Source organism: Eucalyptus grandis, chromosome 5, assembly GCF_016545825.1.
Source record: "Eucalyptus grandis isolate ANBG69807.140 chromosome 5, ASM1654582v1, whole genome shotgun sequence".
Taxonomy (NCBI): Eukaryota; Viridiplantae; Streptophyta; class Magnoliopsida; order Myrtales; family Myrtaceae; genus Eucalyptus; species Eucalyptus grandis.
The window spans coordinates 30,223,766-30,275,126 of record NC_052616.1 but is presented as its reverse complement, the minus strand read 5'-3'; the positions used below and the strand labels follow the sequence as shown (position 1 = coordinate 30,275,126).

The 51,361-nt window shown below is 39.5% G+C and overlaps 1 protein-coding gene and 1 long non-coding RNA gene across 3 annotated transcripts; both read left to right on the top strand.

Annotated features, from left to right (window-relative positions):
• Positions 1–18,411: 18,411 nt before the first annotated feature.
• On the top strand, positions 18,412–24,188 carry LOC104444906. The gene is made up of 3 exons (XR_725698.3): positions 18,412–18,822; positions 18,897–19,094; positions 23,959–24,188. It is a non-coding gene; the product is annotated as an uncharacterized LOC104444906 (long non-coding RNA).
• Positions 24,189–26,269: 2,081 nt separating this feature from the next.
• Positions 26,270–32,023, top strand: LOC104446787 (disease resistance protein RPV1-like). 2 transcript variants are annotated; one of them, XM_039312640.1, is made up of 4 exons: positions 26,277–27,183; positions 27,538–28,663; positions 29,763–30,044; positions 30,152–32,023. In XM_039312640.1, the coding sequence occupies exons 1-4, from the start codon at positions 26,660–26,662 to the stop codon at positions 31,949–31,951; spliced, it is 3,732 nt and encodes a 1,243-aa protein (XP_039168574.1). In that variant the 5' UTR covers positions 26,277–26,659; the 3' UTR covers positions 31,952–32,023. The 2 variants fall into 2 exon arrangements, with proteins under 2 accessions (XP_039168575.1, XP_039168574.1); XM_039312641.1 differs by lacking the exon at positions 29,763–30,044 and having other exon boundaries at positions 26,270–27,183.
• The last annotated feature ends 19,338 nt before the right edge of the window (positions 32,024–51,361 follow it).

Below are 51,361 nucleotides of genomic sequence, written 5' to 3'. Positions count from 1 at the left end.
ATTGGGTTTGGGCCCCACCAGGAAAACTTCGGCCGAAAGCTGTTGAAGACTATGGGAAGCCCCTTGAAAAGAGATCTTTTTGGACTTTTCTTCATGTTGTGAGGGAAAAAGAAAAAAAAAGGCGGTTCTGTCCATCATAAGTTGATTTTCTATTTTCCTTTTCTTGTGTCCACAGCAATTTTAAGAAAAAGAAAAGGTTTCGTTTGCTGTTTGTTCAGCTGAAAATGATTGTTTTGTGAAATATTTTCCTAAAAATGATTACTTGTAATAATTAGTTAATGAAACATGTTTTCATTATCGACAACAATTTATGTCCAAATATTTTCATGGACAATGAAATATTATTCGTTCAGTCATTTTTTGAGCGATATAAGCAATTATTTTTAATAAAATATTTTTTAAATTATTTATATTTCGTACAACAAAATGGCTCTAAACAATAACGAATTGTCACCAATTTTTTTGTTTCCACCCCAAATCAGAAGCCACTAACTGTCATTGTTCTTCGCGTGAAAAGAAGCACTTCACTTGGGTAATATGGGAACCTGAAATGCGCGAGTCATGATGCGGAGGCAACAGTTTCAGATTCTTCTCTCGTGATCAAAGCTCTGTAGATTGAGGTAGGTATTTATTAGCTCTTGAAGAAAACTCCCGCCTACGCCGAAGCTATCCTCAGTTCCTTTTCCTGAATTTTAGAAGAGCTTCCCTCTCTGTATTAATAGAGCTTACATTAGTTGGAGCACGGAATTCCAATGCTTGAATTACAAAAAGTGTACACGAGAGCTTAGACTTAAAAACTAAAAGTTAGGGATAATTACCAAAAAGGTTTTAAACTTATTATATGGATAATTCAGTCCTAAGCATTTTAATTTGACTAATTTTTTTCTAAATAGTTAGACAATTTGTCAATATAATTTTTATGATCAATTTTAGTAGGAAATTACTAACGTGGTCACTAGTTGCGGACGTGACACACCCAATTCTAACATGGACAATTTTTACAATTATTTTAAAATAACATTTTTGAATTTTATATTTTATTTTCTTTAGTTTTTTTTTTTTTTAACTATGGCTTCTCTGGCCACAAGCAAGGCCCGACGACCCTCGCTAGTCATTGGGCAAGGGCTGCAACACCCTTGCTTAGATCTAGCGACCTGCGCCACAATTGAGGCAACAAACTATGGAGGGCAATAAGAAAAAAATAAAAAAATAAAGAAAATATTTTAAAGAAATTGTTCACGTTAACGTGGATTGTGTTATGTAGGACTGCAAATGTCTACGTTAGCAATTTCTAGGAAAAATTGGCTGAAGGACTATATTGGCAAATCTCTAAAAGGTTTAAAATTGAATTGATATTTGTATAATAAATTTAAAGTTTTTTAAAAAAAAATTCTTTAGGGTAGGACGCCATAGTTCTTCGCACTTTTCCAACTTAGGATTCGCAAATACATTAATGCTAGGTTGGATCAAACGGATCTCTTTATTTGATTCACAAGGAAAAACGCTTAATCTTTTCCATATCCTAAATTATGATTTGATATTTCCAAGTCAATGCCCTCCAAGACCCGTCCAGTCCTTTATGTCGTTTATTATTTCGTACTCTAAACCTTTCAACAATCTCACGACATCTTATTTTATTTGCCAATGTAGAAAGTTTCCATTTGCAACCAAATTGTAAGTTGTGATAGAAAGTCCAATCAAGAGAATATAGGACTCGTAGTCAGGTGATGTGAAATTACATTTCAACACCTCCTCTCACATTCAAGCCAGATTAAGAGTGACATGAGGAATTTGACTGATGAGGCGTGGACATGCATATGCAAAGGTTTAGGATTATATTGGCAAATCTTTAAAAGGTTTACAATTGCATTGACATCTATATAATAAATTTAAAGTTTTCAAAATAATTGTCCTTTTAGGGAAGGATGCCGTAGTTCTTTGCACTTTTCCAACTTAGGATTCGATGAATACATTAGTGCCAGGTTGGGTCAAACGGATCTTTTTATTTGATTCACAAGGAAAAGGCACTTAATCTTTTCCATATCCTAAATGATAATTTGATATTTCCAAGTCAATGCCCTCCAAGACCCGTCTAGTCCTTTATATCGTATTATTTTGTACTCTAAACCTTTCAACAATCTCATCTGCCAATGTAGAAAGTTTCTATTTGCAACCGAATTGTAAGTTGTGATAGAAAGTCCAATCAAGAGAATATAAGACCTTTCGTCAGGCAATGTGGAATTGCATTTCAACACCTCCTCTCATGTTCAAGCCAGATTAAGAGTGACGTGAGGAATTGACTGATGAGGGGTGGACATGCATATGCAAACGAGATAACACTAACTCTAATATTATGATAATTATTAAGCTAAATGAGACCACATGAATATAAATAGCATCAAAGATCTATTGTCAAGAAACATGAGATAATATTTTAACAAATTGTTCTTACTATTACGTATATTATGTTTTTGTAGATGCTGGTTGGTAAAGCAATCCCACAATCATGCCAAGATTGATGCCATCTGCGATGGCAAAAGAACACCCAAAGTACCAAAACTTTGCATAAGGGGATACTTAAATGCCAAAAGTTACAAAAGTGATACTTAAGTTCCACATTTTTTTAAAAGTGAGACACTTGAGTGCCACATTTGATGAACCTGGCTGGAAATCCTATGCGGCAATTAAAAATTAATATTGCTTGCTTACGTGGCTCGCTGGAGAGCTGACTCAGCTCTGATTCACCCAAAACTATGTCGTTTCTATAGTTGCCAAAAATAAAGCTCTTAAATTGGCCAAAACGATGCCATCTCCCCAAATGCCCTAAATCTAAAACCCTAAATCGGGCAAAATCCCCATTGAAGTGCTTGAGCCCTAGTCCCGAACCCTTATTCAATTTGCCCCAAATTCTACAGCCGAATATTGGAAATGGAGAGCAAGAATTTCAGCAGCGACTCAAATTCCTTTTGCCGAAGCGAAGGAGAAGGCGAGCGTTTCTATTTTTATTGGTTACCAAGTCCAAGAAGAACATTATGGACTCAAATGAGTCCCGTGAGAAGATTCTATGGATGCGCTCGATATAGAGAAGGGTCGAAGTGCAGATACTTCAAATGGGTCGATGCGAAGTTCTCTCACCAAGCCACATAAGTGATATTGGACCTACTTAATGGATGACATCAATCTCCATCTATGCTTGTGGACGACTTGGACGATGTTGACTCAATGCAAGCTCAAGCATCTTCGGCTAACCATTTGAAGAATGGAGTTTCAGGGATGAAAATTGAACAAACGTATTATCAAGCATTTATTCTGGTGCTGTTTTTTTTTTTTTTTTTTTTTTTTTTTGTCTATCATACTTTATGATGAAATGTAAAATGCTAAAATATGAGAAGGAAGTTTCTCCAACTGTCATAGTTGTAAATGAGTAGACAAATGTACTTGTTCTTTTTTTTTTTTTTTTTTTTTTTATCAAATGTAACTTTTTTTTTTTTAGAAGATGAGAAGAAGTCTTGTGTTGTCCACAAAATTGTTGTGGCTTTTTTTTTTTTTTTTGGTACTGTCATATGTATTATGTGTTATTTCTTGTGCTTGTGGGGAGGTCAAGGAAAAGGAATGAATGAATGAATGAGATACTATTTGCACTATATTTTTGCTTATTCTTGAATATAAACCGATAATGATGGATGTGTATTGGGTCAATGTGTTGTGGTGATTTCTTTACTTAAACTGAATGTAAACCATCAATAAACATTGAATTGAATGGAATTGCGAAAAGTTAAATTGAATATATAAACCAGTAGCTTCTCTGGTTTGCTGCAAACTAGCATATACAGAGGACAAACACGAGTGATTACTCGAGTGTTATAAGTCGTATTTAGTGATCACTTAAGTGCCAGTCGTGATAAAAAAAAAAAAGAATCATTTAAGCGTCAAGTTATTTTTAAAAGTGATCACTTAAGTGCCACTTGTGGTTAAAAGTGAACACTTAAGTGCTAAGTTTTTTAGAATGTGATTAGTTTTTTTTTTTGGTTAGAGAATGTGATCAATTAAGTGTCAGATTTTTTTGGAAGTTTCTTCTATAAATTGCACTAACCACCAGTTACCACCACCGCCTACTACTGGCTACAATCGGCCTCCGGTCATCACCAGCAACCCCACTAGGCATCCCAGGCAATACCTTGAGCCACCACTAGCCACCACTATGCTGGTGGTGTGCTGCTGCAAAAGTTGCTAGTGCAAGATGCCTTGCACTAGCTTGCACCAGCACTACCTGGTGCAAGATGTTCATATTGCACACTTGCATCTTGCACTAGGTGTAACACAAGCCCCCAACCCAACCCCCATGTGAATTTTTGAGAATTTTTGTAATTATTGCAATTTTTAGTAATTTCTGGAAGAATATAGCATACTTGGAATCTTGTTCCTCTCAATAGATGGAAAATTAATTCCATCTACATGTTTATGTTATTTTTCATAGAAAAATATTAGGTTTTAAATTTGGTATATGAAACATTTTAAATGAAAGTACATGTGTACAGAGAAATTTCTAATATCAAAAGCCCTTTGGTAGAAAACATTTGAAAAGCCCATTTGGATAATTATTTTAAACTTTTTTTTTTTAATTTTTATTCATTTAAAAGCAAAAAAAAAATAATGTCTACAACTTCTTTATAACAATGTTAAAGATATTGTGTAAACAATTTTATTAAAAAATAAAATTCCTTTTTTTTGGCTAACAAAGTTTCAAATGGAAAAAATTCACATCAAAGTGGCCTATCTCTGAAATAAAAAAAGAATACTTACATTACAATAATCATAATAACATATGCCCCGAGAAAAGAAATTCATTATCCTTAAATATTACAAATATCATTAAATATTTCCTAAACTCAAAGCTATTTGATAAGAAAAATGTGCCATATCAAAAGTTGTAGCATTATTTGAAGCACTTTGACCAATTTTTTATTTATTTAAAGCACTATCCTCCTCATTTACATCATCAACAGTCATGTATCTTACTTTGATAAGCCATTTCATATGAAGTTTTGAGGGAATAAAAGAAATTACGGGGATTTGTGATAGCTTTGCCAATTTTCATTGAGTAGGCACAGAACCAAACTTCCCTAGTTTTCTGTTTGTATACAAGTTCATGGAACTGCTTTGCCACAAGAAACGATCTCTGTAGCTAAACCAAAATTAAAATGAATTTGTAGATGTTTCTCAAGTCATCATCTCAAACAATAACCCAACCGAAATGATATACATGAACCAAAATAAGCTTTCAATCTGTGTTATCACAAGAAAAGCAAAATGTACACGTGTTTTCAATGACTTCTCAACAGATTACAATCGTTAAATATGGACAAGAAAAAATGGTAAATTTATGTTTGTAGCTGCCGTAAAAGAAATGCAAGAATTCTTTGCTTACTGCTTCTTATTAGCCTCTTATCATGGACAAACAAAAAGCCACTCATGATGATGGAAGCGGAATAGCTCGAGCACCAAATTCAAGAGCGTCTTCGTATCTCCTTGTAAGGAAAAATAAAGCAGCCGCACCATGCGTTGCAACTTTTGAAGAGATCCACTTGAATCTCAAGTCCATGAACACATTGTGTGGAACATGTTCAGATGATGATAGTTTATCATTGTCGGCAATCAACTAGACACTTCACCGGAGTTCCTCTCGCTCGAGCCTTCTTGAGAGTGCTAGTATGAACAAAATAAAGGAGTTAGGGAAGAGAATAAAAACACAAGATTTATAGTGGTTCGGCTTAATCCAAGCCTACGTCCACTCTCCCACGATAACAGCCTTCTTGGCTGGATTCCACTATGCAATCAACAAGAGATTACAACTTCGAGTGCAAACACTTAGTAGATCACACTATCTCACTAAGTCACTCTCTTGGTATTTCTCTCACGATTACAAACGTTTAAGCTCTCAAGAGACAAGTATATGATCAAAAGTCGCTCAGACTTTGGAATTATAAATTCTACGCTTCGTCTTTTACTTGCTCATCGGTCCCTCATCTCCTTAAATACTCCTCCACTTCCAAACTACCCGTTGGACAGCATCCCGGAGAATTGTCTTCCAATATACCCATTGGACAACTCTGTATCTAGAAGATTTGGTAGCCGTTGAGTGACAAAGGTAAAATCCCAAATTGATTCCGATCGCCCATACAAACGAAATCTTGGTTTCCATAAGTAAAGCTTCTTCGTATAGAAAGTTCTTGTCTTCAACATCCAATTGCCAATCAAATAGATTGAGTCAATCAAATCAATCTTGATGTGGAATCCAAACCGGATCACTAGCCGTTGTACGATTGGGCTTGAGTTACGATTCATCGAATCTGGATGTAAAGTCTGAGTCTGTAGACTTTACAAAATGAGTCTGTAGACTTTACAATCTGGGTCCGAACATATCTGCTTCGAACAGATTTAGCTTTAAGGTCTGCCCAGTTCGGCTTGACATAGAGTCTGTCTTCTGGTTCAGCTTCAGCATAGAGTTTGTCTTCTGGTTCATCATTCACGTTCAGTCTGGAATTAGTCAGAGTTGACAGACTTCTGATGTAGAACAGACTTTGACACTAAAGTCTGGCAGTCTTCAGACTTTGAGTCTTGAGTCCTGGCGGTCTTCGGACTTGGCGAAATACGGCGCAAGTGCCATAACTTGGCACGCCGGGACACTTAAGTGCCATAACTTTCAAACGGTACACTTAAGTGCCACTTTTTTTTTTCGAGTGGGACACTTAAGTGCCACCTCCGGCGACCCTTGCCGGAAATCCTACGTGGCAATTTTTTATTATTATTTTTTGCCTACGTGGCTCGCCGGAGCTCCAAATCAGCATAAAAAATAATAAAAAAAATAATAAAAATTTAAAAATTTAAAAATTTTAATTTTAAAAATTTAAAATATTTTAATTTTAAGAAATTTAAAAATTTAAAAAATAAGAAAATTTTAAAATTTTTAATTTTAAAAAAATAAGAAAATTTAAAAAAATTAAAAAAGGGGGTCGAAGGGGCGGTGAGGGCGAGCCCTTGCCGCCGCCGCCGCCCCGCCGTCGCCGGGAAGGCCGGCGACGGAGGGGGAGGGTCGGCCGGGGTCACCGCCCCGGCCAACCGACGGCGAGGCTCGCGGCCCTCACCGGATCGCGGCGAGGGCCGCGACCCTCGCCTCGAGATCTCGGCGAGGGCTCGCGGGCCCTCGCCGCCGGTCGGCCTCCTCCCGCCGCCGCCGGGAAGGGCCGGCGACGGAGGGGAGGGTCGGCCGGGGTCGCCGGCCCCGACCGACCGACGGCGAGGGCTCGCAGCCCTCGCCGGATCGCGGCGAGGGCGCGACCCTCGCCCGAGATCAGGCGGGCTCGCGGGCCCTCGCCGCCCGATCGGCCGGCCTCGCCGGCCCTAGCGTGGCCCGGCGACCCCGGCCGACCCTCCCCACTCCGTCGCCGGCCCTTCCCGGCGGCGGCGGGGAGGAGGCCGACCGGCGGCGGGCCCGCGAGCCCTCGCCGAGATCAGGGCGAGGGTCGCGGCCCTTGCCGCGATCCGGGAGGGCTGCGAGCCCTTGCCGTCGGTCGGCCGGGGGCGGCGACCCCGGCCGACCCTCCCCCTCCATCGCCGGCCCTTCCCGGCGACGGCGCGGCGGCGGCGGCGAGGGCTCAGCCCTCAGCCGCCCTTCGACCCCCTTTTTTTCTTAATTTTTCTTAATTTTTTAAAATTTTTAAATTTTTTTTTTTAAATTTTTGAATACTTTATAATTTAATTAATTTTTATATTATTAATTACACGTAGACACGAAACGGCGTCGTTTTGCGTTTTCTCCGCCACGTCGGCGTGCAAAATGACACCGTTTTGGACTAAACTCGTCGGAAAATTGCCACGTCAGCCATTTGGCCGGATTTTCGCCGGAGTGGCACTTAAGTGTCCCATTTTGCTCTGATGATGGCACTTAAGTGTACCATTTTAAAGTTATGGCACTTAAGTGTCCCGGCGTGCCAAGTTATGGCACTCCAGGTGTCCTCACCTCCTTCAGACTTTGACACAGAAGTCTGGAAATCTTCAAAATATACTTTGGACATGTGTTTCGTTCAGTCTTCTGGTCGTCTTCTGACTTTGATAATATCCTTTACATGTTCTATTAACTGCATGGTCTATTACTCAACCATTAAACATGTTAGTAGCCTTTGATTTATTTTGTCATCTTCAAAACATCATAAGGATTTCCCTAACAATCTCCCCCTTTTTGATGATGACAAAACAATCTCTGAATATGCAGATTTGTAAAGATATTAATTTAAATCAAAGGATATTAGAAGATAGCAAATAGATTGAGCATAAGAATATATAGAAAAATAATCGCAGCTCAATATTATGCAGTAATATCAAACCAATCAGCACATATGCATATTCATATCTTCTCCCCCTTTTTGTCATAATCAAAAAGCGATAGTAATGGATTCACGTAGAGAATGATAACAAGTATCTTGCATGAATCACAATTTCCACAAATCAGCTTTTATCGAATATTAAAGATATGCAATATAGCTTACTTCGATCATATCAGCAAATATCCAATAAAAATCACGGATGCATCATGAAATTCACGTACACTTTTGTCATGATAATATCAGTAAGAGATTTATTAATGACAAAAGGTAATAAAAGATGCACTAACCAGATTTTTTTGAACAAATTCTGACACATTTACCTTTCATTCCATCCATAATAAGATCACGATCAATTCAAAAAGATTTTTCCAAAATTGATCAAAGCTCCCCCTCAATTTGTTGCCTTTTTGAGATGATCACGATTCTTTTCCTTTTCTTTTGGATTTGCTTTCTCCCCCTGTGATCATGGCAATATTTGCGAATAGAAATAATTGTTGCTTGTGCACGTTGAATAGAATATTTCCAGTATTTCCTTTGTAGCAACAACATCCGCAACGATCACTTGCATTTTGAAATTCGAGGCAAAAATTTATTTTCTTCAATCAAGCTCATCTCGAATTCAACCTGCATCAACTTAACAAACTTTTTCCTCCAATAGGCTGTAATAATATCCACGTGATATATAATACCCTTTTCTTCAAATAGATAAATTGAATAGCATATATAAAATTATCAGATATTAAAATTCAGAACTATTCAACCTTCCGTATGACACATAAGGGATTTCCTCCACAATTTGCAAAATTTTGCATAAGGAATGGAATCTTTGAACCTCCAGAAGATAGAATAAAATCTTCATGGTTTTCTGATCAGTTTTCCAAAATCCATATGGAAGATTCTTTTGTGACCTGCAAATTCTTATATAACAGATAATAATCTTTGCAAAAATGTCACGTAATATCTTCCTTTGATTTGCGGATCTAACTTGCTAGATATAATATATCTTCTAAGAATATAGCAAGAATATCCATGAATATGCAGTAATATCTTTCGAGATCAAAGAGATTTCCTTGAGCATAAATTTCAGATATGCATTTTGGATAAAGAAAATAGATATTTCTGTCACGTGCCAAAAATTGCAATATCTTATATTTATGACAAAATATATTCGCAATATAATAAACAATCATCCAAAATCATGATAAATGCACGTAGAAAGTTGTAAGGCATGATGAAAAAAAATTTCTCTTACCCAGGTATATGTTTCAAATATACCATTTGATTAAAAAAATCATTACCAATTGTCGCAGGAGATATTTTCTGATTGCACCAAAATTTGCGTAGATTCGCAATCATCCTTCCCTTAAAGAATTTCCTGCAATCAACTCATTTCCTTTTTGGTATCCATCAATTTGGATCCTTCCTTGACGTTAGAGTAAAATATGAAATCTCCATAATCAAATATTCTTTCTTAAATCATCATAACAAGGTATTCAAAGAAAGAATATTATGCACAATAATATCTTGCATCATAAATTAATGTCACGTAAAACAGATTTTTATTTGGCAAAATATGATAAAATCTGAGAGTATAAAATTAAACCAAATAAATTCTTTTGTCTTTAAGCATGATATCAAAAATGATCACACGTATCAAATTAAATTTCGAATCACAAATCACACAATTCTTTCTTCAATAAAGCAAATCAAAAAATATGATCATTATAAAATCTGAATCAATCAATGATATATCGAATTTCAAGCATAATGAGAATTATGTGCCCAAAAACATTCCTTACCAACTTCTTCTTTTCCTTTATTTCCTTGATTTCCTCATCGGATTCTGAGTATGGTTCTGAATCAGACTCGATTCGAGTACGTATGCGAGTCAGACTCAGATTCTGAATGTGCCATCAAACATAGATTTCCTTGCTCATCATCTTCTTTTATTGTTATTTTCTGGCCATTCTGCTTGTATTTTCTTCCATCGAATTTCCTTCCTTTTCTACTCAGCTTTTTGAATTTCTCGACCATAAAGGCAAATTCTTCATCGTCCATGTCATTTTCTGAGTCTGTTTCATCAAAAACAGCATTAGATATTAAAGCAATGGACTTCTTACCTTCGGGATCTTCATCGTTGAGTTGCTCCACTTCATAGGATTGAAGAGTGCCGATCAATTCATCAACGGTGAGTGGCATAATCCTTTGAGTCTCCCGGATTGAGGTCTTGACATGGTTCCAATCTTTTGAGAGACCTCGCAAGAGTTTGTTGACCTTCATTGGAGAAGAAAATTGCTGACCTTGATATGCTAAACCATTTACAATTTCTGTAAAACGGCTGAACATATCTCAATTGACTCTCCTTGCTTCATCTTGAAGGATTCATATTTGCCGAGCAAGAAGTTTACTTTTGTCTCTTTTACACGATCGGTCCCTTCATATGTAACATGAAGTTTATCCCAAACTTCTTTTGCTGTTTCACATGAAGAGATTCTGTTATATTCAACAGGAGACAATGCGCAATATAAAGAATAAATAGCTTTTGCATCAAGCGCTTCTCTTTTGGACATCTCCATCCGAGACATAGGAGCGGGGAGTTTCGTTTCTTTGTCTTTGCTATTTTTATTTGATGTAGACGCAATAGTGGGATTGATTCCTCTTTCCACAACATCCCATTGCAAGAGATCTCTGGATCTTATGAATGCTTTCATTCTGTTCTTCCACACGTCGTATTCCTTTCCATCAAAATATGGTGGCCTTGTGTTGCTTTGCCCTTCCATAAGTCCTGGTGCCAACATACTAGCCATAAAGAATCTTTAGCTCAAAAGTAAAAACACTTTTATAAACCGAGCACTTGGCTCGATACCAATTGAGAGTGCTAGTATGAACAAAATAAAGGAGTTAGGGAAGAGAATAAAAACACAAGATTTATAGTGGACGTAGGCTTGGATTAAGCCGAACCACTATAAATCTTGTGTTTTATTCTCTTCCTAACTCCTTTATTTTGTTCATACTAGCACTCTCACTTCTAAATCATCACAGTTAGGCTGCTCACAAAGGCACACCAGAGGATTTGCATGAAAGTAATCCTCCTCCTTGGGCTTATGACAATAACTCTACGATGACTTGGCTTTGCCATGTTCTTCTCATGTGCCAAATGTACAACAACTTCAAAATTATTTTGTGAAAGTGTCTCATTCTGATGCAAATCCAATAAAATCACAAGCCTTTTATGATCTCAGAGAACGGTTATCTTAAATCCAAGATACCTGCAGAAAAATGTCACAGTTTGCACACAACTTTTTGAACAAAAATGGGATAGGCCTAATTAAATCAACTTGTTCTTCCAAGAGAAATAATGGAAGAACGTCAATCAAGTTAACGCACAAACAAGCAATCTCGAAGGTCCTAAGGCAATCAACAAATAACCAATCAGTTAACTCCCCCTTCTCACATTCAATTGGGATAGATCCGCCACAATCGACAATGACCATTTGTGATATCTCATAGTGTCTACTCAAAACATGACAAACAAAAATCAATTCTTTGTCGCAACCTGCAAAAAGACGTACATGAATCATGTTGGTGACACAGAACTAAAATGATCATTAGCAACGTGTACTAACGAACTCGTAGGCTATCAACATGAAGCCATAACTGAAATTCACCCACAATTTCAAATTCGATCACCACACCAACATAATAATCAAACATGCAGACGACATAAGCTGCAGACTGCGCAAATAGAGCCCCAATTAGAAAGCAATCGAACATCAAATACCCAGAGCACGAGACACGAGCCAACAATGAACGGCCAAGCGTTTGGAACTAACGAAACAAATGACAACTGCGAATTACCTGTGGCGGCAACAGGCGTTGGGAGGAGCAGCAGTGGCGAGTCCGCCTTGGCCAATGCATTGAAGTAATCGAATTCTCTCTAGCAACTTCCGTCATCAGCCTCTTCGGCAATAATCACCTCTGCGATCCCCGCAACGAGAACCGCTAGGCGAAGGGGAGACGAAGAAGAAGCCATCAATGGAGAGAGTGACTGAGATAGAGAATCGAGCGGAGGTAGATCTAGGGTGTAGGAAGTGCAGAGTTGAGCGGAGAGCAAGTTGAGCGAAGAAGCGGTGTAGATCTAGGATTTTAATTTTCAAAAGGGGCAAAATTGGATTTTTAGTAAGGTCTTGGGGCAAAATGGGCAACTAATTAATTTTCATTAATTCATCCCATCAAATGCTGAAAGCTCAAAATAAGTCACTACTTGCCTTGAGTTTTCAGCCTTCACAATGTTAATTTTCACTTGAAAACTAATTGAGTTCATCTAGAACTAACCTTTTTATCTCGATTGTTGATGAAGATAGGGTTGTTATGACATTCAAAAAAAAATTATGCATGTAAGATGGATCAATTCGTATTATTTAAATATGAGGAAAAAATAAATTCAATTGCTCAACAACATTATGTACTTGCTCCCCCCAAAAAATATAGCGAGGTGGACCTTGACTCATGCCAAAACTTGATTGAATCCATGACGACCACAAAAAAAAGAAATGTTATCCACCTTCTCCTTTGTCTTTTTAATGGTTATTTAAGTCGGCTATTATAAATTTCTAGCATTGGCAAGATTCTAGTATCATGTGCTAAATGATACGGATTTCTTTCCTGTGCCAGCAAATTTGTGATAACGTTTGGAGGGGTTGTTAGTGTTGATCACTTATCCCTATCAATTTAATTAGCGAAAAAAAATGCATTATGATTGCTTGAGCTTTGCTTGCAAAAGTGATTTTGCTTGCGATAGATTGAAGTGATAAGACCTCTGTTTAGACTTTAGGTTCCGTACAATCGCCTTACATGCCTTTTTTTTTTTTTTTTTTTTTTTTTTAACTTTTCTACATTTCTAGATTGATCCTTAGCCTCCAGTCAACACACAATAATATACAAAGCAAATCGCTTCAAGTCGCGTAAAAAATAAAATTTAGAAGTCTCTAAACACAATACATACACAAGAAAATCCCATAAGCCTCTTGACAAAAAGAAACATAAATTTACCCTTATGAGATTGTAATCGACTGGGATATCAATATCAATCGATGGGCTGAAATAGCCAACGGAAGCCCGCCACTACTATTGGGCTATCAGTGCACATCAAAGTACATAAAATTCGTAGTTCAAAAAAAAAAAAAAAGTACATAAAATTCTATCTTTTCAAGTTTCCTTGTAGCGACCGGATATATAAATGTGCCGATGAGTATGCTTCTGGAACCATATGGCCATTCGAGATTGAAATCGAATTGGAGCTGCCGTGAGGGCATGGCATGAGGAATTTGGTGCGGATGGATCGATTCCAATTTTTAATTTGCGCACGAGCCCGATGTGGAGTTCCAGCAGCTCGTGCTTGCCTAAACTAAAACTGGACTTCCAATTGGCAACGGAACAAACAAAAGTTATAGCTTGATCATGGACGGCTTACCTCCTATGTTAAATCACGTGAGTTCTATCTGGGATTTGTGGGACACACCTCATTTAAATGGTATATGTAAGTCTAAGTGCAGCCAAGATTTTTTCTTAAAATAAAAAAAGAAAAGAAAAGAAAACTCATATGGAGTCGAGTTTGATGAACTAGATTTATCTTGATCGTTGATCATTTGTGCTGCAAATAACGGTTTAGATGAACCCATTTGGACTTGGGTAGACAAATTCTTCCCCTTGAGTAATAGTTTTAGATGCGTGAATATCGATTCAAAATTTATTGTGATAAGTATCTAAATATTCCCACTGTAGATGACTTAATTATAAGAAACTCGCTGGGTCTAATTAAGGTAAAATCTGGATGAGAAGAGCTCCAGGCATTCTTCCAGTGTTATTGCTTGAGGCTACCTGCACCATTGATGATCTAAACGTTTGAGTAATACAACCATCATCCTTATTTCGAGAATAATGTGGTGAATGCATTGATTTTTGAGATGTGAATATCTTAAGGCAGTAGAATAAGAATTCATCTAGGATGTTTGAAATCATATAGTAACAATGCCATGTATTACTTCCGTTAAAACGTGCCCCAACATGTGTATTTGCCAACACCATATAAAGTTCCAACATTATGAAATCTCAAAACTACCATAACTCTAAAAATGATATATGGTTGTACAATATTAATCAAGCATGTTGAGATCCCTGATTTCATATTTATAAGTGAGACTTGTTATGTTCAAACTAGTGAATGTGGGTATAAGGAACAATCAATGCATGGTGGACTATACTTTTTTTCTTACTTGGTTGCTTAACAAGTGTCTAAAAAGCATTTTTTTTAACAAAATCAATCTTGGAAACGTTATTCATTCTTTTGTATCAAAGCAAAAGGAAAGAAGCAGAAGACCAAGTATTATATCTCCCACTTCGGAAAGAGCTCGAGCCACTTCGCGCAGCACACCAAACTAGGTCGTACCACCCACAAGAAAGGCCTCTCTCATGGCTGATCCAGCAGTTTCGAGCAGTTGTTCCTCGTTCATGCTAGCCACATTGCCGAAGCTCACGTACAAAACACGATATGCTAGCTTGTTCGTTGAGCCCTGAAATGCACCCGGTATCTTTCTTCTGGAATGAGCTGGAGGAAAAAGGGGCTAACTTGTGAAAAGGGCCAATGGCAAATATCGGTCGAACGGAAACATCTCGAATCTTGTTGATACTAAAAATTTGACGACCCGTTTAATTATTCATTAATTACATATTGATTAATTTTTAATCCCTAAGAAAATTAATTTTTATTAAATTGCATCATGTAGGAGCATTAGGAACATTTGCATTACCAGTATTAATTATTAAAATTTTAAAAAAAAAAAATTTAAAAAATTTAAAAAAATTTAAAAAATTTAAAAAATTTAAAAAAATTTAAAAAAATTTAAAAATGGAAGACCAGCCGGTCCTACCGGCTTTCTTCCATTTTCCTTTGCCCTATCTTCTCTTTCCTCGCGCGGCCCGCCCCTTCTCTTCCTTCATCAACCCAGCCCGCTCTCCCTTTTCTTCCATCTCTTCTCGCATGTTTTGGGTGCTGGCATTTCGACAAACAGATGGCGGACGAAGGACGGTATGAAGGAAGGAGGACGAGGAATGTCGTGCGACGCAGCCGGTACGCCTTAGGCACAGCGGTGGCGTCGTCTTGGAGGAGAGAGCAAGGACAAAGAGAGGGATAAGGGAGAGAAAGAGGGAGAGCTTGGAGGGTTCTTCGGGACAAGAGGGGGAGAGAGACGGCGAACGGAGAGTGAGAGGTCCAAACAACTAAGAGAGTAAGAGAGGGCGCCTCGGCCCTCGCAAACCCGTCCGAGGACCTTCCCGGCGACGTATGGAAGCTGAACAGGTATGCTTGGCTCCGCTTGCGTTCTGTTTTGGGCACATCGGGCCGGAGATTGCGGCCGTCCAGCTCGAGTGAGCTCTGGCCCTTGTTCTTATATTTTGTTTCCACAGTCCCCGTACATTGTGTGTCGATGTCGCTAGCATAGGTTCGAGTCCCGGCGGAGTCGGAAACCTTATGATTTGGTAGCGCACGGCAATTGCTTGTGAAAATGTCTCAGTTAGATCTGTGAACACTTACATCGATTTTTGCTTTGCTTTCGGAATGCTAGTTGTGATTCAATGTTTCCTTCGTTCATGGTTCTTTGAGTCGGCATTTTCTTGTCGCCTGTTTCTACCAATGGTGGGGTCGGGTCTGTCAAGTCTCCGAATTTGGATTGGGTCAGGGAGGTCACCGGAGTTTGGGACCACTGGAGGCGACTGCACCGCTCGTTCGTGGCCACGTTGGTCGGCCTTGGCGGTTGGTGTTGAGGCGAAAGGACTTACCAGTGAGAGTTTGGCTGGAGGATGGCTTGCTTCAAGGACAAGTGGGGGAACGAACTCTGTAAATAAAGAATAAAAACAAAAACAAAAAAAAAAACAACAAAATGGAGAAGGAGAAGACAATTGGGGGCGTAAGTTGTGTTTTGTTGAATCTGGACTTATTTAGGGCGCGTTTGGTAACATTTCTGTTTAAAAATTGTTCCAGGGAATAGAAATAAAAAAGTGTTTCTGTTAGGGAACAATTTTTAACAAAAAAACACGCGTTTGGTAAACTTGTTCCGAGAATAAAAATAAACAGAAACACGTTTGGTAAATTTGTATAATTTTTTTATTTCTTTTATTTTTTAATATTTTTTCTATTTTCTTATTTCTTTTTCCTTTTTCATTTTTCATTTTTTTCTTTTGGCCGGTCGCCGGCCCGGCCATGGGCGCGACCGGCCGACGAGGGCCGGCGGCCTCACCCAGCCACGGCGAGGCCGAGCCTCGCCATAGCTAGGCGAGGCTTGGCCTCGCCTTGGCCGGGCTAGCTCGAGCTCGCCCAGATTCGGCGAGGCCGAGCTCACCCGGCCGGCCCAGCGAGGCTCGGCGTCGCCGGGCCACCGCCGGGCGACACCGACCTGGCAGTGGCCGGCAAGGCCGAGCCTCGCCGCGGCCGGGAGAGCTCGGCCTCGGCTGGATCCGGGCGAGATCGAGCTCGCCCAGCCCCGGCGCGACGTCCCGGGCTCGCCTTGGTGGGCGAGTCGAGCTCGCCAGATTCGGCGAGCTCGACCTCGCCCGGCGGCCGGCAAGGCTCGGCCACCGGGCCACCGCCGGAGCCGACTTGGCGGTGGCCCCGCGACGCCGAGCCTCGCCGGCCGCCGGGCGAGGTCGGGCTCGGCTGGATCGGGCGAGCTCGCCCGGCCAAGGTGAGCCCGAAGCCGCCAAAGGCCGGCGACGCTCGGCCTCGCCGGGAGCCGGCGATGCTCCGGTGAGTACGTTGGCCCCCGACGGCCGGTCGCAGCCCTGGCCGAGCCGGCCACCGGCCAAAGAAAAAAGAAAGAAAAAAGAAGAAGAAAAGAAGAAGAAAAAAGAAGAAGAAGAAGAAATGTGTTTCTTAAATCTGTTTCGAAATAAGAAACAATTTTTTTGTTTGTTGTTTGCATTCCGAGATGTGTTTCTAGGAACAAAAAATTTTGGAACAAAACGCACCCAAACGCGTTTGTTCCTTTTTGTTCCCAGAAACGAGAAAAACATAAAAGTTGTTTAAAAACAAAAAAGAAGTGAAAACAAACGCCCCCCTTAATGATTGAGTAATTTTGGGCTTGAGTGGTTTTAATAGATTTGGGTTGGCTTCATTTTTAGAAGTACTTGGGCTGAGTTCTTTTTACTGAGATGGGCTTTGATGCATTCAGTTGCAAAGACATGGGCTTGGTGTAGCTTTAGTGGAAGAGTGGGCTTATTTGGGAGTTTTCCTGAATTGGGCTTAGAAAGGAAGAAATGGAGTCCAAGTTCATCCATGTTCTGCCAGGTCCTTATTTTCGGACTACCAATTAATTGAATAAAATATATATTTTAAAAATAATATTTAAAAATTAATTATAAATGCCGAAATTTATTTTATTTTTCCTAAAGTCAGAAAAAGCTTTAAAAAGTTTTTTTGGATAGTTTCTCTTAAATTATGAGGAAATCATTGAGAAAAAAATTATGTTAAAAAATTGAACAAGCCCGTACGGCTTTACCAAAGAGTTCCAATTGTCCTTAAAAATGAATGCCCTTGATTGTGCACTTCCATGATGATGATTGCTGTTTACCTTTAGCTTGGTTAAAATTGGCGTTTATTTCACATTAGATCCTTGCTCTCCCTTGCAATTTATTTAACGCTTTTCTTGATTGTTGATTGTTATTTTAATGATTGCTTACCCGTATGATCATTTTGTATGTTAGTAGATACTGGTAAAATCAATCCAGACTACATGAGACATATCTTTTTGATATGAACGGGATTAGATACCGATAGGGCACTAATTGATTAATTAGTGTAACCAAGTCCCGAACCCTAAATTCTTTGGTTGTGTAGGAAGTGAAGTATGCTCTCATCATTCACTTGATTTCTAGCTGACTCTAATAATTAGTGGCGACTCCTTATTAGAAAATTCTCAGAGCCTTAAATTAAGTTAACGTTGAAAATCCCAACGTCGATGAGATATGCGTTTGGGAGAGCCAATGTCTAAAACTAGGGCCATAGGCTCATTTTTTAGGCAACATCCCCAAATCAATTTCCTCCTTACCGAGGGATAGGTCGTGACAAATCTTCAGTAGCATTTCTTCTTTGAGGAAATGCATTGTGTTCGGGATGATTGGGCAAAAATTTGTCATCGTGTTTGTCGTGGCAGCTCAAAGCTCTAGGGTGGTGTTTGAGGGATTCTCTCCCATGGTAATGAGAAGGTGATATTAAAAACGTCTTCCTAGTTGCCTTGCGAATCATTTAGATGAACTTCTCAATTCAAGGACTGTGAGGGCTCTTTACTGCTGCCACCCACGAGAGGTCAGCGGAGCAAACCCCACCATGAAGAAGTGAAGACGAGGAAAGCACACGAGGTTCACGGCATGTTTCGTTAGGTCAGAGGTTAGTTGCCCCCGAAACCTCCAACAGAACATAACTCCAGATATTGTAGCTAATAACAAGGGTTTCCAATGCAGGATTTCAAATGCAGGACAAAAATACGCCTGCCCCAAATATTTCTCTACCAAATACTGCCAGTATATCTGCCCCAATGACCGCGATGGTCAGTGCCGGGAAGATGTGTATGACTAGAGCTTCCGGTTACATCACCTCGTGGTTCGTCAAGCTCCTCTTGCATCGTGGCTACACCGTCAATGCCTCCGTTCACGATCCAAGTACCTTCTCAGTCTTCTCCTTTCTGTTTTCCTTTGAGGTTGGTTCTCTTTAGTTCAGTTGATTTGGTGATAATTTGCCCTTGATCGACTGGGCTTGTGTCTTGATCATGATGATTTGTAGTAATCTCGTGTAAAGGTTGCTTGGCACGGTGTATTTCGTCATCATTTCCTGTGATTCTGACACGGTAGATGAAAGTTTGTGTTTGTGGAGTTCCAGACAGTGTACTAGTCAAGTAGCTTTTGTTTTAGCTGGAACGTTTTGAAGTGGTCGAGGTTTCAGGGACTGAATGGGATTTAATCGACACTATGGACTAAGCGCTTTCAGCTTGCCTTTTTCGACGATGTGTGTTGTAGAAAGATTTTTCTCTGATCGTACTTTTGGTTATAGCATTCCCACTTTCTAGTGTATAATCAATCTGATGCCCAATACAAGGCTTGAACTTTCTATAGCAGCACTAACACGCTCAAATTGTTTAGTTTCTGGAGGCCTATCCCACAGGAAACCACCAGTCCCCACAAGACATTGAAACTATTGACGTGCTTCCACGGCACATAAGGATGGGAACTACAACTGCAACTTATTATGGATCGAGTAGACGAAAGTTTGGTATAGTCAGGTAGGTTAGGAGATCAGTACGGTCAGCCTTGGCGAGGGCGAGCCTCGTCCACCCCTAGCAAAGCTTGACCCTTTTATCGACCAAAGAAGCTTAATAATTTGTTATAGTCACCATGGGATCAACATGATTAAAGGAAGATTACTTAACAAGGAAGTCCTCATCATTTTTTATGAGCTGGATAAGAGGGACCAGCTTGCGAAGCTAGCAGGCGATTCCAATTAATTTAGTCCGGAAGGTATAACTATTATTACGACCAGGAATATTGATTGCTTAGCAATCGATGGTATCCTAAAGATTACTATTTCTATGAAATCAACCCATTGAGTCCTACCCCTACTCTTCAACTTTCAGCAAGCGTGCCTTTGAAAGTGAATCGCCTCCACATCATTACCATTAGAGTGGTCACTCCTCTCAAACTTGTTGGATCATGTAGTGCTCATGGTCGACTAATGTATTAAGATATATGTTCACAGATCGGTTTTGTGCTGGTGCTTTATCACAGGCGATGTGCTTTTGGGTCTTAATTACAGGCAATGTGATTTCTGGGTCTTAACTATAGGTGATTAAGTTTCTGGGCCTTGTCACCTGGTGAAGCGTGACCATAGTATTTTGATATGAGCAATGAGTTTGATATCTATATCCATTTATGATATTGAAATGGCTCGTGAGAAGCCGTATTGCATGCAAGCTTAAGTGTGATTTTCATGTACGGCATAATTATTGTAAAGTTGCATAATTCATTACTCGATCCCATAGAAGTGGTGATTGTCACTTACTGAGCCAGGATTTTACTCATCCCCTTATATTTCCATTTAGGCTTCGAGAAAGGAGGAGGGTGACGAATTTATGAAGAACGCATGATGGGGCTGGTTTCTTCATTTTGCTCTTTGAATCAATCTTATTAGACTGAATTACAAAATAATATGGTAAATTCATGGTATTTTGGACCTTATGTTTTTCCATCTAATGCAAGGTTTTGTCCGGTTAGGACCTTTCTTGTGAAATGATTCATTTTGATTAAGCCCTTCGTGCTTTTTATTCATGAAAAATGGCCGGTCATTCCTTAAATTTTAAATACAGATTTGGCGTGTGACACAGATGCTTCCATCTTATGTTGTGAATTGCTGCAAAATTGGTCTATTCTATCACATGCAACTTGTAAGGTCTAAATATACTCAAGCCGTTGTAAGCTTCACAAAGAAGAGAGAAGAATTATTTTACTCGCTGTCCAGAATTTAATGACAGCTAACTCTAGAGAGAATTAGTCCCTCTACTGAAATCCTAGTTGTTTGTTTCTCGAATCTTGTTGATCCTTCTAAATGTCCAAACTTCCGTCCGAAATCATCGTCAATAATACTCTCCGATTAATCAAACTAATGCCCCAAAAGTTGATCTCTATATTTAGTGAACAAATGAATAAAATATTCATGTGCATGCTACATATGTCGCTTCCTTGTCGCAAAATCTGGGAGAAAATGAACTAAAAACAATAACTTAACAAGAAAAGGATCGCAATAAGTAATCATTTGCTCCTTAAAAGTTGATCTCTATCGTTGATTGTCAACCGTCTGATTGGGCCGATTGCCATGGTTTAAGTCACGGCAAGGTAGGAATGCCTAGTTATGTTAGACGTATTTTCAATTATGATAGGGCGGTGGGTGGACCCTAAAGACATATATAACAGGGAATTCCAGGAAAATGAATAGAACTTGTGTGGAAGTGCCCTTCCTCTTTCCATAAAGCTGGAGACTTTACTCCTCCACTTTGGAAGACTTGGTTGGCTTTACTTGAAGTCGTTGCTCTTCTTTTTCTTTCGATGCTAAGGGGGAAAAAGCTAAGCAAATGTCATGTCTTGAGCTTTAGAGGGCTGGGCACTCGCGTCAATATGAAGCGACTTTATTACCACCAAATGTCCTTGGTAGTCTAAAATCTTTGTCAACTCTAGAGATGCATTCTAAAGAACTAGAGAGTCTGAAGCAATTGCACCTGTTGTGTTCTTAGGTAAGAAAGCTTCCAACCTCAATTGGACGATTGAAGTCACTAGTTAATTCATTCTTGTCCAACACAAGAACTGCAGGATTACCATGTTCCATTCAAAATCTTAAAATGTTGCAGGTGATAACATTTGTACTTGACTAAGTAAGAGAGCCACCAAAACTCAGTGGAGAATCTTGGAGAATTGCCCAATGTATTAACATGGAAACTTCATCGTCTTGTCACCTTAAGTTTTAGAGTGCCCTAGGTTACAAGACTTCGATGGCCCTTTATGGCTTTACACTTAGCGAGAAAGTCACGGTAGAATCTGATTGTCATTTGTTTGTGACACTTTCCAATCAATCATTTCATGTTTAAAACATATTCAATGGGTGTTATTGACCGAATGCCCTAAGCTAATTCAGATTCCAGGCTTGTTGAGGTCATTGAATATATACTGCCAATTGAATTCAACAACTCCATGTAAACTTTTAATTGGCAATATATCCAATGGGTGTTATTGACTGATTGGATAATTTTTCATTGTCTAGAAGTTACCAACAGGCAACTCTAAGGAGAATAGTCCCTCTATCGAATCCTAGCTCTTTGTTTCTCAAATCTTGCCGATGCTTCTAAATTGTCCAAACTTCTATCCGAAATCATAGTCTATAACACCCTCTGATTAGGCATCTCTCTCTCTACACTTTGAATTTATTAAACTAATCCCTAAATGTTGATCTCGCTATTTAGTGAACTGATGAATGAAACATTCATGTTCAGGATATATTTGTCGTCTCATTGTTGTAAAATCCAGGTGAAAATGACATAAAAAAATAACGTAATAAGAAAAGGATCAAGAAAAATAATCATTTGCTTAAACATTCTCCCTAAAACTCGACCGCTAATGTTGATTATCAGTCGTCTAATTGGCCTGATAACTTTGCCTTAGTTAAAGTCACGGTAGGGTAGGAATGCCCAAAATGTTAGACGTGTTTCCAATTATGATAGGGCGGTGGGTGGACCCTAAAGACATATATAACAGGGAATTCCAGGAAAATGAATAGAACTTGTGTGGAAGTGCCCTTCCTCTTTCCATAAAGCTGAAGACTTCACTCCTCCACTATGGAAAACTTGGTTGGCTTTAGTTAAAGTTGTTGCTATTCTTTTTCTTTCGGTGTGAAGGGGGAAAAGCAAGCAAATGCCGTGTCTAGCTTTCGGAGGGTCAGGCACTCGCGTCAATGTAAAGCAACTTGATTACCACCAAATTTCCTTGGCAGTCTAAAGTCTTCGTCAACTCAGGAATAAATTGTTTAGTTTCTGGAGACCTATCCCACAGGAAACCACCAGTCCCCCACAAGATGTCGAAACTATTGACGTGCTTCTACGGCACATGAGGATTGGAACTACAACCGCAACTTATGATGGATCGAGTAGAGGAGAGTTTGGTATAGTCAGGAAGGTTAGGAGATCAGCACAGTCAGCCTTGGCGAGGGTGAGCCTCGCCCACCCCTAGCAAGGTTCGACCCTTTTTCTCGACCAAAGAAGCTTAAGAATTTGTTATAGTCACCATGGGGTCAACATGATCAAAGGAAGATTACTTAACAAGGAAGTCCTCATCATTTTTTGTGAGCTGGATAAGAGGGACCAGCTTGCGAAGCTAGCAGGCGAATCCAATTAATTTAGTCCGGAAAGTATAACTATAATTACGACCAGGAATATTGATTGCTTAGCAATCGATGGTATCCTAAAGATTACTATTTCTATGAAATCAACGCATTGAGTCCTACCCCTGCTCTTCAACTTTCAGCAAGCGTGCCTTTGAAAGTGAATCGCCTCCACATCATTACCATTAGAGTGGTCACTCCTCTCAAACTTGTTGGATCATGCAGTGCTCATGGTCGACCAATGTATTAAGATATACGTTCACAAATTGGTTTTGTGCTGGTGCTTTATCACAGGCGATGTGATTTTTGGGTCTTAATTACAGGCAATGTGATTTCTGGGTCTTAACTATAGGTGATTAAGTTTCTGAGCCTTGTCACCTGGTGAAGCGTGACCATAGTATTTTGATATGAGCAATGAGTTTGATATCTATATCCATTTATGATATTGAATTGGCTCGTGAGAAGCCGTATTGCATGCAAGCTTAAGTGTGATTTTCATGTACGGCATAATTATTGTAAAGTTGCATAATTCATTACTCGATCCCATAGAAGTGGTGATTGTCACTTACTGAGCCAGGATTTTACTCATCCCCTTATATTTCCATTTAGGTTTCGAGAATGGAGGAGGGTGACGAATTTATGAAGAACGCATGATGGGGCTGGTTTCTTCATTTTGCTATTTGAATCAATCTTATTAGACTGAATTTACAAAATTCATAATATGGTAAATTCATGGTATTTTGGACCTTATGGTTTTCCATCTAATGCAAGGTTTTGTCCGGTTAGGACCTTTCTTGTGAAATGATTCATTTTGATTAAGCCCTTCGTGCTTTTATTCATGAAAAATGGCCGGTCATTCCTTAAATTTTAAATACAGATTTGGCGTGTGACACAGAAGCTTCCATCTTATGTTGTGAATTGATGCAAAATTGATCTATTCTATCACATGCAACTTCTAAGGTCTATATGTACTCAAGCCGTTGTAAGCTTCACAAAGAAGAGAGAATAATTATTTTACTCGCTGTCCAGAATTTAATAACAGCTAACTCTAGAGAGAATTAGTCCCTCTACTGAAATCCTAGTTGTTTGTTTCTCATCCTTCTAAATGTCCAAACTTCTGTCCGAAATCATCGTCAATAACACCCTCCGATTAATCAAACTAATGCCCAAAAGTTGATCTTTATATTTAGTGAACAAATGAATAAAAATATTAATGTGCATGCTACATATGTCGCTTCCTTGTCGCAAAATCTGGGAGGAAATGAACTAAAAGAATAACTTAACAAGAAAAGGATCACAATAAGTGATCATTTGCTTAAACATTCTCCTTAAAAGTTGATCTCTATCGTTGATTGTCAACCATCTGATTGGGCCTATAACTTTGCCACGGTTTAAGTCACGGCAAGGTAGGAATGCCTAGTTATGTTAGACGTGTTTTAATTTATGATAGGGTGGTGGGTGGACCCTAAAGACATATATGACAAGGAATTCCCGGAAAATGAATAGAACTTGTGTGGAAGTGCCCTTCCTCTTTCCATAAAGCTGGAGACTTTACTCCTCCACTTTGGAAGACTTGGTTGGCTTTACTTGAAGTCGTTGCTCTTATTTTTCTTTCGATGCTAAGGGGGAAAAAGAAAGCAAATGTCATGTCTTGAGCTTTAGAGGGCTAGCCACTCGCGTCAATATGAAGCGACTTTATTGGACGTTTGAAGTCACTAGTTAATTCATTCTTGTCCAACACAAGAACTGCAAGATTACCATGTTCCATTCAAAATCTTAAAATGTTGCAGGTGATCACATTTGTACTTGACTAAGTAAGAGAGCCACCAAAACTCAGTGGAGAATCTTGGAGAATTGCCCAATGTATTAACATGGAAACTTCATCGTCTTGTCACCTTAAGTTTTAGAGTGTCCTATGTTACAAGACTTCGATGGCCCTTTCTGGCTTTACACTAAGCGAGAAAGTCACGGTAGAATCTTATTGTCATTTGCTTGTGACACTTTCCAATCAATCATTTCATGTTTAAAACATATCCAATGGGTGTTATTGACCGAATGCCCTAAGCTAATTCAGATTCTAGGCTTGTTGAGATCGTTGAATATATACTGCCACCTGAATTCAACAACTCCATATAAACTTTGAATTGGCAATATATTCAATGGATGTTATCGACTGATTGGATAATTTTTTCATTGTCTAGAAGTTACCAACGGGCAACTCTAAGGAGAATAGTCCCTCTATTGAATCCTAGCTCTTTGTTTCTCAAATCTTGCCGATGCTTCTAAATTGTCCAAAATTATATCCGAAATCATAGTCTATAACACCCTCTGATTAGGCATCTCTCTCTCTACACTTTGAATTTATTAAACTAATCCCTAAATGTTGATCTGCATATTTAGTGAACTGATGAATGAAACATTCATGTTCAGGATATATTTGTCGTCTCATTGTTGTAAAATCCAGGTGAAAATGACATAAAAAAAGAAAAAAAGAAAAACGTAATAAGAAAAGGATCGCGAAAAATAATCATTTGCTTAAACATTCCCCCTAAAACTCGATCGCTATGGTTAAAGTCACGGTAGGATAGGAATGCCCAATAATGTTAGACGTGTTTCCAATTATGATAGGGTGGTGGGTGGACCCTGAAGACATATATAACTGGAAATTCCAAGAAAATGAAAAGAATCTTATGTGAAAGTGTCGTCCCTCTTTCCATAAAGCTGGTGGAAGACTTGGTTGGCTTTAGTTAAAGTCGTTGCTATTCTTTTTCTTTCGGTGTGAAGGGGGAAAAGCAAGCAAATGCCGTGTCTAGCTTTCGGACGGTCAGGCACTTGCGTCAATGTAAAGCAACTTGATTACCACCAAATTTCCTTGGCAGTCTAAAGTCTTCGTCAACTCAGGGATAAATTTTACAGAACTAGCGTGCCTGAAGCATTTGCCAGCAACACTAACACCGAAGTATAAAATACACTACGCTTTAGTGGATGTGAATTTTAAACCAATACTTCTAGATATGAGGTACTATCGCCCAAGAAGAAACAGTGTAAAGCAACCTCATTTATTGCCAGCGTAACGTGATGAAGTTGGACCCCGCCACCTTGAAGACTTCCATTGGCTAGACTTACCAAAGTCATCGCCATTCTATTTCCTTTCGGTGCCGAGGAAAACGCAAACAAATCCGATAAAGACAGCGAAAGAGCATCGCAATTCTCCAGCCTCTGCCGCTTTTCTGAATCCCACATTAGATTCAGAAAGGATCCACATCTCGCTGCAATTAAACCCGGTGGAGATTTGAGCACCTGAAGGAGAATGAAGAGAAAGAGGGATTCCCCAGATGCAGTGACCATGTCTGCCTGTGTCGATGATGGCAATTCGTCTTCAGGGACTGAATTTGAGGTGTTTTTGAGTTTCAGAGGCCCGGATACTCGCCTCAATTTCACCGATTGTCTCTATCACTCCTTAGTCAAAGCTGGGGTTCGTGTTTTTAGAGACGATGAAGAGATCCGAAAGGGAAAAAAGATTGAAGGTGAACTTTTGCATGCCATTGAATCCTCCAAAATATACTTGCCCATCTTCTCTAGGAACTATGCATCCAGTAAGTGGTGTCTTCGCGAGCTCACACACATGCTGGAGTCCTCGAGCAAAGCGAATGACAAAGTGATCCTACCCATTTTTTATGACGTAAACCCTGATGATGTAAAGCTTAAAACTCAATTGTACCTCAATGCTCTAAAGAAACACCAGAAGAAGTTAAGCCACGATGAGGTTTGGCAATGGAGGGAAGCTTTGACCAAGGTCGCAAGAATCAAGGGATGGGACATGAAAGACAAAAGGTAAGAGTATGACTTTGGAATCTGCTTTTGTTCTCTCTTTTTTTTCCCGAGCAATAACAAGTGAGATTATAATAAGGAATGGAATTTTCTCCCGTTTTTTGTTTTTTGTTTTAATTACTCCCGCCAATCATAGTCCTAGTAATTATTATCTTCTGTTCCCGAGTCACTAATCCAAATAGAGTATAGATCTAATTTTTCATTAGTCGAGATTTCCTTTTACTAAAGAAAGCAAGCTTCCATTTGGTAAAACCTCGCCCATTTAAAAATCTGTTAGTTTCGTGTCTACAATATTTCTCAACTTGAAAGTTCATTTGCCATATGTTTCATGCTAAGACTCTTATGTCAATATGGCAGCCATGGTGAAATCATCAACACTATTGTTGATGAGGTTTTGACCAAGCTAATGAAAAGAATGCGAAATCTGCCTGATCATTTAGTTGGGATTCATGGTCATGTTGAAGCTATCATGGACATGTTAAATGAAGGTTCTTGTGATGTTCGTTACCTGGTCATCCATGGAATGGGCGGTATCGGTAAGACAACTCTCGCAAGTGTTGTCTTTAATAAAATCTCCAATCAATTTCAAGGTTGTAGCTTCCTTTTGGACATTCGCGAATCTACGCAACAGGGTAGAATTGTTGACTTACAAAAACAGTTGTTATTAGAGATTCTCCAAGGTGGATCTCTAGGGATCCAAAATTCTGTTGATGTAGGGATTAACACAATTAGAGAAAGATTTCGTGGTAAGAAAGTTCTCCTTGTTCTCGATGACGTGGGTAATAGGGATCAACTCTCTAAGCTAGCCGGAAAGAGTGATTGGTTTGGTCCAGGAAGTAGAATCATCATTACAACGAGGGACATCAACTTTTTGCCAATCAAAGGGAAGGACAAAGAGAGTAGTTTCCAAGCACATTCTCAAGAGTTTCAAATCTATAAAATGACAGAAATGGATTCTTTCCATGCTCGTCAGCTTTTTATTAAACATGCCTTCAGGATGGATTTACCACCACATGACTTTGTTGATATCTCAAGGCAAATTACAACCAAAACAGGTGGACTTCCTTTAGCTCTTGAGGTTATCGGTGCCTCACTTTATCGCGAGAGCAAAAAGTTTTGGAAAGGCACTTTGCAGAAGTTAGAGTTGGTGCCCAACCAGGAAGTCTTCAACAAATTAAAGATCAGTTATGACATGTTGGAGCCTCACCAGAGAGAGATCTTTCTTGATATTGCGTGTTTCTTCATTGGAGAAGATAGACTCCACCCGTACTATATGTGGAAAGCTTCCAACTATTTTCCAACAAGGGAACTACCTGTCCTGACTCGTATGTCTTTGATAAAAAATTATGATAGATTGTGGATGCATGATCAACTTAGAGATCTTGGAAGAGAAATTGTTCAACGTGAGGACATCAATTTTCCAGGGAAGCATAGTAGGTTGTGGGAGCCCAAGATTGCCTTTGATGTGGTTCGGATGAAAGAGGTAAGCTATTGTCACCGTACTATTTTCTTTTGGAAAAAATCAACCATGCATTTTTCAAAGGTTGTGGAGTTAGTTTCTTGCCGGTATATATTTTTGTTGAACTTTTAATTTGGCAAAGAAAAAAGGCAAAAGGTTTGTATAAGAATTCATGATGGTAATTCCACTACATATTGCATCTAAAAGGTTGCAATGAAAGTTATTGGAAGCAAAAATCTTAGGAATACAGTTAAATACAAGGTTGTTCAACAAAATATATGGAAATAGATTGTGACCTCCTAAGCTATCAAAGCTATTTAAGGCTGATTTTATTCCCTTTTGTTAAGTTGGAAATCATTAGCAATATTACTTTGCGATGAGATCCCTTACCTGAAATTTGGTAATAGATTTAGATTTTGTAATTGAATGTAACATGCAATCTTTTTGTGTATAGTCTGGTAGAGCTTTCAAACAATATATGAGAGACTTTTATGAGGTTAGTTGAATAACTTTATTATTATGAAAGCAAATCCTATTTTTACTGTAATCTTTTATGTAGAATCTGCAACGAGTTCTACAACAATTAAGACTTTCTAGCTCCTGTCTTCATCTTGTAATCAAACTCATATGAAACCTAATAAAGAGACACTGGAGTTAACCGATCTTCCACACACTCTAGACCAAGCAGATTTCGACGCGTAGAGTTGCAATGGGGTTATAAACTCAAGAGACTTTTTTGGATTTGGTCTGGCCACTTTTTCTAAATTTTGCAAAACCATGGCAGGTTTTTGTGTTGCAAAATAAATAAATATGTGGGCAATATTTTCTATCAGATGGTTTTGCTCAAAGATAATAAAGTTTTTGTTATCATTACACGATAGGAATTCGCTTAAATTGATGGAATAGAAATATTACTATGCTTTACACATTGTAGAGAACTCTTTCCAATTGTATGAGCTAGTTGAATTAACTTGATTAACTCTTTGTTATGGTCAATTTAAATATGTACAAATGAAATAGTAATGTGTGTTTCATTAATGAACATAATTAAGTTCCTCAGACTTGTACAATATTATGTTTTTGATCCAGTTTAAATGTCTATGTATGCTTTTCCTATCACCAGGGGACAGACAAAATCGGAGCACTTAGATTAACAAAACTTTGCAAAGGGCACAGTTTCACAAGTGAAGAATTTTCAAAGCTGCCCAATCTAAGGTATTTGGAATTAGAGTGCAAGAACTTGGTAGGGGACTTTAAGAATCTTCTCTCCAAGTTAACATGGCTCTCTTGGAGTAATTGCCCGTCAGAACTAAACGCGACGAATTTGTGTCTCAAGAAATTAGCCGTGCTCAAGCTTTCGGGAATTAACATTACTGAAGATTGGGCTGGATGGGGGTCATGCTTGGTATAAACATTATATCGTGCAGTTTACTTTTTCTCACATTTGTTTCACTAACCAAACTTACTAATTTGCCATTCTTGACTTGGCTGATCCTTGGTTTGTTTTTTCAGATGAGCGAGAACTTGAAAGTTATAGAAATTAACTCTGAGTCAGGCTTAAAGAGGATTCCTGACTTCTCAAAATGTTTGAATTTGAAGAGATTGGTTATTCGACAAAGTACAAACTTGCTAGCGGTTGATGGCTCTCTCTCTAAACTAGAGCACCTGAAGCACTTGGAAATCATCTCTAACGGATTCTTGAAGAGGGACGATTGCAACCTTTGTCCAGTGTATTTTGTATTCGGTAGTCTAATATCACTGTCAAATCTGCAAATAAGAGGGATGCGCTTGCGAGAACTTCATCATCCCATTGGAGGAATGATATGTCTAAAGCATTTGTCTTTAGATAATCGTTCTTTGCTTAGAACACTTCCAAACTCCATTGGAAATCTTAAAATGTTGAGGACGATGAGTCTTATAGGAACTCCAATAAAGAAGCTACCGAACACAATAGGAAAATTAGAATCTTTGCTTGAGCTATATTTGGACTGGACAAAAATAAAAAAATTACCTGTTTCTATTGAGAATCTTAAAAAGTTGAGGGAAATGAGCCTTACTCACACTCCTATAAAGAAGCTACCGAACCAAATAGGAAAATTAGAATCTTTGCTTGAGCTATATTTGGACTGGACAAAAATAAAAAAATTACCTGTTTCTATTGAGAATCTTAAAAAGTTGAGGGAAATGGGCCTTGCTCACACTCCTATAAAGAAGCTACCGAACCAAATAGGAGGGCTAGAGTCTTTGTTAAGGCTAAGATTACAAGGCACGGATATCACAGAATTACCTGCTTCTATTGGAGATCTCAAACGGTTGACGTATTTATGTCTAGACAAATGTGCAATCAGAGAGCTACCAAAGGCCATAGGGATGCTAAAGAAGCTTGTATCTTTGGATGTGAGATTCTGTGAAAATATGGAGGAAGCAATTCCAAGTGAAATTGGGGATCTATCTTTTTTAAGGGCCCTACATTTGACAAAGAGCAAGATTAAGAGGTTGCCCCCGACTATGAGTAAGCTTTCTCATCTCCAAATTCTTTGTTTGGATCAATGTGATGAACTTGAACAGTTGCCAGAGCTCCCTGTGAGTTTGAAGAAGTTAAAGATCTCATCTCATTTATTGTGGACAGCCCTTGACCTAACATACCTGACTAACTTAGACGATCTTCATATATGGGGCGATACTCCTAGGTTGTCGGAATTCAAACAAGGAGTTCCAAAGATAGAGTGGATCGAAGGATTATCTAATCTAAGGACATTGACAATTGTCGTTGGAGATGTCACATTTCCTCCGATTAATTTGGCTACTCTTTCGCGGCTTTGTAATCTTGAGATAACTTGTGTTGTCACGCGATCTCTAATGGGGCTTCCATCCGGTCTTAGAGATTTGACTCTATATGATTTGAAGTCACCCATGGGAAGGTCACTCTTTTCCAATTTGAGAAATCTGTTCTGGTTGAGCCTTGTTAATTGTCGGCCGAGGGAAGTCGAATTTGATGATGTGCTTGGACAGCAACTGAAGAAACTCTGTTTTTCGCATTTGAAGAATGGTTGCCTTGGGTTGATGGAGACTCGAGGTCTGGAGAAATTGGAATCATTAGAGGCATTATCTTTTTTGGGATGCGATTCCTTGAAAGAGTTGCCTGATTTATCAAAATTGAAGAAGCTGCGTTCTGTGGATGTGCCGGATCATCTTCCGGAAAAGTTGGTTTATCCACGTCTTCCAGACACGTGGGAAGAAGGCCAGATTTCATGTGATCGGACCGACCAAAAGTCAAAAATTTACCGCCATTTAAAAAAAAATTGGGACTGACTGACTGAGCGTTTCTTCTTCTGAGTCTCTTTCTTCGCGCCTCTCTCACTCTACTCTCCCTCTCTCTCTCTCTCCGACGAACTCTCTCACTCTACCCTCCCGGACGCGACCTCCCAGTCTCTCTGTGCTTTCCCTCTTTCCGACCGGCTAACCACCGCCAAAGCAAATCATATATTTTTGTACAGATCTCCCATCGTCGCCTTCATCTTCTTTTTCCCCCCATTTTTTTTCCCTAGTGTTCTGATGGTGGATCTTGAGTTGCATATGGAGGACGACGTGATGTCTCACATCAACCTCGATGGCTTCTTCGGCGACCTCCCTGAGGCCGGCGACGTCATCGGCGCTTGCTCCTCGACGAACGCGTCGTTCGTCTCCAGACTCGGGGCTCTCGTGGTTCGACGAGGTCAAGAACATCCTGATGAAGGACGACGACGTCCACGTGCTTGCTGAGCCGGGGGCTAAGCGGGCCGTGCCGAAGGGACTCAAGCTTCCCGCGGACCTTCGCTTCCCCGGCCCCTCGCCGCCGGCTTCTCCATGCCTCCTGCAAGATGCGGCAGCAGGGCCTCAGGTGCTCCGCCAGTTGGCTGATTTCCTCGGTTTCCATGGCGCGTGTTAGGGATTCTCATTTTTTTGTATTTTTTTGTTTCGTGTGTGGATGATTACTAGTTCTGGGAGCAGGAGGCCGCAGGTCAAGAAGGCTTTGCTGGATAGGACGCCGTCGATTGTGGTTAATGGAGAGGCGAAGAGGACGCCGCTTTGGTGGAGAGTGTGCGTAGCGCTGATCGGGAAATTGTGGCTAATGATTTTGAGGACGATGATTCCGATGAAGTCGTGATTGATGTGGAGAACCAGAATGCTGATAGAACAGAAGCTTCCGACAGTACGGCGATGGAGACAAATTTGGTATTTTTCTTGTAGCATTTCTAATGCTTTCTAGGGAATTTTTTTTTTAATCTGTCTGGATACGCGTATGCAATGTGCACATTGGTTCTAGTTCATGAATATCTCGCAAATTAAGAATTTGAGAGCATGTTTTCTTTGGGAGAGCTGCAATTGTTTTACAGCTTCAAGCACAGTGACACTATTGTTGGTTGATGTTGTTGATCCTATATATGGGCTTTACTTTTTGCACTATAGCATCAATGTGGTTGAATTGCAATACATCTACATTGCTCAATTATTAGATTGTTCTTTCCTTAAAATTACGGGCTTAGTTCTCTTGCCCTTCCTTTTTGTTCGTTAGGGACTAGAGAGCGAAGGCTCCATTCGCCTCTCGTAATTTATTTTCCCGTCCGGTTTACCTATAGGAAATATGCTCTCATTCCTAGTCTTTTGAATATCTGTACATGTTCTTATATAGTGTGAGTTGTTACTTCTATAGTAGGCCATCAATAGTTCTTTAAAGATATATTATTAATTCCTTCAATTTTTATGGCTTTAGGCACCATGTTTCGTCGATGGAGTAACTCTCACCACAATGAGGAAGATGACTTGCTGCAGTTCGAATCTAATGTAATTAAGATTTCAAAATTACAGCACTTGTCAGGACTGGACATATCATAGAGTGTATCCCCTTGATCGATTGCTCATATTTGTTTGATTTCCATGGCTGACCATGTGGTTGACCTAAGTCGCAGTTTTTTTCGGCCATGAGAAACCATGAAGTGGCCCTTTTTGCAGATAATACTTTACTGTCAATACACCCCCTTATCTGTACCCCTTTCATATGTGTTTAATGTCTCATGATGCATTGATTTTCTAGAGTTGTGGAATAATATTCAATGTTCCTTCCCAGAATATAGGAGAAATACAGTTACATTTTAAGTCCATTTGCATGTAGGTGAATGAGCTTAAGAAAGCTATGGGACCACTCTCTGGGCGAAGTTTGAAGTATTGTGATGATGCATGCTTGAGGAGATACTTGGAAGCTTGAAACTGGAATATAGATAAAGCAAAGAAAATGTTAGATGAGACGCTGAAATGGAGATCAGCTTTTAAGCCTGAGGAAAGCAGATGGGTAAGATGGCTAAGTGTCCCAGTGAATGAATACCTGCGCGAGTATTGTGCTAGATAATTTATGCTGATGGTTGTTGCCTGTTAAACTTCAGTAGACATCTGATCCTTGTTACCCTAACTATTATGTTGACCTGATAATTAATTTTATTTCGTAGACTAAGTTCCTGGTATGGAGAAGAACTGATTTTGTGAATGAATGCGAATGCAGGATTGGTGTTTGTCAACAATAACTGAGTGGCTCTCATTTTTTGTCTTCTATGAGACTGCCATGATGCAGTGATATGAAGCATTAGGTGTTGGAAAGGTTTATTGTTCAAGGGACAATAAGTGTCCCAGCATATTTTTTCACTCATGCTGTTTACAAAATCATCATTTAGACCGTTTTAGTTGACAATATGGCTAATGAACAGGTTGTGCTAGACATGCAATAGTACTTATTGGGATGCTGAATAATGCTTCCATTTGACAATGTGATGCTTACTAAAACGGGGAAGAAGTTGCTATTGAAGGTGAAATTGGAAAAGTATACAGAGCAAGTTTTCATGATCGTTATGGAAGCAAAGTGTTCTTATATTGAGACTTGGAATGCAGGTATTTATCCATCCTGTTGTTGCTAATTTCTGTAGCTTTTATTTGCTCTTCCCTATTAACTTGGCAATAAATCTTACAGAATACTCATGTACTGTTTGATGAGGACTACAGCATGTACTGGCGGAGGTCAGAACTCATGAAATACCAAGATGGCGAACTCTCATGGTTCAATGCCGGAGTGAGAGTTGGAGTTGGAATTGGGCTTGGCATATGCATAGGAGTAGGGCTGCTGGTGCGTACTTACCAAGCAACTACTGGGAACTTTAGAAGGCGGCTCATGTAGGACATCGCCTCTCTAAGTTCTACACTACAATCTGCGATCTGCGGATACCTCATAGATTCTGCCCTCCTGGCATTCCAGTCCAATGTGCTTTTCCCTTGTTGAAGGTTTTGGCTCAAAGTGTCTCATTTCCATGGTCGAGCGTGAGCAAATTTTCGTGTGCTTTATTTGTGGTATCTTCTCTATTTAGAGGGAGGCAAACGATGTGTAGATTCAATGAATCTTGAGGGCAGTTGAGTTGAGTTTTAGTTTGGAGAACAATGTGTGTGGTGCTAGTGTGGCCAGCGGGAGTCTCGTGCTCTCGGGTATGCATCTTGAACCTTGAAATCAGTCACTGAGCTTTTCAATCTTGATTACCACCATTTTCCTGCTTGATATGTTCAAATATGTTCTGATTAGAAAATTAACTTCAATCCATATGTAGGAAATACCGATGATATGTTACTGTGCATATTTATTACCCCATGTTGCAAAGTGAATGAACTATTTTAAAGAGTAAACTAAAGGTTACTACCAGTGCATTCTGCTTGTAAGGTGTTCTTCGCTGATGGTTATTGTGATATCTGGTGTAAGTAGATGATAGATGATTGATGTGTTCGAATTTTAGGAGCCTCTCCTTCATCTTATGCACCAACATGTTTGTTTTGAATTAGCAAGATTTTGTGCTAGAGGTCATCAAATCTTTGAAGTCATCGTGAGCCCTTTCAAGCTTTTGGTTCTTTCATTTGTCAAGTCGCATAGTCTTGGTCAGTTATAAACATTCTGTGTACTTGGTTGAGCCACCTGTTGTTTATCAGTTCCTAGAAATTTCCTCTTCTCCTTCATGGAAGGAAAATTGAAGAGAAATTTATGATAGAAATTAGTTTATAAGTTTCGCTGCTGTCTTTTTGCATGTTGCCCGATACCAATTTTAATGTTGTGTTGTAGAACCCCCCGCCGGGTTCCCCTGTTTTGCTTCCTATGCATCACATGCCTATTTACCCGCCCCCGCTGCTCCTGTTGGCACCGGGAAGCAAAGTGTTGCGAAAACGCAGAAAGGGAAATCCAAACCTCGGGAGCTTTAGATCGTGTGGGGTACAAACCTCGACAAGAGCAGGAGATACAAAGTATCAAGGACGAAGATGAAGGCGTGATTTTTGCTGTCCCGAGTTTTGGCATAGGCTGATTCTCTTCTTTGCGACTCGATTGATTTCCCGCATCAGGGTTCGCCTTTGTTTCTCATTTCGTGGTCTAAAATGGTGTAAGATACTGGAATAATTGGCTAGGAGATGAGGACTTTCGAGTAGATCCGAGCTTTTTATGTAAATCCCCTGCAACCACACCCATGATTAGCCCGTATGATTATAGTAGTTGCTTTGCCTAAGTGGGTTCATGATTTGGTTCAGCGCCTTCTTGTGTGTCCTTTAAGCGGAAAAATGTAGGAAAGGGAAATCCGAAACCTCTTAAGCGTGATATGTTGCTGCATTTTAGCCCTCTCTACCAGCGGTTGCCACCTGCCACTGCCACGGGCAGCGATGGTGGCAGGCATCTAAATTCAGCAATGGTTTTGTCTCCCGTGGGATAGGAAGGACTGCCAAGGGGACATAAAATCATTTGAGTTTTTCCTCTTTCTTTGTCCTAGACTAGAACTGTTTTTCCTTTTCTTTCCTCAAATTGAATACAAAGTGACCGATTCCCTTCAATTTTTCTTTCTTTTTCTTCAGTGAATATCTAAAGAAAATTAAATAGGTCTTCTCTTTCGTTTTCTTTCAATTTCTCTTCTTACGTTATCATCGAGAGTCCCTTTTTTACCCTTATCTCTATCTGAACGAACAGAGTTGGCAATCTCAGATTGAGATCTCTCCGTTCTAAAATTGGATCAAGCTGTGTTTGACCAGAGGGCAACATAGAGTTAGATGGAACAAAATGAGGGATTGAAAATTACAATACTCAAACTTTTTTTATATCAAATCACTTATCCGACGACTCATTTCATATATAATCATACTCGAACTTCTTTATATCAAATCACTTATACGAGTCGTACTTATCCGACGACTCGTTTCATATATAATTGTACGTACTATGGATGCTTTCTAATATAAATTACTGAAAAATTACAATATAAAATACTAGGATTAGAAAAGAAATCAAACAAACAAAAAGAAAACCTAGACCTAATGACTGCCCCTGAAACTCTAGGATAACAGCCCCGTCCTCCTCGATGGCGGGCGACACCAACACCATAACGACCCCCATGGTGGCGGTTGTCTCCGTCGCAATGGTCACTTAAGACTGTCGTAATTGATTCTCCATCTCACGCGCACCCGTGAGAGATACAAAGGCGACCACCGCATACCATTCAGGTGAGAAATAGAGAGATAGCGAGTGAGAGAGATGGCCACGCAATAAATAAAACAAGGTCATTGTTAGATATCATTGTAGCAACAAAATAGAGCACAATAGTACACGGCGAACAAAAAATTTAACACAACTGATGAGAGAATAATATAACCAACCAACTCTAATATAAGCTCATATCCACCTAATGCGAACATTTAAACTCCAGGTTGAAATGAATATTCACAATACCTCTTCAGCTTTCAAGGCGACTCCAATTGAATTGTTGACATAAGATGAGGACACTTCCATATTGTATAGGGACAAATCAGGATAAACGAATGACTCCCCACTAGAGTATATCACTTCAACTGGTTCAACTTCATACTTCTTCCCACAGTATGCTGAGAAGATTGTCACCTAAAGGAAAACACTTGCCCGCATTAGTCCTCTATACAGAAGGATGGGTGTAGAGAGAAGGAAAAACAATTGAGTATGCTCACCATTGTATTTAGAACTATCTTAGCCTTTGTTAAGTTCGTCGCAGTACATTCAATGAGAACATTTTTCGTCTTTAAAGTTATTGCCGAATGCGCACCATTGATAATTGGCGGCAGAGACAGGACAGTTCAGCATGGAGTAAAAAATTTGCCTTTTCAGTGATAAGAAGCTTAGTCAACTGTATCATTTCAGTCAATGTAGATGCTCGCTAATCAATCAGACTATACATCACAAATATCTGTCAAATTGTTGATTGCAAGACGCCAAAAAAGTGGATGAAGCATCACTTTGCCCACACTGTTTGGCTATGACAGCTAAATAGTCACTACAATTTGTTCACCTTGAGCATATTCAATGGGAACCAAAATTGTGAAGCCAATGGCAACAGTGTAATCTATCTGCAACTGGAGTAACCAAATATCATTGAACCTGAATGAGCTAGATTAGAACCCCAGGTGCAAAATATTTTAAACCAATCTTTTTAAAAAGCTGACCCCTGTTCAAACATGTGACATCCAGAATTTTCAGTATTGTTTTCTATTAAATTAATAGGGCATTTCATTGACGTGTCTATAGGGTTGTTCTCAGAGCTGATCACTCTCGAGATAACTAGACTAGCTGGGTAAGCCATTAAAGAATATTAAGGCAATAGACTTGAGAATTCGACCGGAAGCGGCTTCTCGACCGTGTCCATCTTTAGAGGTCATTACTGCACAGTTAAAGATCGAATTGAGATCAGAGATAGGTCGGTTCGACTGAGATGTGTGGCCGATCGTGGGTGACTCCACTAAATTGGAAAATTCTCGTCGACCGGCACTAATTTGATTTTCTGTCGTTTTGTACCTGTGTTAGTAGTCGAGCCCTCGAGATTTTCACGACATTGAGAGTCGCCAATGTGTCGAGTGGGTTCATTGTGGCTCGAAGAAAATCGACCACGAGTCAATTGCCCTAAAAGTTCAAAACTACCCGGTAGTTTAGGGTCACACTAAAAGCACGCCGAGTGAAATTAACCGTCGATTTGAGTCGGATTTCAGAAATCGAAAGTTCAATGATGTCACAAGCTATCTTTGGAGCATCGACTCAGTCTCAGAAGATTTTTCGGAAGTCCCGAGATTTTTACGGAAATTGGATTCGGACGTCGCGGAGATTTGGCAGAAATTCAGATTGGCTAAATTGATAGAAAATTGGACGTTCAGACTGAGCCGTTGTGTGTCGGGGATTTATAGAAAATCATTTGGTATTTTTCTACATCAAAATTGGACCTCAATTTGGAGAGATTGGAATTCAAATTTAGTTCGAACTTAGTTAAAAACCAAATCTTAAGATGGGGGTGGGTAACATTGGTATCAATTCGGATTTTTGGTGGATTCTTGAGTGAGGAAAAATGCCAAGAAGTAATTGATGGATGACCAATTGATTTTGTGAGGGCCAATTGAAATGAAATTTGGATGGGATGAATGTCCAATGAAGTTCGAGATTTTTAAAATTCGTAGCCCATTTCACCTAGCCACAACATTTGGACCATTTTTGAACTTCTGAAAGTTCTTGAGAGGTCATTGTGAAAGGAAATTATGCTTGGCTGAGAATTGTTTTTGGAGATATTCTTCGCAAAATATCGCTAAGGCCCACCTCTCCCTCATCCTCTCCAAATTGTTGCCGTGAGATGCTTCCCTTCCATCATTCCCCTTTCGTGCGACTGCTCCCTCCATCTTTACCTCTCGTCCGCGTGAATTCCATCGCAAGAAGATAGAGGCAGCAGCCACGCCAACTGCACATCTTCAGTTCAACGGACGGAGGTCAGCAAGCGGTGAAGACCCCATCCCCATGGACGTCACCTGACTGCACGCCACCGCTCCATCTCCACGCTGCCACCTGCCGCTCCTCCTTTTGCTTCGGTCAACAAGCAAACCACCGAATCCCTGGTGGACCGACTCCCACGAAGACTCAAATTGAAGCTGCTGCCGTTCATTGCTTCTCCAGCGAAGATCCCTGCAGCAGTTCCACCGAATTCTCCCCACAAGCTGCCAAGCGTCTTCTATTTCTTCGGTCAAGCCTTTCTTCAATTTTTCTGCCGTTGAAACCCACCGAAATCCCACCATCGTTCCCTCTCTTCTGCCACGAATCAAACCCCACCGAGATTTCCATCCTGTTGACTATAGAAACCCCATCATCCGAAGACCAAAGCTGTGTCGTCCGCTTCTTCCGCTCGGCCACTCGTCCACGTAAATTAAGCAGCGATTGAAGCTGCTTCCCATCCCCACGGATGTTCATCGCCAGCTTGCACGAAGCCAGTCGCAAGCTCAGCCTTCAGCCCAGCAAAATTCGGTCCAATTGAGGGCCATTTCAAGCCCAGCGAAGCCAGCAATCTCGGCCCAAATTTTCAGTCTTCAAGCCAGCGAATTTTAGTCTAGCTGGGCCCAATCACCCAGCAGCTCAGCTTGCAAAATTCCAGCCCAAGTGATCAGCATCAGTTTGGCCCAAGTTCAAGCCCAGTCCAGTCCATGTGAGTTAATTGGCCAAGCCCAATTTCCAGCAAAGAAATTTGAAGCCCAAGTGAAGTCAGTCCAGAAATTTCAGCAGGCCCAATTCAATTTGGGTCTGGCCCAAAAGCAAGAAACAAATCTCAGTTGGGCTGAGATTTGTTGGGGCCAAGTCCAAGGCCCGGTCCAAGTACGCCGGTGTCGTCGAAAATCCGATTTCGGCCGCCGTCGCGTCGCCGTCGCGGTGTTCCGATACCGCTTTTGATCAAGTGAGTTTTACTCACTAATGCTTTATTAGTTTGCTAATTATGCTTAAGGTTGGTTAGATTTAATTACATGCACTTAGGTGGTTAGATTAGGTTAGAACAATTAAATTAGTGACTTAAGGATGCATGTTAGGTGGTTAGCTATAGCCATTATGGAGTAGAAATGTTTGGTTATTTATTGAATGTATCTCGGGATTTTTCCCGACCCGTTTCGGGCTCCAATAAGGCAATATAGGCCTAAATTGGATTTTTAATGTTTATTTATTTATTTTTCGAAATTAATTATTTAATTAATTATTTTCCGGAAATTCAACCGGGATGGCCGGTGACCGGAATTTCGTGCCGATTGTCGTGGTGTAGACCGTTTATTTATTTGAGCTCTACGTTGTGTGGAATTGAATTTATTGTGAAATTTTAGGAATTGTCCTAAATTGTTTGTTATTGAGTATTTGATTGGTAATGGCTAAGCATGGATATATAGTGCCAGTACGTTGATGGGCTATATAGTAGGGAGAATGGTGAGACCAATCAGGTACGATATTATTGGACATACGTGGTTCGGTGATTGGAAGTATCACGGCGAAAACGGCGCCTTAAAGAACGCACGTAAATGACTTATAGACACACGTGGTTCGGTGATTATGGGAATATCACTGGTGAAAACGGCGCCTTAAAGAACGCACGATGTTGTCTATAGCCGATGTCACCTTGGCGAAAACGGCGCCTTGAAAGGACACGTGGTTCGGTGATCAAGGTTATCACTGGTGAAAACGGGCGCCTTAAAGAACGCACGGTGTCGGTGATCGGTATGTCATTGGCGAAAACGACGCCCGAGAAACACATGTGATTTGGTGAATGAGTACATCACCGAGAAAGTGTGGTATGAGTGGGAATGACCTAGAAAGGTCTGGCGACATGTAATCGACTTAGTCGATTGATCAATGCTTGATCGGATGTCATGAATTGTTTGAATATCTATGTTTAACCTTGAATTGCAGGTTGGAACTGAGGCTAAGGTAAGTCCTCTGACTCATGTTGTGCTTAGGCAACCGGATGGCATATTAGTTTATTAATCGAGCCTTAGTGGGTAGGACTCGCTGAGACGTGGTCTCATTGGTTATTGAATAACCATTTCAGGACCCTGAGGAGAAGCTAAGGAAGGGGAACCTGAAGGGGAGAAAGACTTTTGAAGAAGAAGATGATCCGAGAGGGATCTTGAATATAACCCGGATGTGGATTGAGATCCCATCCCTTTGTGAACCCTGTCTTGGTATAGATAGGTGTGAGACTTTTATGCTGTGAATAGTATTGTAAATATACTATCAGTTGTGCTGAAAGAAAGTGTGGTTGTGAATTTCAATATGAAAAATATGGCCTGCTTTCCTATCCCATTGTTTTATTGTCTGGGGATTTATAACTGCTTCCGCATGTGCTTAATAAAAAGAAAGGGTCGGCGATACATAGTCCTGGGATATCGCATTATAAAATCGACCAAGTAGAAGGATGTGCGCGCGTCCGGGGATCAGGGCGTGACAAAACAGGATAAACAGCTTAATGGTCAACCATAATTGGTTGTTGCCAATAAACATCAGTCCACAGCTAATCAAGAATTTTTGTACTACATTATAGCATCTTTCTTATTGACATTATGCACTTGCTTTCCCATATCAAATTTTGTGACACCGCATGCAAAAGTTCTTTTTCCTGATATGGTACCTAGCAACCGGTGGAGAGAGAGATGAAATAAGAATGGACTGCTAAGTTCAGTGTAAAGGTGTACATAGGAAAGACAATGTTCAAAGAAAAGCAAAGATGTATAGAAGACTACACATTTTCACCTTTTTCCCTGGCTCTCTTTAAAGTAATGTTATAGGCATAAGACTAGGCTCTGGAAGTCTCCGACTGTGCTAATGTAGAGTCAACAGCTGCTTTTCTAAAAACTTCGCCCTTTTACTAAAATAATATACCTCCTTTCTCAGTTTTGTTTAGAGAAAGGAACAAAAAGGTCAAAGAACATGACCTAATTTCATCTTTTTCCTTGAGGGGATGCCTCAAAGAATGACCAGCCTTACTTGAGGTGCTTTTGAAGTCGCCACAATGGGTGCCTGCCCAGGCAACTCCAGTGCTTTTGAGAACACTAGTGACACCTAAACAGAACAGTTGATCTCACTTCAACTCATAAATGAGACCAAGCACTTAGTGGCTTAACGTGGCAGAAGATACTTGAAGGCCTAGATTATTTTCTCTTTGCAAATTGAACCCATTGCATCAATCAACCCCCAAATAACTCAAGGTTGCAATATTAATGACTTAAGTGGCAATGGTTGAATCAAAACTAAGTCAACATGTCATTACATTTAAGTGGTTATTTATTATTTTCCCTTAACATCAATATACACACTTCATATTTATACATGGAACTCACATTACAAAGAAGAGTGTATGAAGAAACCAAGATACCTCTTTGAATCATAGATAACAGGGGACACAGGCGAGTTCCCTATTATGTGCAAGAACTTCTTCAATTTCAAATCTGACTGCAACAAAGTAGCGAAAAACAGGTAAAACAACATGGCAAAAATGAGGAACTATTACATAATTCTTCATTTACAGGAAGATATCAACTAGCACACTGAATAAGCAAGTTCCAAGCATAAGATATATGTAACAAAACAAATACGACAGTTATAAAAAGACCATTAAAAGGAGCAGCTACTGAGGACCCACCTTATAAAATTCCATTAGTTCATCTGCTTTGAAGTTCTTCACCTAATATCAGAACAGAAACTAAGGCGCAATCAGCCAACACATCAATCACATTTCGTAGAGAAAACAAAACAAATATATAAATGAAAGCAATCTCATGAACTCATAAGTGGCATTGACATGTTAAGCATACTTAATTTGGAATAATTCACTTTGCAAAATAGTAATTAGAAATAACACGCTAATGCATTGGAAACTACAAAATTTCCTTTTTAGTTACTTAGTAAGTCTCCTTAGAGCACTGTTAACAAAAGGGCACTTGTTAAGCATACTTATTTAATATGATTCACTTTCCAAAGAAAAATTACAAATACCACAAGAACAATCTGTGCATCCAATTGAAAACCATAAAAATTTCTTAATCAACTACTTAAGAATTGCCCCTAGAGAACAATTAACAGAATCCTTACAAATACATAGATCTTTGCTATAGATCAGACTCATGGCACATACATGGACAGAAAAGTACAATCTTTATCATGAAACTACCTGCTTCAAGGGGACGAAACTTATCTTTGGAAGGCGGCAAAGCCCGAGACCGGAGAGGAAAAGGAACATGAGTCGGTGATACGCTGCACTTCTCGTAACATTTTATCATACTTTGCTCTAAGAAACATTTAGCCGTAGCAGATATATAACTCGTACATATTAGCTGTAGCAAATATATAACTCATACATATTAAGCTAAACCAACTGTGCAATTCCTTGTCATGTCTGTTTTTGTCTATGCTTTATCTAGTAGATGAGCACTCCTGATAGCAAAACATAATACTACGGATTTTTGGGATCAAAATAGAGTATCTCAGATATATATAGTAATACCATCCTCCGGGACAAGCTCAGAGGATGACAAAACTTGAACTGGTCAAAGCTTGTCTAGCTAGCTGCAACTCCTTGAAAACATGTAATAGATGCTGAGGCAAAGTGTGGGGTAGAAAGAAGCTTCAAGAGGGAATCCTTCGGGCATTTAAATATATAGAGAGAAAAAAGGAAAAAAATAGGTGAGCACAAGCTTCCAGCCCGGATAACACTCTATCATGACAAGATCCATTATGCCAGCAATCTGAAAATCTTCCATTTAAGTTCTAGCTGGGCCTTAGCTTCAAGCGAGGATAGTAGGACACATGCAGAATTCTTCATTTTAGATTCTAGTTTAGGCGATTAGTTCAAACACGCACCTCATAGCTGAAGGGGCCTTCTAGCGTATCCAAGTCATGAGTCCCAATTGCAACCAGTGTCCTTTGCCTAAAATATCGAGAGAATCCGAGCATGTCAATCCAAGCAGAACATTTTGAGGATCTAGCATAAGCACAAGCATCTGATGTACTAAGTGGAGGGATTGGGGGGCTGGGCATCTATTACATGCAAATAAAATATCAAATTGAATATAGATCTTGAGGAAGAAAACTAGTTCAAGCAACATATCTATCATCACCACTTCACCAAATTATTCAAAACAACTCAGCGGAGTCCTCTCTCTTTACATCCAGGCATTTCTCACAATTTAAAGCCCTCCTAAGGGTAATAATATATATGGCCCCTACTGAGCACATAGAGCATAAGCAACAGAGAAGCCATCACTTATTTTAAAAATAAAAAATAAAAAGAAATAATGCTTCCCTCACATCTTTAATTTATAAAGTAACATTATTGGACCACACTAAAATGCACGCTTGCAAAGACAATTGGCTGCATGCTGGAAATTTTTTAAAACCACTGCTCGGGACAAGCCATATAGGACGTTGCATCTCAATGTAAGATCACGGTCTCTCTTCCTTACATTGAAGGTTCAAATGAACACAGTAAAAGCTTCCCAAAAATGTGTTGTCCTCCCGCCACTCCCTCTCAAACCTAAAATCTTGAAATAGAGAAGGAAACAGGTATTATGCAGCATGTTAAAGATCCAAAAATTAATACCGGCAAATGTTCTGATGGAGCTTGTCTTGAAGATCAATGAAGCTGTTATAACTGGCTTCATCAAATGTTATCCCTCTTAAGACGGCAGAAATAACATATGGACGGATTTGTGAGGTCTGCAACACATAAATGATCACTCAAGTAATAAATGATTCCAGCATAGATCAATCTAGACAGATCAATCCTCACACAGTTACTCTGGTTTTACATGCATCTTAAGCATTGATCCCCTGCTGATGTTATGAAGACTGTATTGAGGTGTCTCCTCCTGCTTATTGAATACACGTAGGGCCTGAGCAAGCCCTTCGAGGCAAAGCAAGTCGTATCTGTGCATTTCCCAGAGGATACCTTATTATTATAATAGTATAGTCATTTCTACAGTACATGCACGAATTTATCAATAAGAATAATCATTAATTACCAATACAGACTAAAATGATGATAAACCCGTCATCTCTTTGAAAAACTTGACTTAAAACTAAATAATGAAGTTTCTAGATGACATGATTCAAAATAAAGCCAACGGCATTAAGGAGTCGATATTGCAACCTGCTGACTAAATCTAAAAAGGTTTGTTACGTTTCTTGCCGACGATAATACCTATAAAATTTGGGGATTGACCCATCTAGCATGACAAAATGTTGAACATAAACTAAATTCAAGATCGACCCCTTTCAGGACCATTATCATGAACCGGGAATCCCAAGGGTCAGAATATCAACCCACTTCCCCATACAACTAGAATTCTTCACAAAGTGGTGAAAAAATGTCCTAACTTGTACCAATCTTTCGAGACTATTAAAAGAAACTATTTACACATGAGTAAGAAAAGCCTCAATGCACACTATAAATGCTACATCACATGGACTACTCAAAAGCTGAGCCTTTTTTAGGTGGTAATGTGCTTATGAAGTCTCTAATTACATGCAATTGGTCCTTCACATTGATCGACCGAAAAGCTAACAAAGAAAAACCTTTGGCAACATCATAACATCAAAGAAAAGATCGAACCGCACAGCATCTCGATAGCCATTACGAGCAACAAGGTCCGCGAAAGACTTTAACCCATCCGAAGTCGGACACTAGCATCTTAAACCCCCGAACCAAAATTCACCCACGACCCGCGAAACAGCTCCAAACCCATCCGAAACACACAACATCTAACCGAATGCCAAATCAGCTTCGCAGTCACCTGTTCGCCGGAACTTCGATTTTGTAGATGACTTCCTCGTCCTCATCAGTCTCCTCTTCCAGGTGCTTCTCCTTTCGATGATTGCCTTCTCCGTCGTTTGGCCAGCACAAACAAAGAAGCCCAACCCCTCAGCCAAAAAAAAAAAAAAAAAAAACCCAGGCGAAACCACGGTCTGATTTGCTCGCGGTGGTTCGCCGGTCGGAAAGAGGGAGAGCAGAGAGAGAGGGAGGTCGCGGCCCTCTTGCCAGTCCCGTGCAGTGGTTCGTCGATTGCTAGCAGTTCTCTCGCCGGTCCAGTGTGGTGGTTCGCCGGTTGGAAAGAGGGAGGGCAGTGGGAGGGAGCTAGGTCTCGCGGTCCTCTCGCTGGTCCAGTGCGGTGGTTCGTCGGTTGCTGGCGGTGGTTCGCCGGTCGGAAAGAGGGAGGGCACAGAGAGACCGGAGGTCGCGTCCTGTTCGTCGGAGAGAGAGAGGGTAGAGTGAGAGAGGCGCGAAGAAAGAGAAGAAGAAGAAATCCTCGGTCGTTGGTCAGTCCCAAATTTTTTCAAATGGCGCCTGACACGAGGACACGTGTCGTCCTCCTACCGCCTTCTTGTTTGCCACGCTGGGGCGTGGCTGCGTGAGACGTACCCAATATGGACAATATCAACAACCAATTGTAGAAACAAAAGAATTATATCATCTCTCTTATAGTCGGTAAAAGTTCCTTTGGTTCCTTCTTCCTCTATATTTTTCTTTTTCTTCTTTTTTTCGTTTGCCTGATCAATTTTCTACGCGTCCCTGTTAGAAATATTCAATTTAAAACATTCGCGCGTGTTCACCTTAAGTCTTTTAAAATCATGATTTGTGGATTAAATAGTTACGTTACTGTGGGAGTTATAATGGGTTCATAAATGGGATGATGACCGTAAATATACTAATAGATGAAATAAAGGGTGTTCGCATTGTTTAAAAAGTGCTTAGAGGGAAGTGTTTGCCAAGACAAAATTGATTCGATTACTTAAAAGGGTAATGGTACTTTTACAATAATAATAATTTTTTTTCCACAATCTACGAACTAGAACATCTTCTTTCACAACAATAATTTCTTCGGCAGCCATTTTATGACTTAGTATGCGACGTGCTTGTATAATAGTTGTGGAAAAAGTAATAAGGGGTGTGGAAACATCATTAGCCTTGTTTTATCATGGTTTCAGCAAATTAGCCATTGTGCTTGAGGTCGGAGTTGGGGCTTATTGCATCATAGATCAATTCCCTAAATCACTGAATTTCTGACTTTCTGTGCGTTGTTGAAAAATCTGAGAATATGTTTCGTGCATTATCTTGTTCATGTCATTCGAAACTGAAGCACTATGTAGTGCAAAGAAACTATTCTTGCGCTTTCTAGTTCTGCTCTCGGATATCATATATGCCTTAATCGATTAGTTAGTGGCCATATTTCAGGATGCACAAGCTCCTCAGGGATTGTTGCAGAGCGAGCTAGGCTTCGTTGAATTGAAGTAAGCAAGTAATTTCTCTTCTTACACCTGCAACTCATATGTTGATACTCATGGAAATCATACTTGGTTCAGTCGGAACTCAAAGACCTAAAAGAACCCAGGCTACATGTGCTAAGAAATCGTCTGAGGTTTTCTAGAAATGTACAACAGAAGGAAGATGATTACGAATACCGAAAGGAAGTCATAAAGCTAAAATCCATACACACACTGACCAATGCGTACATCCAAAACTACCACTTCTTGAAATGGTGTAGTTGGAGTGTCGCTGTTTGGAATGAACAAACCGTTCTAATTCTGGAGGAAATGTCAATGAAAGAATAAATTTCGCAAGAGAAATGATACAGTGCAAATTACTGACTTCTCCATTATCTTCAAGCTTTTCTTCAGCTTTGACATGCATATTTAAGCACAACATATTACCGAATTGGCTTGTTTCCTCAATGTTGCATTGTCAATGAACATGACCGTTGACGTCTTCCTCGATTTTTCTCATGGTTTCAAGTTCCACTTTTGGATCTTTGACCTTCAAGACAATCTTCATGAATTTAGTTGGATCCAAAACAATGACAAGTGAAGGAACACGAGTATATGGCCGCAGTCAGAAAAGTCAACGCACAAGTAGGTAATGACAGCCTCTTAACCATTTAATGGAAAAGTAAATTTTTTTCCACCGATCTAAAGAGTATAATATGTCAATGTCTCCAGATTAAGCATCCATGTAAAAGCTCAACAACACAGAAAAAATAACAGATTGGAGCACTCAAATTTTCAAGGGCTTAACATGTGGTGTATTCATTAAATAGATCCATACTGCCTTTCATCCTTTGAGTACATCTGATTAGTTCCGCAGACACTATCAAAATGACTAGTGGCATATGTTCAAACTACAGGGTGAAGTTCGGAGTTACCAGCTGGGGAAAGAAATACCAGTAATTTACTGCATCGAAGCTGAAATTCTGGATGGCACAAATCACAGCTCTTATCTCGAAATACAAAATAGTGAAGAGGCAGCAAACATTTCTCTCTTGATCGGACATGATGAGTAGATACAAGACTTGACACTTTCTCCAAGAGCAAAGAACATATTTTTTTTTGTTAAGAATAGTCTTACCGCAATCTCTTGATTCAATCTGGCTATGAGATCTTTAATGTCTGTTTTTGCTGTAGATAAACTTTGATGCACAGTCGTAAGAACTCTGTTCAACTTATGCCGCTCTTCTGATGGAAGAGGGAAAGAACCAATTCTAGAACCAGCTTCTTCATTGCCTGAAGGATTGTCATGATGCCCTTTCCTGGAGATTCTTAGAGCGGGAGATCGTTAACTCGGGTAGGCAGATATTTTCTTGCCTTTTTCGGAATCCCCCACATCTGAAACTTGCTTTATCACAGGAAGCTGCTGTCTTGCCTTGGAAAGATAGATCAAAGGACTGTTTGAAATTGAAAGCTAAGACCCTTGGAAAACTGCAACCTTGCGGAGGCAGGATGTTGCACATTAGGAAATCAGGATTGTACATAGTGTTGTTTGCAATAGGGGTCCTCTGCCACTCATCATGCTGATTACATACCTCTGATGCATACTTCAAGCCAGGAAAACCTTTCTATGTCCAAAATGAACTTTCTATTCAAGAGTCCATACTCCAAACTTGCTTCTGGATAGGTCAGCTCATGTTCAGATTTGTCAATGCCAAGATCAGCAGGATCACTATGTTGGGAAAATATGGCTTCGTATTGGGTAGAACAATGAAGTCGGATCGTTAGAGTACTCAAGTCGGACTTTGAGGCGTGATATCACTTTCTTTAAGGATTTATTTGCCCCACAAAGTTGCTAATGGTCACCGACAAATTTCGTCTAGGATACAACAAAGTCTCAAAAATGAGAATACTAGATAGCAATTCTAGTATTTCTCCAAGGTCTCTCATGGGAAACAATTAGAAATAGTGGCTGTAGTTTCTCTCAAAAGAAAATGAAAAAATGGAAGAAGATATGTGTTTGATCTCAAAACAAACGTATTTATCTTTTTCTTTCGAATAGAGGCAACTCTTTAAAAGGTTGCAAAAGAACAAAGACAACATTTCGTGAAAAAGTACGTCTCAAAGGTTACGTTGAAAAGACATAAAAATTCGGAATTAAATAAATAAAAAATAAAAAATAATTTTAACTTTTCATGAACAGTCGCATTGTTTCAACAAGATTTTGTAGTTAATATTTTATATAAATAAACCGAATTTTCTCAATAAATAAAATAATGATTGTTGGTTAATGCCAAATCTCGTCCACGTGCGCACTCACATCTTTTCGATGTGGGACAAGGCACCTCTCAATTTGTTTTATAAACAAATTACCAACAATCCCCACTTTTGTTTATAAAACAAAAACAATAAATAAAACATTAGAAATATACAGCCAAAATTTCCGTGAGATTAATATACATACATAAAGGTCTCTTTCGAGTTAAACCTTTACTTAGTGCAAGCATCTCAATGCTCTATCGAAGTGACAAGTAGCTCAGCTTTAAACTTGTACTTTTATATAATAGAACCGGACATACCGCACATACACTAACCTCTTGTTTCAACGAGAAGTTCTATATTACTCCGCACTATTATGGCCTTGTGCTTGATCCTGTTTCATGAGTTCTCTAGAAAGTAACCCTAACTTTCGTAAGAAGCGGCACCACTTCTAAGCTCATATAGGTGAAGTATCTATCATGTGTTTCTGTTACTATCAACACATTACAAATTTGTATCATACTTCATTAAGAATTTAATTCAGCCTATAAAACGTAACAGGCGATACTGACTTCTCATATCAGGGCTACGTCAGTATCAAACAACCACATTCAATAACTTGTTCTTACCTATTAAACCTTGTAACTAGTGATGTTCTAGAAAAAGGTCGGGTTACCATTATTGGTAATTTCAATTAAAGGGTTTCAGCCCCATTTCTTATGAGGTCATTATTACCATATGTCTTGGTAAAGCCTTCGTCAAAGGATCGGCAAGATTATTACTTGACCTCATGTAAACAATTGTTATGGTACCATCTTTAATCAATTGTTTCATATACTTATGTCTTAGACTAATATGTCTAAGACTTACCATTATAGGTGCTATTATAGGCTCTTGCCAAAGTAGCCTAACTATCACAGTGTATATAAATAGAAGGGATTATGCCATAATTTGATATCCAACAACAAACTACTAATCCATTCGGCCTCTTTCCCAGTTGCTACCAAGCAATGATTCAAATTTCATAGTTGAGTGAATTATGCACATTTGTTTCTTGCTCGCCCAAGAAACAACACATTCATGTAATATGAAAATTCATCCAGAAGTTTCATCTCCAGAATTTTCATCTCCCATACTTGTAATCCCACTAGTATCAGTGTATCTTTATAATACAACCGAATAATTATTATAGAACAATCACAAATTTTAGGTTCTCTTAAAATAACCAAAAAATTCTAATAATAGCCTTTCAATGTTCTATAATTGGATTACTAGTATATCTACTCAACTTGCATATATAAAAAGTAATATCAGGTCTAGTATAATGTATCGCATACATTAAAGACCCATAGCACTCA

Bases quoted from the DNA above. Each gene is read 5' to 3' on its own strand.
- LOC104446787 (XM_039312640.1), top strand. From the start codon at position 26,660: ATGAAGAGAAAGAGGGATTCCCCAGATGCAGTGACCATGTCTGCCTGT. The intron at 27,184-27,537 runs GTAAGAGTATGA...TCAATATGGCAG, and splicing joins TGGGACATGAAAGACAAAAG to CCATGGTGAAATCATCAACA. The intron at 28,664-29,762 runs GTAAGCTATTGT...TCCTATCACCAG, and splicing joins ATGTGGTTCGGATGAAAGAG to GGGACAGACAAAATCGGAGC.